Raw genomic sequence first — 60,948 nt, 5'->3', positions numbered from 1 at the left:
CCATTCGAGATCCCTTATGGCGGTCTCTAAAAAGTCATATTTGTAGTTTGTCCAATCTGAAATCTCATCTGGCGATTTCCCTTAGCCAAAGCTAAAATCGGTGTTACGATTGGGTTAACCTGAGATCCCTTCTAGCGACCTCCTTAGCCAAAACCTATATTTATAGCTTACTCACTTTGGAATCCCATTCGGTGATTCAAAACTAAACTCTGTGGGGTTGGGTTAACCTGAGATCCCATCTAGCGATCTCCTTTAACCACAACCAAAACAACAAAATATGTGTGGCCTCATTATGATGGGTGACCTACCCGAGTGGAGAAGGGGAAGAGTGGTCTCATTCTTATGGGTGACCTACCCAAAGGGGAAGAATGGCCTCATTATTATGGGTGACCTACCCAAGTAAAAAAAATGGAGAATGGTCTCATTCTAATGGGTGACCTACCCCAAAAAAAATGATGGTCTCATTATGATGGGTGACCTACCCAAGTGGAAAAGGAAAGAGTGGTCTCATTCTTATGGGTGACCTACCCAGGGGGAAGAATGGCCTCATTATTATGGGTGACCTACCCAAGTAAAAAAAGATGAAGAATGGTCTCATTCTAATGGGTGACCTACCCAGAAACAAAATGATGGTCTCATTATGATGGGTGACCTACCCAAGTGGAAAAGGAAAGAGTGGTCTCATTCTTATGGGTGACCTACCCAGGGGGAAGAATGGCCTCATTATTATGGGTGACCTACCCAAGTAAAAAAAAGATGAAGAATGGTCTCATTCTAATGGGTGACCTACCCAGAAACAAAATGATGGTCTCATTATGATGGGTGACCTACCCAAGTGGAAAAGGAAAGAGTGGTCTCATTCTTATGGGTGACCTACCCAGGGGGAAGAATGTGAAGTGCGGTCTCATTATAATGGGTGACCTACCCAGGTGGAAGATAGAAAAAAAAAATGTGAAGTGGTCGCGTTATAATGGGTGACCTACCCAAATGGAAGATGATGGTCTCATTGTGATGGGTGACCTACCCTCGAGGAAATGAAACAGTGTTGGTTCACAATTCATATTCTTTTCCGTAGCTACGTTGACTCGAGACTCTGTCTCTTGGTGATTCCCAAAAACTTGGGAACTATTTTGGCTTTCATCCCACCTTTCCTGCCAGGTTAGTGTTATGACAATATAGCATGCATGTTTTTGTTACCTATCTTTGGAAACATAGGTCCCCCTTTCATCGTAAACTTCTTCGAGCTCTTGTTTCAACCTTTTCTCATGAACCGAAATATACCATATCCTCTTAGTGAAGAGATCTCTGGTTCCTTATGGGGCCCTTTCTTGCTCCATTGAGTATTGTGCTTTATTATTATTTCAAAAGGAAAACTCAAAAGATTTGGTTTTGTTCATGAAAACTGAAACTTTCAATGCAATTGGCAATTCTCATAAAAGATGTTTTTTTTAGAAGTTTTATGGTATACCCTTTTGGGCTTTGGTTCACTATGGACCCCTATATGCACTTTGTACACTTCTTGCCCCCAGTGTGGTGTGCATAAATATGCCAAGTTTAGATTTGATTTGGTTCTCTCCAATTGACGGAGTCATCTCCTTAGTCATGTGTAAGAAAAGAGTTTGTTTAAGTAAAAGATTTCAAATGCTATGAGATCATGCTTTTTATGAAGAAAGGTTTTTTTACAGAGAAAATTCATAGCCAAACTTTATTTTATTGATTGGGGGATTACGGAATACATCAAGCGTAATATTTCCTTACAGAGTCAGAATTCACTGGCCTAACTAGATCTTCTCCATCCATTCTAGACAACAGCAAAGCTCCTCCCGAGAATGCTTTCTTCACTACGTAAGGGCCCTCATAGTTCGGTGCCCATTTACTCTGATCTTCTCCTGGTAACGGCAATATTTTCTTCAGTACAAGATCTCCTTCGTGGAATCCTCGAGGTCGAACCTTTTTGTCGTATGATTTGGCCATCCTTCTTTGGTAAAGTTGATGATGACAAATTGCGGCTATCCTCTTTTCACTGATCAGATTTAGCTGTTCATATCTAACTTTTGCCCATTCTACCTCTTCCAGCTCAGAGTCTACCAGTACTCTCAATGAGGGGATTTCCACTTCTAAAGGCATAACCGCCTCCATTCCATATACCAACGTGTATGGGGTGGCTCCTGTTGAGGTTCGGACTGCAGTGCGATACGCATGAAGGGCAAATGGCAACATCTCATGCCAATCCTTATAGGTGACTACCATCTTCTGAATAATCTTTTTGACATTTTTGTTAGCAGCTTCTACCGCACCATTCATCTTTGGTCTATACGGCGAAGAGTTGGAATGCTTGATTTTCCATTTAGCACAAAGTTCTATTATCATCTTGCCATTGAAATTCTGGGCATTATCAGTGATAACCTTTTCTGGTGGACCATATCGACAAATCAAATCTCTCTCAATAAATTTCTTCACTACTTTTTGCGTCACATGAGCAAATGACCCGGCTTCTACCCATTTTGTAAAGTAGTCGATAGCCACGAGAATAAACCTATGACCATTGCTGGCTTTTGGGTTTACAGGTCCAATCACATCAATTCCCCACATCGCGAAGGGCCATGGAGATGTCAAGTTAAATAGAGGAGCTGGAGGGGCGTTGATTTTGTCACTGTATACTTGGCACTTATGACATTTTCGGACATAGTCGATGCAATCCTTTTCTAACGTCATCCAGAAGTAACCGACTCTTTGTATCTTCCTAGCCATCATGTGTCCATTAGCATGGGTTGAGCAAATCCCTTCATGGACTTCTCGTAATGCTTTTTTTGCCTCAAACTCATCCAAACATCTCAACAAAGTCCCGTCGGATGATTTCTTATACAAAATCTCCCCATCAAGATAAAAATCCATTGCCAACCTCCTCAAGGTCTTCTTGTCGATTTTGGATGCCCCCATGGGATATGCCTGGTTTTGGATGAAATTCTTGACATCATAGTACCAAGGGTTTCCATCCACTTCTCTTTCGACTGAGCAACAATGAGCTGGGTTATTTCTGATATTGATGTGTACTGGTTGTACCTTGTGCCCGAAGTCTATTTTGGCCATAGATGCTAGTGTAGCCAAAGCATCTGCAAAGTGGTTTCCTTCCCTTCCTAGATGGGTGAACTCTATTTCCTCAAATTCTCCAGTCAGCTTAGACAGGTATTCTTGGTAAGGCCTTAGCTTCTCTTCCTTGGTTTGCCATTCTCCTTTTATTTGGCAAATGATCAGCATTGAGTCTCCATACACATCTATCTTTCTGATGTTTAGCTCCAATGCAGCCTCTAAACCGAGAATGCAAGCTTCATACTCAGCCGTGTTGTTGGTGCACCCAAACTGTAGCTTGACTGAAACCGGATACTGCTTCTTGCCAGGAGAGATTATCACCGCACCAGCTCCGTTACCACATGCATTTACAGCACCATCAAAGTACATAATCCACCAATCTGATTTCTCTTCCTCGATTGCAAGCACATCTTCATCGGGAAAGTCAAAGTCTAATGACTCATAATCTTCCATAGCATGGTCAGCTAGGTGATCGGCAATAACGCTCCCTTTCACAGCTTTCCTTGTCATATATACTATGTCATACTCAGCCAATAGAACTTGCCATCTTGCAATTCGGCTAGATAGATAGGGTTTTTCACAAATGTACCTCAACGGGTCTAATTTGGAAATTAACCACGTAGTGTGATACAACATATACTGACGTAATCTCTTTGCAGCCCATGTCAGTGCGCAACACAGCTTCTCGATCTCAGTATACCTAGACTCACATTCCGTGAACTTCTTGCTTAGGTAATAAATGGCCCTTTCCTTCCTTCCGGTTTCATCGTGTTGCCCAAGCACACATCCCATTGCTGTTTCTGTTACCGTTAGGTATAATATCAATGGCCTTTCTGGCACAGGAGGAACAAGCAGGGGCGGATTCAACAAGTATTGCTTGATTTTCTCAAAAGCCTCTTCGCACTCTTCATTCCAACTTCCAGGGTTCTTCTTCCTTAACAAACGAAAGATCGGGTCACAAGTCGTGGTTAATTGAGATATAAACCGAGCAATGTAATTCAACCTTCCTAAGAAACCTCTCACATCTTTCTCAGTCTTGGGAGGTGGCATAGATTGAATAGCCTTTACTTTGTCGGGATCTACTTCTATCCCTTTATCACTCACCACAAATCCCAACAACTTCCCAGATTTCACCCCGAACGAACACTTTGTCGGGTTAAGCCTCAACTTATATTTCCTTAGTCTTTCAAACAATTTCTTCAATATTTGGACATGATTCTCTCCCTCTCTAGATTTAGCAATCATGTCGTCCACGTATACTTCAATCTCTTTGTGCATCATGTCATGAAACAAAGTCACCATAGCCCTTTGGTAGGTGGCCCCAGCATTCTTTAAACCAAATGGCATGACTTTGTAGCAAAATGTTCCCCACGGTGTTACAAAGGTTGTCTTCTCTTTATCCTCTTGCGCCATTTTTATCTGATTGTAGCCTGAAAATCCATCCATAAAGGAATATATGGAGCTGCGTGCTGCATTATCAACTAACATATCTATGTGTGGTAGAGGGAAATTATCTTTAGGGCTAGCCCGGTTTAAGTCCCTAAAGTCCACACAAACTCTGATTTTACCTTCCTTTTTGGGTACCACCACTATGTTTGACACCCACTGTGGATACTTGACTACTTCCAAAAAACCAGCGTTCCATTGCTTTTCAATTTCTGCTTTTACTTTGATTAAGATCTCCGGATGAGTTCTCCTTAACTTCTGCTTAACCGGCTTGCATCCTTCCACCAGTGGTATCTTATGTACTACGATGTCCGTATCCAAACCAGGCATATCTTCGTAGGACCAGGCAAAGACATCTACGTAATCTCGGAGCAGTGCAATCAACTCTTCCTTCTCTTCCGGAGTGATCAAAGTCCCTATTTTCAGCTCTCTCTTGATTTCTTCATTACCCACATTTATGGTTTCAAGTTCCTCTTTAGCGGGCCTCCAAGCCTGTTCATGCTGTTCTATTAATTTTGTGAATTCCCATATGTTTTTCTCCTCCCATTCCTCATCTTCTACAGCTACTATGTATTCTTTAAAGTTTGGCCATTCATTCTCAATGTAAAGTGCAGGTGTTGTTGTGGAGGATCCGCTTTCAGGGTTCCTGAAAGCGGAAAGTGATGTGTAAATGCACAGTAAGACATCAAGATGAATTTTGAAAATGCATGATCTCATTAAAAGGAAAGGATTGGCTCAAAAACAAAAATAAAATCCAATTAACATCTTGAGCCTCGATTGTCAATGAACAAAACAAAACAGAAAGAAAAGGCAAACAACATAGATAAAATTATAATCCAACAAATCATTGTTGATTACATTTTGAAAACCAATGGAGCTTCTTGGGTCTCCCAATTCTGGAACTTCTCTCCTTCGGCTAGCTTTCGAATGAAAGTCCTGTCGGTGACTTCTTCCAAAATGTGGATGGTTAATTGTGGCAGCTCTTCATCCTTTCTTCCAGATTCAATTTTCTCAGCAATGTTCTTGACTTGGTCTTCCTCCAGAGTGTTTATGTTCATTGAAAAAAACTTCTGAAAGAGGTTTCCGTGTCCCTTATCAGGTTGCATCACATATGCGGCCTTTGGAAAAGAAGTCCTGATTGGAGGGATGACTAGGCTTTCTTCTTCAGGCTTCCTTCCTTCAATCCTAGCCATTCTTTTCTCCCTTCTTGCACCAGCAGCTCGCTTGTAATCCTCTTTCTTGGGCTTATATCCAAGCCCAAACCTCTGTTCTGCAGCTTTCAGCTTGATTATATCAATCCATTCAAGTTTTCCTTTCTTGATGACATATGGGCAAGGAATCTTGTGCTTCAAAAAGCTTTTAGCGGCCATTTTGGTGGCCTCCGAGAGTTCTGGTTTTCTCACCACAGTGTTCTCGGGTACCCACTCGGTATTCACAACTTCAAATGCATGAAGGTTTCCATCCTTACAATCTTCGGCTTCAATGAATGGAACCGCCACATTTCTTACCATTGATATAGTCTCCTCAGCCTTAACAGTAACCAGAACGCCATTGGCAATGTACTTCAAACATTGATGCAGCGAGGAGGTGACAGCTCCCGCAGAATGTATCCATGGCCTTCCTAACAACATACTATAGGAAGGGTGGATATCCATCACTTGAAGGGTTACTAGAAAGACTTGTGGACCCACAGCTAGTTCGACCTCAATTGTCCCTATCACTTGCCTTGGTGAGCCATCGTACGCTCTAGCCGTCATCACACTGGGTTGCATGTGTGAGGGATCCACTGGCATTTCATCCAGCATATGCCTTGGTAACACATTAAGGGCTGAGCCGTTATCGATGAGAACTTTACCAATGAGACAATCTTTGCATCGGACTGTGACATATAAGGGCTTGTTATGTCCAGTTCCTTCAGCGTCAAGTTCATCTTCCGTGAAATATAAGTAATTGGCAGCATGGATCCTCCCTACTAGATGCTCCATAGTCTTTTGTTCAATATCTTGGGGTACGTAGGCCTCATTTAGTACTTTTTGCAAAGCATTACGATGCGGCTCGGAACTGAGTATTAATGACATGATGGAGATCTTGGCAGGGGTCTTCTTCAACTGATCCACTATACAGTACTCACTATGCTTCATCAATTTCAAAAACTCATTTGTTTCTTCCTCAGTCACAGGTTTATTCACCTCAAACTCTTTATCGAGGTCCAACACCTCCTTGCCCTTAGCCTTTCTTTGTTTCTCTAGTTCTTCAGGTGTGAAACAACGACCACTCCGAGTTAGTCCACTTATCTCAGTTCGGAACAGTGGCAAAGGAGTTTCAATAATCGAGGTATAACCATAATCTCTAGGCATCGCTCCATAGTTTGCTTTGTTTGCCATCGGGGGTTTAGTTAATACCAATCTCGATAGCCCATTAGCTGTTGATTGGATTCTACATTTCCCCTGATTCTCTATCATCTTGATCTCTTCGTTATCTCTTGCAGCCTCAATCCTTAGCTCTCCTAAAGTCAGCATTCTCGCAACCTTTTGATGAAACTCAATGCATTCATCAATGTGATGGCCTTTCTTTTTATGGAATGGGCAAAAATCATCTTCCCTTATGCAATGTTCAGATGGTTTCTCCAAATGTCCAGACTGTACCAACATTTCATACAGCCTTGCCATGGTCACTCTTAGCACCTTCTCTTTGCTACCGACCTCCATAGTATTCACTCCACTACCACCTACAGCATGTTTGGGTAGAGGGTTTGAATTCACATTAGGTGAATCCTCGAAAGTGACCCATCCAACTTTGATCAGTTGCAACACCTTCCTTTTAAAAGCAAAGCAAGCCTCAATGCTATGACCTGCGTGACCAGCATGGTATTCACAAGTCACCTCGGGGTTGTACCATGCAGGGAAAGGTGGTTGCATAGGTGGTACGGGTAGGGGAGCTATCTGCCCAATACTCAACAGCTTGGCATACAACTCTTTTAAGGTTATTGGTAAAGGTGGTAATTGTTCTTCCGATGGTCGGTTGTCCCTTCTTTGGTAATTGCTTTGGTTATTTGCTGGGAATTTTGTTTGATTGGGTTGGTTTGGGATGGAGGGTTTGGCAAAATTGATACTGGTGACTTGGGTGGTAGGTGTTTGGTAGTTTTTGCTTCTCCCTTTGTATCCACCTTCTAGGTTATTCACCTCATTTTCTTTCTTTTTCCCAATGAAACCTCTCTTCTCTATAGGTTCTGCAATTCTCCCACTTCGGATTCCTTGTTCAATCCTCTCAGCAATCCGCACCACATCATAGAAATGTTGTGCTGAACTACCCATAAGGTGTTCATAGTATGGAGCCCTAAAAGTATTAGCAAACAGTGTCACCATCTCCGTCTCTATTAGTGGAGGTTGTACATTGATAGCTTGGTCACGCCACCTTTGAGCATAAACCCTTACAGACTCTTGATTTCCTTTCTCCATGGTAATTAGACTGGTCCTATCAGGAGCAATCTCAAGATTAAACTTGTATTGCTTTAAGAAAGCATCTGCCAAGTCTGTCCACTTCTTGATCCTAATATTGTCCAGCCTCATATACCAACTAAGGGCCGATCCTGTCAGGCTATCCTGGAAGAAGTAAATTAACATTTTATCATCGTGGATAACTTCTGCCATTTTGTTATAGTAAGAACGGAGATGGGTCTTTGGGCATTCCATCCCGGTATACTTAACAAACTCTGGCACTCTAAACTTCTTTGGAATAACAATGTTAGGCACCAAACATACTTCAGCAGCCCTAACTTGGTCAAATAAATCATTTCCTTCAACTGCCCTTAGCCTCTCTTCTAGTGCAGTCCACTTATCATACCCTTCATGATTAGAGAGTTTGACGTCATGTGGGTCCTCGTTTGTTAAATCCATTGTAATAGGGATTTGGATGGGCCGAATGGGATTAGGATGCTGCTTATTTGGTGTATTTGCCCCCACGTTTATAGGTGCGACAGGAATTTGAGCTGCTGCTGGTGCTTCATCAGGTTGAGTAGACGTTCCCTCTCCATCTCTGGCTCTCAACATTTGCTCTAACATACTGGTTAGGTGTGCCACATCATTCCGAACTCCTTCAAGTTCTCTTTGGTACTGAGCTTCTGGTTGTGGCCTTTCTTCGTTTTCCATTCTTTTTCTTTGTCGAGTGTTGTGGATTCTAGAAGGGGGACCTATATTTCTTAATCTGCAGATGCGTGCATAGATGTATGAGAAAAATGCATGATTGAGAATGATTTGTATATTGGGTATGGATGCAACTTTCTTGTGAACGAATAATAGCCACCATCTTATAAACATAGGTTCTTGTCACATTGCTAGGAGTACTACCTTTCAAGTCGTTTGCTTGAATCATATTCACCAAGAGACAGATTTTGCATAAGGAGATGGGTCAACGCCCTTTTCATTAATGTTTGATAAGTTTCTTACATTAATAAATAAAAAGGAAATACAAAATTTATTAATCCCTTTCCTCCACAAACTCTCTAGCCAAAGGTAGGAAAGCAAAACCACGGTTCTCAATCTTCCCTAGGAAGGCATCGGTTTCAGCTAGGCTTCGGCGATAGCGAATGATGTCCCCTCCCACATTCCGCGCATTAATTCTAATAATTCGAGCATGTGCAGCAGCTTCATCCATTTGCTCATCTGTCTTGGTCATCTTTTCTATGAGCAACATATTGGTTCTGTTCAAAGCAGTGTTGTTGGCGTCGATTTGATCCTTGTGTTTTTCCATTGCTGCTAGCTTCTCGTCCAAATTCTTCACCTTTTCACGTTCCTTGTCGAGCTTTGTCCTCATGGCTTTTATCTCATTCTTCTTAACCGCTAATTCTGTTTCAACAACCTCAAAACCTTTCTTTTTAGTTTCTTCTTTTGCAATCACCATTAAACAGCTTTCCAACTCCATATATTTCTTGCTCAAATCCTCATACTTCCCAATCCTATCCATCAATTTGAACTGGACTTGTGCAAATTTTTCTTGGAAATATTCTGCACTTTCTTGGCAATCGTTAAAGTCAATCTCCATTGCTTCAAGTTCAGAGCAACTTTGCATCCAATCCAAACTCATCCCTCTTAGCTCATTCTCACTCCTTTCCCTAGCAATCTTCTCCTCACCCAACTTTAACTCAAGCTTTGTTATTCGCGCATCTCTAGATTGTATTTGCTCATCTAGAAATGCTCTCCTTTTATCTTCTTCTAGCATCATTTCTTCCAATATTGCCTTGTCTTTTCTGCTTTTGCTCAACTCTATCCGAAGTTTTTCCACTTGTCTTCTCAACTCCTCTTCATTATTGACCCTTTTCCTTTTAATAGGCTCTTCTATAGTTTGGGGAGATTTGACCCCTACATAAGGCATGGCTGAAGATGCTAAATCTCTCCATCTTGCATATCCTTCACTTGCACTTGGATCCTTCAAACCTTCTATCTCAACCAAAACCAGATGCTTCCAATCTTGTTTGATGATCTCCAAAACTTCTTGTGCAATGGGATCTTTGAACAAACCAAAGAATTGAGCAATTCCCATAGTCCTTGGAACAAACTGCATGCCCCCAAGTTGCCTTACCACCAGGGCAGGAGCATAACTCACATAACCTGTAATCCCTACCAATGGTACCCAACGTCTTTGTCCACAACTCATTAGGACTTTCACCATCGTTATCCAGGGGGCTCTCCACTTAAAATCACTATTAGGCAAACCTTCTAATTTGTCAACCCAACCTTGGTTGTCTAGATCTCCCCATTCTTCTTCTTCTACTAACTTCAGGGGTCTTTGGGTGAACCACCAAAAATTATTGAAGATAGGTTTTTTTGCTTCGATATGGCTAACCATCCAGATATACAACAACTGCGTGCAACATCTCATTGCCCCTTTTCCGGTCCTCCTACAATGATTAAGCGTCAAGATGGTTTCAGCTAAAATAGCAGCCACTGGATTGATTTGTGTATTCTCAAACTCTACATAAGCAGCAGCGGCCTCCAAGCTTACTAAACCCGTCTGGCTTGGGAACAACACAAGGCCAAATATGCCCAGGGCAATCAATCTCTCTTTTTCTAATCCCAACTTCTTTTCCAGTTCAATTTCTAGCATCCTCCATTTCAGACCGGTAGCATTCTTTTCCAAAAACTTTTCCAAGTTGGAGATTCTGAGCAGTTTTGACAGTTCGGGGATGATCTTGTCAGATCTCAAAGGCAAATAAACATGATACAGATTGTTTGGAAATTCAGTCAACATCCCATATTCCTCCATAGTGGGACATAAGTCTATGCTTCCAAAAGAAAAACACCGGTAGTCTGGATCCCAAAAATGAACTATGGCTCGCACAGCTGGGCTTAAAACTTCTACCCTTGCAATTTCCATCAAACGTCCGTATTTATTAAAAAATGCATCCTTATCCACATTCTGAAAATGAGTCGTTAACTTGTTCACCTCATTCATAATGCAATTCAGGTTCTTGATTGGTGACAGTTTCTTAGCATCGCTTCTAAGGCAGTCTCCTTCAGTCAATTGTGACAGTTCAGAGTTTTTCCCATATTCTATGATGGAAAATGTAGCGATGGTGGCCATTTCGTTCACAAGTCCTGCAATTCAAAATGCTGGGGGTTAGACTTGTTTTGATGCAAAAGGTATTATGGATCATACACCCTAAGGATAGGTTCTAGTTCCTTTATGTGAGACATAGGGTAGGTTTACTACTTGGTCTCTAAACAAGGGTCTCTCGCTGTCCCAGTGATCGCCCTCTTAAAGGCAATATGGGGGTTCAGCAGATAGTGGGATGGCACATGTACCAATCACTATCAGTCTAAACACTCAGCAAAGAGTTGGGGTTTACACAAACTTAAACCTTGACTCAAGTCATAAGGCAAGCTGCTAGTCCCCCACCTAACTTAAAGTTTAATGTGTGCTCTTGACAAGATAGTAATAATATAAGTGATGCATGACTATATCATGTATGACAGAATATAAAGATGCATGCTAAAGCTTTTAAACAAAGTATCATTCATGTAAGAAAACAAAAACCAAAAACACACATCATAAACAAACCAATTATCAAGCCTAGTCCTAAGATCCCCAGTGGAGTCGCCATCCTGTCGCACCCTCCCGAGAGCTCGACGTCGCGGCGACCCATCCTTCGTTTGCGGGGGTCGATATTGGGGTCTTTCTGTTTTGAAAAAGGGAGTCGCCACCTAGTATTATGGTCACTAGGAAACCTAACTGGTCTTTCAGAGATTCTAAGGCAAGGGACTGGTTGCGTAAAGGGAAGGTATTAGCACCCCTAGTACGCCCTACCTAAGGTAAGCTGCTTGGTGTTTGATTTGCCTTATAAATGTTATGGTGTTGATGTTCTCTAATCCCATCACTTTCCTAAGATAAGTCGGCTCTGATGAACGAAATCTAGGGTGCTTTAAAACCTATTTTTTTTGTCTTAGTATTTTATACTTTCACAACTGGTAAACCGTGGAGTAAAAAAAAAAATTGAAATGTCCTCGATTATAATCAAGGCTTCTTTCAAGGATATGTGCGGATTTATTATTCCTAGAAAATTATTTTGGATATTTACCACTCCGGGTTTCTTTATCCAAATATTAACAGTGAATAATAACAAATTATCCCCAATAATATTTTGGATATTCGTCCTTTAAGGATTTCTTTATCCAAACATTAGTGGTGAATAATAACAAATTATCCCCAATAATATTTTGGATATTCGTCCTTTAAGGATTTCTTTATCCAAACATTTGTGGTGAATAATAGATGAATTCCCCCAAAATAAGATTTTTATATTTTTTGGAATATTGGCCAATACCCTTTGGAGTTTTACAAACATGTTGTAAAATCCAGAAATGCAAGAAAAATGATTTTTGTTGTGTTTAAGAAATCCATGCGAAAACACATTTTTGAAACTTCAAATATTTGTTTTTTAGATAAAAGACGTAAAAACAATGTTAGGGTATTGGCCGTATGCATGAAAACAAAACATTTTTTTTTTAAATAAACATTTTTTTTTTGTTGACGAAAACCGGGTATTTTCATACCGGATTTGTATCTTTATAGTACAAAAATACAAACTTGCAGAAAATCACAGATTTTTTGAATACATATTTGAAGAAAACTTTTGAATGGGCCATACCCAGCCCAAAAGGAAAATGGGCCGAAATCAGCCCAACAACATGGGCTTACTTTCTACAGGGCTGGACTCAGCCCAGCAGCATGGGCTGGGCTGGGGTTCCAGCCCAAAACAAGTATGGGCTGGTTACTGTACACCAGAATAGTAACCGGGGTTACTGTGCATATGCACAGTAAGTAACTAGTGAAATAGCATTTCACTGTTCAAGTGAATTATATTGCACTTGAACAGTGAAATGCAAGGAAATGGTGCATGCACAGCGACGAGAAGGAGAAACAAACCTGGTGGCAGAAGCGATGTTGAAGACGATGGCGAACACTCCCTGTGATGCTGGTGCCGGTGGAGAGGCAGCCGACGAGGTCTCCCGGTGGTTCTGACGGTGGCAGTGGCTGAGAAGCTCAATGTCAGCAACTGCTTTTCTGCAGTATTTCTTCTCCTTTATGCAGATGCACCCGCCTCTATTTGCCTTCCTCCTTTGCTTCTGTTTGGTTCTTCTTCTCTTGATCACGGGTGTTTCCTTCTGTCAGCTGTTCGCCCTCCTCAATGTACAACGGTTTCACTCAATGGTGGCGCGGCGTGTGGGAGACAGATGATGAGCTTTTCTGGTTTGTCTTTGGCCAAGGAAAAGAGGGAAAGAACGGCGCTGGTTTAGGTGGGGTGAGAGGCTGAGAGTTTCGGTCAGCTGTTGTGGGGAAGAAAAAAAAATCAAAAGCCCAGGGGGAGGGGGTTGGAGCTGGCGGCCGGCGTTGGAAGTAAAGGAAGAAATCTGCAGAAATTGGGCGAAAATGCTGGTTTTTTGGCTGACTTTGGACCCGATTTTCTCCGTCCCCAGGTCTTCAACAGAGATTCTATTTATAGGTGGTGTAAGAGGGTCATATTGTCTATATTGGGGAAAATTTTCAGCCCTTGATTCGACTCGAGGAATCCAAACCGTTGGTTCAAAGTGTGCACCTCGAGCTGCCAAATTTGGCAGCTCAAGGCTGTGAACTGCCCGAGGTGGCCACTTTGAGCCACTCAACGGAGCCGTTTATAAATTTGTCGACCCGACCGGACCATTCTCCGGGATAAAGGGGTTTCAGGTGGACATGTTGGCGCATGTTTTGTCGGATTTGAAGGCCAGACGAGCCGGAAAATGCGCCTGGAAAGCAGCCACTCGGGCAGCTTTTTGAGGAAGAAAGTGAACAGTAACAGGCGACATGTCACCTGGTTTTCCCTGCTCTGTTTTCAAATCAGTCCTCCAGTTTTTAATTTCTTCAATTTGGCCCCGGATCAAATCCAATACAGCCCCTCTGATTTACGCGCCTTTTCCAAATTGGTCCCTGGTTTTAGATTTTCTCAATTAAGTCCCTAATTGGCCCTTAAACTTCAATATTTATGCAATTAAGCCCCTGATTGGACCTAATAAATTCCTAAAAATTATAATTTGGCCCCAGAACTTTAATTTCTTCTAATCAAAGCCCAAATTGACTTAAAAATCAATTTTTCTTGCAATCAAATCCTCTATAAATTCAAAAATAAAAATCCAATTAAGTCCATAAACATCCAAATTTGGGCTTTTCTCCTCAAAATTCAAATTTTCCTTCTCAACAGGGCTCTCATCCTTCAAGAATATACTGTCAAAAATCAAATCTTTGTATTTTTAACCTCCTTGACCAATTTTCCGACCATTTTCTGAGCGCTTCTACCTCCTGTTATTTTTTCTAACCTCCTTTGGCTTTTTATTTTTATTTTTTTGTGGGGACCCAAAAATGGGTTACAACAGAATATATAACCTATTTAATACACTTATCTAAGGGTATATTCCATAACCCTATATGTTTTTATACTAAACTAGTTATTTTCCCAAAAACTCAAAATCTAACGATTTTTTCGAAATCTAATCCATAATAAAAAAAAATAATAAAATTAGTAATAATTCACTAAATAACCCTCAATTATTCATCAAACCAATCTGCAAAAGCTAATATTTCAGCTAGGGTCCAATCTGAATTTTATCATATTTTTAAGAGTGAAAATTGTAATTTTCATCTAATTGGATGACCAAACTAAAAATATAATAAATTCATGACTATAGTGGAATTATATCCATAACCCATCCTCATTTTTGTCTAGAATATCTAATTATGCTCCAGGGATCATTCTGGAATTTTTCCAAATTTTTAGGGTCAAATTATAATTTTTATCATATGGGAGGACCAAATTAAAATTGTCATAAATCCATGACTATAGTGGAATTATGTCCATAACTCATCCTCATTTCTATCCAGAATATCTAATTATACTCCAGGGACCATTCTAGAATTTTTTAAAATTTTTAGGGTCAAATTGTAATTTTTATCAAATTGGAGGACCAAATTGTACCACAAATTCAAAAATCATGATTTAACCACAGTACCACACTTGACCTCTCTCAAACTTGTGTCTTGTGTCTGGCTATTACATGTGATCGCAACATGTTAAGGAAATGATTAAAAATGAAACTGCTTTGCTGATCAATGCAAAATTATAAACTTAATTATCAGTATGTTTTACAGCGTCTATCCATCATCTTTCATCCTTTGAATTGTGTAAACTTGCGCATGCTTGGATTGTGTTAAAAATCACACTTCTATTCAAGCCTTTGAACAATCTTCTTGGCTCTATGAAATTTTCTCTTTTAGATCACAGGTATTAACCATGATATGCCTGAAAAATGCTGCCCCCACCTGTTACAGGTATAAAATTACCATGTTGTAGCTAAATTGGCAACAGATAAAAGCCGATTACGGCGTCTTAAGGTCTTCTGAGAGGTCAAGGCCCTAAGATGCGTGTGTTCTTATGAATTAGCAAAACTTACGGATATGAAAACACTTTAACAACAGGGTAACTCCTTCATTAACATTCAAGAAGAGCAATGGTTTTTTCAATTTAAAAAATACAGTGAAATTTCTAAAATACTCTTAAAAGCAAAAATTTCAATATTGGTATCAATGGACAATTTGGTACTTTTAAAATGGTTTTTTTTGTTATTATCATGTAAGATGAGGGCAATTTTGTATTTGGACAAATATATATATAAAAAATCAAAAGTATAGTGAAACGACCTAAATGCCCTTGGAAGTCAAAAAATAAAAAAATGATCTTAAGGGCTTTTTCCAAAGGTTTTTTCATTATTAACATATAAAATCGTGGGTGATTTGATATTTGAATAAAAAAAAGTTCATGCATATGTACGACAGACACTATGAGGCATGCGGGAGACACCAACACACTATAAGTGTCATGTGCAACGCCTCCACGACACCTTCCATTGTCCAAAAATACCCTTTCATAATGTCATTGGAAGCACTGTCATGTTTTGTTTCCTGTTTGTATGATGCATGTCTTTGGTGGTGATTCAGTTTGTCGTCAATTAGTCTTTATATTCTTTTCTTTTTCCTTCTCTTCTCTCTCCTCCCAAAAAAAATTATAGTTTGTCCTTTTTGTTGTTGGTGTTTCAACTTCAATCATTATTCTTTTGATTTCTAATTTTTGTTCCTGGCTCTTTTATAGAAATTTTATTTGTTTTTAATTGCATTCTTCCATCATAATTCACTAAATATCACATTCTTTAATTTGGTCATTATTCTTTTTATTTATAATTTTTGTGTAGCCTTAACAAATAAGGTGTACCTTGTAAAAATTGGAACTCTGCTACCACCTCTCATGTGTCCATATAAAATCACATTCTTTAATTTGGTCATCATTCTTTTTATTTATAATTTTTGTGTAGCCTTAACAAATAAGGTGTACCTTGTAAAAATTGGAACTCTGCTACCACCTCTCATGTGTCCATATAAAATAAAAAAACCACTGACTTTTAAATCCTAATGAAACATGGGAACCTTGCTAATTAATAACTCTAATTATGTCGCCTCTAATGTCCTTGTAAAATAAGGAAGCCACTTTATAGGAAGTCTATAAGTTAGAAGGAAAGATATATAATTCTAAACCAACTAGAAAAATAATGCAATTCTCACATAGTAGTTTCTAGTTTTTATCTCAAAGTCTTCCCAAACTTCGATTGATATTCAATTTTAACCCTATAAAAATAAGATCTGTGAAATCTTTTGGTAAAATATCAATTCGATCCAACGTTCAGATTAAAACTTATCCTTGTTAGCGTAAAACTGTATATTAGAAGAAAAAAAGGCCCAAAGTTACCTCTCCTTACCTAACCCTTTCATTGACCACATTGATCAAGGCTTAGTCACCCCTTCTTGAAATTTTAAAACTTGACTTGACCAAAATATCTTAAATAAGGCCATCGAATACCTTTTCAATCTTTTTGGTGGAATAATGCAAGGTCTAAATCTTTTGCTTCTCCTTCTTCATTCTCATCAATGATACCTCGCCAAACATTACATTCATCCTCTCAAATTGTTGTCCTATGGCCCCTAACAAAAATAAAATATTCTCCTTCTCCTTTTTAAAGGATGCCTCGTCTTTGGAAGATATTGTCAAATTTAAAATTTTACGTTAGCAATAAAAAACAATTATCATCATTTACTCCCTTGCGTGTTTACACTCAATAATCAACGGGTTGTGGTCATTCATCCATTAGCTTCGATTCTTTGGTTCAAGGTAATTACTATATTAAGTTTTTATCTTTAATCTGATTTGTCTTTTTGGGTTGTATTTTTTCTTGTTTATGAGTTCACATCACAAGAAACTATTTTATAATAAATTCAAACATAGGTTCAAACCACATCATGTCAACACGGACTTGCATATTCAAAACCCCCTTTGCTTATGTCATTTTCCCTATAAAAATTAGGTTCCTATTGGTCTCAATATTAACTCTTCACCTTCTCACTAAATAAGCCACAAGAAAAACTCATTTCTTTCTAATGTGGGATAGAGTTTTTAGAAGGCTTTGGGTTTCACTAAAATATATGAATCAATGGTTATCTGAGAATAATTTTTTATTCATCCACAATTTATTTAAATCATATTAATAGTATATGTTAAGAGCTTATGTTAGATATTAAATTCCAACAAAGTTTTAACCTTAAAAGTGAATGGATCTACTTTTAATTTAGCTTCAAATATTTTCATTAACCATGTTCCTAGACAAAATTTGCAACAAAATGTCTCACTAACAAAGCAGAATGTTTTTGTTACAATACTAATGTCAGTAAAAATGAGTAACGGATGTTGATGTATTTAGATATAGCTAGTTTATTTCCTACACTATCATTGTGGATTGGATGAAATTTTTTTGGAACATAAAAAATAATATATAAACCATATAAATTTTTTTGGCATCCTCATTAAACTAAGTATAATGGTTCAAACTTGACAACTCTTAACATAACTATTTGTTTAGTCCAAATTTTAAATTAAATTATATAAAAGTTGTCGTTATATGACCTTGTTTATTGGACAAGTGCAAAGAAAAACAAGGAGCATGTCAGGTTAAATATAATCAATCTGCCGAAACCGTGTTAGAAGTTATAGGCTCTACTAGATCAAATTATTTTTTATTTTATTTTATTATATAATAAAAAATATAAAATTTAATTTATCATCAACCTAATACTAAAAGATAAAATTAAAAAAAAACCTCATATTAAAAGATAAAAAATAAAAAAAAGACAAAAAATACTAAAATGGTGTGTTAGGATGAAGCTAAACACGTGGGCTTGGGGTCGTTTGAAAGAATATATTGCTGTCAGTTGAAATCAAACCCACAACCTCGACACCTATCTGCTTGCTTACACCTACTTGAACTATCACACGAGGCTATTAAAATATATCAACTTAATTTGAATAATTAAGTCAAATCAAGTCATTTAGTTGTTTCCCTTTTACTATTAGATTTGAAATCAATATTTTTAACAAACCAGCATTTTAGACTTTCCCAGAACAGACGAATGCGCAAAAGCATTGAATTGAATTGAAAACATTGATCGGATCATGCATGGATTTTCATATAAAAAAAAACACATCACGGTGGAAAGGACCTGGTGAGCACTCATCAGTAGAGTTCAGAGCCGCAAGTAATCCTGGGACATCCTTTGCAAGGACTGCAAGTAATGCTTTGAAAAAGAAAGTTCGGCCTACCCAACTTATAACCCATATTGTTCTTACATCTACGAAGAGCACTACGTCCTCAAAAAGAGTAAGAAAATAAAATAAACTCCAAGGCAACTAAATGAAAATGGTGATTACTTAAGGTGACTTGTCCGTTGCTAATCAATTGACCACATGTTCTTTTACTCTATTTTTATACTGTTGTGAACCTACTTGAGTAAATAGCAGGACAAGAGAATGTTTTCAGGATTAGTATGTAGGAAGTGGGTGCCAAATTTAATCATTTAATTTTCAGATTTCCTATGCCACCAAATTATCAAACTTCCATGCAAGGTTCCTAATTAATAAATGCAAAAATTAGAAAACACATGGTCTGCATCCCAATCTATGTTGATCCATGAACAAGAAGACTTTATGTAGCATGTAAGAAACCTGGTAAGATTAGGCTTCTAATCCTTGCTTTCAAGAATGTACTCACCCACCTAACCTAACTGTGAAAAACGACATGGCATCAATTCCCATATTCCCTTTATAAGGTTGAGGTAGCCAGTCACGGATGAAGACAACAAGCTTGAAAGAAAGAAGGAAACCAACAGCAACAGAGAGATTGCCAAAGAAAGGTCTCAAAGTCAGCAAATATGGAGTACTCCAAATGGCTCATCCGTTTTATGCTTCTTGCTGTCTGCCTCCTCCCCGCTTTGGTCGAGTGCAGGATTCGGCATTACAAGTTCAATGTAAGTTAAATGCTGTAGCAAGCTTCCATGTGACGAAAGCCAGAACTGCTTGCGCTTTGGGTCATTAGTCGCATTCATGTGACGAAAATCTTCTTTGAAATGCATTTCGTTATTAGAAGATAGCCATGTTTTGCTCGATGCACATCATGACACTGCCTTGGCTTAAAATCATGCAACTTTACCCATATCTTTTTCCTGACTAGTCCATGATTCAAATGGAAATCATAGAGTTTCCACCTACCTATAGCCACTATTTTAAATACCAGAAAGGTTTATTCTCATGCTTACTTTATGGTTAAATAATTGCAGCAGAAAGCTCTCACTATATATATATATATATATATATATGTTCAAGAAACCATTAAAAAAATATTAAATAGGAAAAGGGTGGTAAGATCTAAAATCACTGTAGTGACGTAATTTGTCACAACAAATTAAACAATATGGACAGTTTAGCAGTCATGACCTTTGAATTATATACATTTGATGTAGAAATGAGCTTAAATATTTCACCTATCATTTCAACAGGTGGTGATGAAAAATACTACCAGACTATGCTCTAGGAAGCCGATTATTACCGTCAATAGCCGCTTCCCAGGACCCACTCTGTATGCCAGAGAAGACGATACAGTTCTTGTAAAAGTTGTTAACCATGTCAAATATAATGTTTCTATTCACTGGTAAGCTAACGAAACAAACCCTGTATAACAGTTATACTTCAATTGATCATGAATGATTCCGATGCGGATTCTTCTTGGTATTCGGCAGGCATGGCATTAGGCAACTAAGAACGGGCTGGGCTGATGGACCAGCATACATTACACAATGCCCCATTCAGCCAGGGCAAAGCTATGTCTACAATTTCACAATCACTGGTCAGAGGGGCACACTTCTTTGGCACGCACATATTCTCTGGCTAAGGGCCACAGTTCATGGTGCCCTGGTTGTCTTGCCTAAACGCGGCATCCCCTACCCATTCCCAGCTCCTCATAAAGAAGTGGTTGTTGTATTAGGTGAGCACGATACATTATAGTTATTTCTTTCACTAATATTTTTGAAATTATGTGCATTCCGACCATAATTCAAATATTTAAGGTTCATGGTTATTAAATATGTAACCTGAGACTAGTGTGGTGACGTGAAATTGCAGCTGAATGGTGGAAATCAGATACTGAAGCTGTGATCAACGAGGCTCTTAAATCTGGATTAGCTCCAAATGTCTCTGATGCTCACACAATTAACGGCCATCCAGGAGCTGTCTCAGCTTGTTCTTCACAGGGTATTCAACTAAGATTAAATACCATAAGATATACTTGAAAGTTCTGGCTGTCAATGCTTGCTTTCTAATAAATGTCTGATACAGAAAGATTTTTGGATTCATGCAGGCGGTTTCACATTGCCAGTCAAAAGTGGCGAGACCTACATGCTACGGTTGATCAATGCAGCACTCAATGAAGAGCTCTTCTTCAAAATTGCAGGGCATAAGCTTACAGTCGTCGAAGTTGATGCCACCTATGTTAAACCATTCAAAACCGATACAGTCCTAATTGCCCCAGGCCAGACCACCAATGTCCTTGTCACAACTAACAAAAATACAGGCAAGTACTTGGTTGCTGCCTCCCCGTTCATGGATTCTCCAATTGCTGTGGACAACATGACAGCGACAGCCACTTTGCAGTATTCAGGAGCACTTGCTAACTCCCCTACAACTCTCACCACCCCACCTCCAAAGAACGCCACTGCAGTTGCCAACCAATTTACCAACTCTCTACGCAGCCTTAACTCAAGAAAATTTCCTGCCCAAGTCCCATTGAACGTTGATCACAACCTTTTCTTTACAGTTGGTCTAGGAGTTAACCCATGTCCAAGTTGCAAAGCTGGTAATGGCAGCAGGGTTGTTGCTAGTATTAACAATGTCACATTTGTGATGCCGACCACTGCCCTGCTCCAAGCACATTTCCTCAACATCAGCGGTGTGTTCACCACTGATTTTCCTGCAAAGCCACCGCATGTTTTCAATTACACTGGCACTCCACCTACAAATTTACAGACCAAAAGTGGAACTAAAGTTTATAGGCTGAGCTACAACTCGACAGTCCAACTTGTTATGCAAGATACTGGGATCATATCCCCTGAGAACCATCCGATCCATTTACATGGATTCAATTTCTTTGCTGTCGGTAGGGGAGTAGGGAATTACAATCCGAAGTCTGATACTAAGAAATTTAACCTCGTTGATCCTGTTGAACGGAACACAATTGGAGTACCTTCTGGTGGATGGGTGGCGATAAGATTTCGCGCCGATAATCCAGGTAATTGCTGTTTAATGTTTTCGTTTGGAAGTACAGAGCTTGGCGTTTTCAAGTTTGTTTAATTTCATGTTCTCTGATTTTCTTCTTTGCATCTCTTGTAGGAGTTTGGTTCATGCATTGCCATCTAGAGGTGCACACTACATGGGGACTTAAGATGGCGTTCTTGGTAGACAATGGCAAAGGCCCTAAGGAATCTCTTCTACCGCCGCCAAGCGACCTTCCAAAATGTTGAAGTCAGATGAAGAACTATACTAACTCGAGGGATAGAAGCCATACTTTATCAGGAAACTTGGTCCCGGTAGAAACATTGTCTGCTCGAAGAGAGCAGAGTGTGTATATATATATTTTGAGGGTTAAAGATCCGATTTGTTTCTTGAGTGAATTGGAAGATTTGCTCAAGCGAGTATGAATAAAATTTTGTGAGCGGTATAGCTGTTTCAATTCAAATGTTATTTTTTCTTGAATAAATATATCTATTGAAGATTTGATCACAAAGCCATTTATGATCAATAAAACTCGTATGTTCTATATATGTTCATGTGTCGGGTCGGATCAGAGCTAGATCAGGCCCGATTAATTTTTCTAAACTATATTGACAGTCTAGCCAGAATCAATACATGGGCTTTCAGGCCCTTCAAAAAATAAAAAAATGAAGGCAAATAATAAATGCTAGAGTTCGATTAGAACTGGTTCGATTAGACTAAGGAAGCAAAATTTTTGCACCGCGAAACAAATATTTATATAACATAGCAATAATCAGAAATTCTAGCAATGATTGCATTTTTTAAACTCAAAAGCTGTATGTTTTAAATATTTTTGATAGGGTAATATTAAAAATTATTATTTTAATATATTTTAAAATAAAAAATAATTTTTATCAGACTCTCAAATAAACATTAGACGAAGATAGAAAGATAGAAAGAGAAGGGAAAATTATTATTTTAATATATTTTAAAATAAAAAATATTTTTAAAAATAGTTTTTATAATACTCTCAAATAAACATTAGATAAAGATAAAAAGATAGAAAGAGAAGGGAAAAATATAAACTGGCATGGAGTGACTAGTAATTTAATTTTGTAGTTTATTAAAATAAATTAATTAATTATGGTTGTAACTATATATTTACTCTCTTTGTTTTTAAAACCATTTATAACTTAATATTTTTCATCCATTTTATGTTGTTTTTCTAATTTATTTATTTTAAAAAAAAAACATAAAAAAAAAAGATAAACTAAGAAGATTGATAAAATAGAAGAATCTTTTTGTTCCAATATGCTATAGTTAAAACTGGTTAGGAAAATAGTGTAGTTGCAGATATATTGGCACTGTTCACCAGAACATTCTAATGAGGTCTTTGTCTTTTCCATCAAAAAACTTATAACTAGTTACTTGGGACATCAAAGTCTTTTGATGAGGCACATTAGTCATTTTCAAATTGACTAGGGGCAATTATGTCCTTTTCAATTTAAAAAATACAGTGAAATTTCTAAAATACTCTTAAAAGCAAAAGTTTCAATATTGGCATCAAAGGATAATTTGGTACTTTTAAAAGGGTGTTTTTTTTGTTATTATCGTATGACGAGGGCAATTTTGTATTTGGACAAATATATATATAAAAATCAAAAGTATAGTGAAATGATCGAAATGCCATTGGAAGTCAAAAAATTAAAAAAAATGATCTTAAGGGGCTTTTTTCAAAAGTTTTTTCATTATTAACATATAAAATCTTGGGTGATTTGATATTTGAATAAAAAAAAATTCAGGCATATGTACGATACTATAAGGCATGCGGGAGGCGCCAACACATTATGGGCGACGCCTCCATGAAACCTCCCATTGTTCAAAAATACTCTTTCATCATGTCATTGAAAGCACTGCCATGTTTTTTTCCTGTTGGTATGATGCATGTTTTTTGTGGTGATTCAGTTTGTCGTCGATGGGCCTTTCTATTCTTTTTTTTTTCCTTCTCTTCTCTCTCCTCCCTCAAAAATTATACTTTGTGTCACGACCCGAATCCCGGATACATGACCGGCACATAGGTAAGGTACCCCTCCAAGATTCCATACCTATGCGAACCCAAACTTACATACAAACTTATCTTTCAAAACTCAATTAGAGTTCAACGCAGCGCTAATAACAAAATAAACTTCATAATATAATTTGATTGTATTAATACAAGACTTCATATAATTTTATAGTTTTAGAGCACTAACTAGACAAAAAGAAAGGTACAAATTACAACCATAAAGCAGATTCGGAAGGTTCAATAAAAATAATCCGCTAACAAGCTATAAGCCTGAAAATGTATATAATGAAAGAGTGAGTTCAACAACTCAGTGAGTAGATAACGTTCTATACACACACACGAGGTAATATAACAATGAGAAATATATATACAATTATGGCTCTATGTTCTTATAGGAAGGTTTCTCAAATAGGCCATAACAAGAATATCATATGGTAAAACTCGTCAGAAAATCAAAATGGAATGAGCATGAGGCTCCGTACTGTGGGATGATCAGTCCACACAGGTTGATGACTCCCCCAACCAACTAAGGTTCAGATACGATATGCACAAAGACTAACATTACCCTGTTAGCATGGGTATTCTGATTAGCATACTATAGGTTCATAATCATAATCATAATCAAACAGACATATTCATATCTCAAGGCTCAACTCATTACATCAATTAAATAAGAAGCTATCAATTTAGAAGTCAATTCAAATATATATTGGTTCATATCAAGAATTTAGATTTAACAATTGATCGTACTTTATCATAACAAGGATAATAATCAACATATATATTATCAAGAAGCATGATCAAATTCATATTAACAAATCAAATATTTATAATATTTCTCATACATATGGAAAATTATCCACTCACCTGACTCGAAAGAAAACAGAACTTAAAGCTGATACCGAAGGAAATCCTACTGACGTCCCGCCGGTAGAATATCAGGATTATTTGAATATAAATGAGACATATTCAAGAATGACTCAAAATAATATATAACCTATTTAATACACTTATCTAAGAGTATATTCCATAATCCTATATGTTTTTATACTAAACTAGTTATTTTTCTAAAAACCCAAAATCTAACGGTTTTTTCAAAATCTAATCCATAATAAAACAAATAATAAAATTAGTAATAATTCACTAAATAACCCTCAATTATTCATCAAACCAATATGTAAAAGCTAATATTATAATTAGGGCCCAATCTGAATTTTATCATATTTTTAAGGGTGAAAATTGTAATTTTCATCTAATTGGATGATCAAACTAAAAATATAATAAATTCATGACTATAGTGGAATTATGTCCATAACTCATCCTCATTTCTGTCCAGAATATCTAATTATGCTCTAGGGACCATTCTGGATTTTTTAAAAAAATTTAGGGTCAAATTATAATTTTTGTCAAATTGAAGGACCAAATTGTACCACAAATTCAAAAAACATGATTTAACCACAGTACCACACTTGACCTCTCTCAAACTTGTGTCTTGTGTCTGGCTATTATATGTGATCTCAACATGTGAAAGAAATGATTAAAAATGAAACTGCTTTGCTGATCAATGCAAAATTATAAACTTAATTATCAGTATGTTTTACAGTGTCTATCCATCATCTTTCATCCTCTGAATTGTATAAACTTGCACATGCTTGGATTGTGCTGAAAATCACACTTCTATTCAAGCCTTTGAACAATCTTCTTGGCTCTATGAAGTTTTCTCTTTTAGATTACAGGTATTAATCACGATATGCCTGAAAAATGCTGCCCCCACCTGTTACAGGTATAAAATTACCATGTTGTAGCTAAATTGGCAACAGATAGAAGCCGATTACGGTATCTTAAGGTCTTCTGAGAGGTCAAGGCCCTAAGATGCGCGTGTTCTTATGAATTAGCAAAACTTACGGATATGAAAACACTTTAACAACAGGGTAACTCCTTCATTAACATTCAAGAAGAGCAATGGTTTTTTCAATTTAAAAAATATAGTGAAATTTCTAAAATACTCTTAAAAGAAAAAATTTCAATATTGGCATCAAGGGATAATTTGGTACTTTTAAAATGGTTTTTTTTTGTTATTATCATGTAAGATGAGGGCAATTTTGTATTTGGACAAATATATATATAAAAAATCAAAAGTATAGTGAAACGACCGAAATGCCCTTAGAAGTCAAAAAAATAAAAAAATGATCTTAAGGGGCTTTTTCCAAAGGTTTTTTTCATTATTAACATATAAAATTGTGGGTGATTTGATATTTGAATAAAAAAAAGTTCAGGCATATGTACGACACTATGAGGCATGCAGGAGACACCAACACACTATGGGTGTCATGTGCAACGCCTCCACGACACCTTTCATTATCCAAAAATACCCTTTCATCATGTCATTGGAAGCACTGTCATGTTTTGTTTCCTGTTTGTATGATGCATGTCTTTGGTGGTGATTTAGTTTGTCGTCAATTGGTCTTTCTATTCTTTTCTTTTTCCTTCTCTTCTCTCTCCTCCCAAAAAAAATTATAGCTTGTCCTTTTTGTTGTTGGTGTTTCAACTTCAATCATTATTCTTTTGATTTCTAATTTTTGTTCCTGGCTCTTTTATAGAAATTTTATTTGTTTTTAATTACATTCTTCCATCACAATTCACTAAATATCACATTCTTTAATTTGGTCATCATTCTTTTGATTTATAATTTTTGTGTAGCCTTAACAAACAAGGTGTACATTGTAAAAATTGGAACTCTGCTACCACCTCTCATGTGTCCATATAAAATAAAGAAACCACTGACTTTTAAATCCTAATGAAACATGAGAACCTTGCTAATTAATAGCTCTAATTATGTCGCCTCTAATGTCCTTGTAGAATAAGGAAGCCACTTTATAGGAAGTCTATAAGTTAGAAAGAAAGATATATAATTCTAAATCAACTAGGAAAATAATGCAATTTTCACATAGTAGTTTCTAGTTTTAATCTTAAGGTCTTCCCAAACTCCGATTGATATTCAATTTTAACCCTATAAAAATAAGATCTGTGAAATCTTTTGATAAAATATCAATTCGATCCAACATTCAGATTGAAACTTATACTTGTTAGCGTAAAACTGTATATTAGAAGAAAAAAAAGGCCTAAAATTACCTCTCCTTACCCAACCCTTTATTGGACCACATTAATCAAGGCTTAGTCACCCCTTCTTGAAAGTTTGAAATTGACTTGACCAAAATATCTTAAAAAAGCCCATCAAATACCTTTTCAATCTTCTTAGTTGAATAACACAAGGTCAAAAACTTTGACTTCTCCTTCCTCATTCTCATCAACGATCCTATACCTTGCCAAACATTACATTCATCCTCTCAAATTGTTGTCCCATGGCCCCTAACTAAAATAAAATATTCTCCTTCTCCTTTTTAGAGGATGCCCCGTCTTAGAAAGACACTGTTAAATTTAAAATTTTACATTAGCAATAAAAAACAATTATTATCATTTACTCCCTTACGTGTTTACACTCAATAATCAACGGGTTGTGGTCGTTAATCCAATAGCTTCAATTCTTTGGTTCAAGATAATCACTATATTGAGTTTTTATCTTCAATTCGATTTTGTCTTTTTGGGTTGTATTTTTTCTTGTTTATGAGTTCACATCACAAGAAACTATTTTATAATAAACTCAAACTTAGGCCCAAGCCACATCATGTTGACGCGTACTTATGTATGGGTTTAAATTCAAAATCCATTTTACTTGTGTCATTTTCCCTCTAAACAATTAGGTTCCTTTTGGTCTCAATATTAACTCTTCATATTCTCACTAAATAAACCACAAGAAAAACTTATTTCTTTCTAATATGGGATAGAGTTTATAGAGGGCTTTGAGTTTCATTAAAATATGTAAACCAATGGTTCTTTGAGAATAATTTTTTATTCATCTACAATTTATTTAAATCATATTAGTGGTTTATGTTAAAAAGCTTATGTTGGAGGTTAAATTTCAACAAAGTTTTAACCCCAAAAGTGAATGGATCCACTTTTAATTTGGCCTCAAATATTTTCATTAACCATGTTCCTAGATAAAATTTGCAACAAAATATCCCACTAACAAAGCAGAATGTTTTTGTTACAATACTAATGTCAGTAAAAATGAGTAACGGATGTTGATGTATTTAGATATAACTAGTTTATTTCCTACAGTAGTATCGTTGTGGGTTGGATGAAAATTTTTTGGAATATAAGAAAATAATATATAAACCATATAATTTTTTTTGGCATTGTCATTAAATTAAGTACAATGGTTCAAACTTGACAACTCTTAACATGACTATTTGTTTAGCTCAAGTTTTAAATTAAATCATATGAAAGTTGCCGTTATGTGACCTTGTTTACTGTGTAAGTGTAAAGACAAAAATGAAACATGTTAAATTAAATCTAATTAACCCGTCAAACCCGTAACAGAAATTATAGGCTCTACTAGGTCAAATTATTTTATATTTTATTTTATTATATAATAAAAAAATATAAAATTTAATTTACAATCAACCCAATACTAAAAAACTAAAATAAAAAAAAAAACCTCACATTAGAAGATAAAAAAAAAATAGAACAAAAAATACTCAAATGGTGTGTTACGATAAAGCCAAACATGTGGGTTTGGGGAGGCCCGCAGGCGTGGGCCGTGCATCTCATTTTTATTTAAAAAGAAAAAAATAAACAACCATTCATCTATTGTTTGAAAGAATATATTGCTATTTGTAGCTAGGAATCAAACCCATAAACTGGACACCGACCGGCTTACTTACCAATTGAACTATGATATGAAGTGGTTAACCAAGCTATTAAAATATATTAACTTGATTCATTGTTGAATAATTAAGCCGAATCAAGCCATTTAGTTGATTCCTTTTTACTATTAGATTTGAAATCAATGGTTTTTACAAACCAGCATTTTAGACTTTCCCAAAACAGACGGATGCGCAAAAGCATTGAATTGAATTGAAAATATTGATCGGATCATGCATGGATTTTCATATAAAAAAAACACATCACGGTGGAAAGGACCTGATGAGCACTCATCAGTAGAGTTCAGAGCCGCAAGTAATCCTGGGACATCCTTTGCAAGGACTGCAAGTAACGCTTTGAAAAAGAGAGTTTGGCCTACCCAACTTATAACCCATATTGTTCTTACATCTACGAAGAGCACGCCGTCGTAAAAAAGAGTAACAAAATAAAATAAACTCCAAGGCAACTAAATGAAAATGGTGATTACTTAAGGTGACTTGTCTGTTGCTGATCAATTGACCTCATGTTCTTTTACTCTATTTTTATGTTGTTGTGAACCTACTTGAGTAAATAGTACGACAAGAGAATGTTTTCAGGATTAATATGTGGGAAGTGGGTGCCAAATTTAATCATTTAATTTTCAGATTTCCTATGCCCCCAAATTATCAAACTTCCATGCAAGGTTCCTAATAAATAAATGCAAAAATTAGAAAACACATGGTCTGCTTCCCAATCTATGTTGATCCATGAACAAGAAGACTTTATGTAGCATGTAAGAAACCTAGTAAGATTAGGCTTCTAATCCTTGTTTTCGAAGAATGTACTCACCCACCTAACCTAACTGTGAAAAACGACATGGCAGCAATTCCCATATTCCCTTTATAAGGTTGAGGTAGCCAGTCACGGATGAAGACAACAAGCTTGAAAGCAAGAAGGAAACCAACAGCAACAGAGAGATTGCCAAAGAAAGGTCTCGAAGTCAGCAAATATGGAGTACTCCGGTTGCCTCATCCGTTTTATGCTTCTTGCTGTCTGCCTCCTCCCCGCTTTGGTCGAGTGCAGGATTCGGCATTACAAGTTCAATGTAAGTTAAATGCTGTAGCAAGCTTCCATGTGACGAAAGCCTGAACTGCTTGCGCTTTGGGTCATTAGTCGCATTCATGTGACGAAAATCTTCTTTGAAATGCATTTCGTTATTAGAAGATAGCCATGTTTTGCACGATGCATTGCACATCATGACACTGCCTTGGCTTAAAATCATGCAACTTTACCCATATCTTTTTCCTGACTAGTCCATGATTCAAATGGAAATCATAGAGTTTCCACCTACCTATAGCCACTATTTTAAATACCAGAAAAGTTTATTCTCATGCTTACTTTATGGTTAAATAATAGCAGCAGAAAGCTCTCACTATATATATATATATATATGTTCAAGAAACCATTAAAAAAAATATTAAATAGGAAAAGGGTGGTAAGATCTAAAATCACTGTAGTGATGTAATTTGTCACAACAAATTAAACAATATGGACAGTTTAGCAGTCATGACCTTTGAATTATATACATTTGATGTAGAAATGAGCTTAAATATTTCACCTATCATTTCAACAGGTGGTGATGAAAAATACTACCAGACTATGCTCTAGGAAGCCGATTGTTACCGTCAATGGCCGCTTCCCAGGACCCACTCTGTATGCCAGAGAAGGCGATACAGTTCTTGTAAAAGTTGTTAACCATGTCAAATATAATGTTTCTATTCACTGGTAAGCTAACGAAACAAACCCTGTATAACAGTTATACTTCAATTGATCATGAATGATTCCGATGCGGATTCTTCTTGGTATTCGGCAGGCATGGCATTAGGCAACTAAGAACGGGCTGGGCTGATGGACCAGCATACATTACACAATGCCCCATTCAGCCAGGGCAAAGCTATGTCTACAATTTCACAATCACTGGTCAGAGGGGCACACTTCTTTGGCACGCACATATTCTCTGGCTAAGGGCCACAGTTCATGGTGCCCTGGTTGTCTTGCCTAAACGCGGCATCCCCTACCCATTCCCAGCTCCTCATAAAGAAGTGGTTGTTGTATTAGGTGAGCACGATACATTATAGTTATTTCTTTCACTAATATTTTTGAAATTATGTGCATTCCGACCATAATTCAAATATTTAAGGTTCATGGTTATTAAATATGTAACCTGAGACTAGTGTGGTGACGTGAAATTGCAGCTGAATGGTGGAAATCAGATACTGAAGCTGTGATCAACGAGGCTCTTAAATCTGGATTAGCTCCAAATGTCTCTGATGCTCACACAATTAACGGCCATCCAGGAGCTGTCTCAGCTTGTTCTTCACAGGGTATTCAACTAAGATTAAATACCATAAGATATACTTGAAAGTTCTGGCTGTCAATGCTTGCTTTCTAATAAATGTCTGATACAGAAAGATTTTTGGATTCATGCAGGCGGTTTCACATTGCCAGTCAAAAGTGGCGAGACCTACATGCTACGGTTGATCAATGCAGCACTCAATGAAGAGCTCTTCTTCAAAATTGCAGGGCATAAGCTTACAGTCGTCGAAGTTGATGCCACCTATGTTAAACCATTCAAAACCGATACAGTCCTAATTGCCCCAGGCCAGACCACCAATGTCCTTGTCACAACTAACAAAAATACAGGCAAGTACTTGGTTGCTGCCTCCCCGTTCATGGATTCTCCAATTGCTGTGGACAACATGACAGCGACAGCCACTTTGCAGTATTCAGGAGCACTTGCTAACTCCCCTACAACTCTCACCACCCCACCTCCAAAGAATGCCACTGCAGTTGCCAACCAATTTACCAACTCTCTACGCAGCCTTAACTCAAGAAAATTTCCTGCCCAAGTCCCATTGAACGTTGATCACAACCTTTTCTTTACAGTTGGTCTAGGAGTTAACCCATGTCCAAGTTGCAAAGCTGGTAATGGCAGCAGGGTTGTTGCTAGTATTAACAATGTCACATTTGTGATGCCGACCACTGCCCTGCTCCAAGCACATTTCTTCAACATCAGCGGTGTGTTCACCAATGATTTTCCTGCAAAGCCACCGCATGTTTTCAATTACACTGGCACTCCACCTACAAATTTACAGACCAAAAGTGGAACTAAAGTTTATAGGCTGAGCTACAACTCGACAGTCCAACTTGTTATGCAAGATACTGGGATCATATCCCCTGAGAACCATCCGATCCATTTACATGGATTCAATTTCTTTGCTGTCGGTAGGGGAGTAGGGAATTACAATCCGAAGTCTGATACTAAGAAATTTAACCTCGTTGATCCTGTTGAACGGAACACAATTGGAGTACCTTCTGGTGGATGGGTGGCGATAAGATTTCGCGCCGATAATCCAGGTAATTGCTGTTTAATGTTTTCGTTTGGAAGTACAGAGCTTGGCATTTTCAAGTTTGTTTAATTTCATGTTCTCTGATTTTCTTCTTTGCATCTCTTGTAGGAGTTTGGTTCATGCATTGCCATCTAGAGGTGCACACTACATGGGGACTTAAGATGGCGTTCTTGGTAGACAATGGCATAGGCCCTAAGGAGTCTCTTCTACCGCCGCCAAGCGACCTTCCAAAATGTTGAAACCATGTGAAGAAATTCAATAGCTGAAAGATAGAAGCAGTAGTGGATCAGAAAACTTGGTCAGGGGAGAAAGATTCAATACTCAAAAAGAGAAGAGTATGTAAAAAACAAAAAACATAAAAATAAAACAATTAGAGTTAAAGATCCTATTTTTTTCTTGAGTAAATTGAAAGATTTTCTCAAGCGAGTTTGAATAAAAAAAGATTCTCGAATATATATTGAAAATTCGGTGGCTAATTAAGCCTGTTCAATTGTTTGTATATCGTTTGAACTGTTTGTTAGAATTTGAAAGAACCTTCACATTTTATTGAAGTTCACTGTCCAATTGCTGATATGAACCCCTCCAATCCTTATAATATTGATGCAGCAACTGTCTTTCCCTCCCTGGCACTGCACCCTGTATTTCCCATTCTTGATCCCTCTTTGCAGGAAAGAAACAAATAACATAATAGTCCAGATATAACATTTACTCCTACTACATACCATCCTCTTTTCTTTTCTTTTTTTTATTTGCAGCATCAAGTCCTGAAAGAGGGTATGCTTAAGTTTGGATCCCATGATAGCTAGAGAGATTAGTAGTTCTAAACTGGCTGGATACTACATATGATAGAACGTAAATGTTAAAATAAGTAATTGTATCCTCCACTAAACTTGGTGCACAAAATGAGTGGGTGGAATTATGTATCATTTTATGGGTGAAACTTGGCAGTTAGCTTGCTCCTCGTCCAACGCACAAGCTGTCCTAAAGGTTGGAAGTTTGAGGTGATCCTGTTGCTTCCTATTTTTAGGCCAATAACTAATCAAACTAGCTTTTACCTTCGTAATCTTTCCCTCCTTGCACGCCATTTTGACCGTTTCATATAAAAGAAACCTCTCTCTTTCTCTCTGTCGCCCTCTCAATCTTTAGCAGATCCTTTATGTTTTCTCACCCTCTTCCAACATCCTCCATTTTTTTTCTCCTTTTTTTCTTAGTTTGATCAAGTGAAGAGAGAACTATCATAGTGTTCATGGGTAACAGAACAGAATCAAAAAAGTGGATGCTCGAAAACATTGAAATTGATAGGATGGTGGAAGTTCCTATCAATGATGAACCAAAAAAACATTTTCCACCCAGAGGACCTGTTGGCGCATCTATCAAGTGGAGTGCAAGTAATCTTGGGGCATCCCTCAGAAGGACTACAAGCAGTGCCTTGAGGAAGAATGGTGTTCTCTCTTCGAAACCTCCTCGCCCCAAGATGGAAAGGACAGCATCATCTGCTGCTAGAGGGCTTAAAAGCCTAAGGTTTCTTGATAGAACAGTGACAGGAAAGGAAATGGATGCATGGAGATCAATCGAAAGGCGCTTTGATCAATTTGCAGTTGATGAAAGGCTCCCAAAGGACAAATTTGGAATCTGCATTGGTATGCTGTTGAAATCTTTCGTTGTTGAGCGTGTGCGCATTATCCTGTTTTTCAAAAATAACAAACACAAATCGATACTTGATTCCTTTTTGCAGGACTAGGAGATTCAAAAGAGTTTGCTGGAGAAATATTTGACGCAATTGCTAGGCGTAAGAATATATTCACCGCAAATGGGATCACAAAAGATGAGTTGAAATTGTTTTGGGAAGACATGACTAAACAAGATCTTGATTCTCGACTTGGAATATTTTTTGATATGTAAGAAATCCCCCCCTTGAAGTCTAGACAGCTAAAATATGGTGCAACATTAAGCTGACATAATGATGTCCTAGGTGCGACAAGAATGGCGATGGGAGGCTATCGGAGGAGGAAGTGAAGGAGGTGTGTATGGTTATATTGTCCTCGTGCACAATTATTCTTTTTATTATTATTATTATTCTTCCTCCTGATCATGATATTTCGATTTCCTGGTTTACGTTATGCTAAAGATTATAGTGTTAAGTGCCTCCGCAAACAAGCTCACAAATCTTAAACAGTACGCGGCAGTCTATGCAGCTCTAATCATGGAAGAGCTTGATCCTGATCATCTTGGATATATAGGGGTTAGTATTAATGCAAAAACTCTGGTTTCAAATTCTGAGACAATGTGGCAATTAGAAACTCTATTTGTTCTAGTTTTGCAGCTATGGCAGCTAGAAACTCTACTAAGAGAGATGGTGAATAATGAAGATCAAATTACCACAAAGCTCAATAGAAGCACACATACTCTCACAAGAGCCATGATCCCAAGAAGATATCGGACTCCTGTTACCAAATCATTGTCGCTGTCAGTAGAATATATTCATGAGAATTGGAGGAGCATATGGGTTATGACGTTATGGTTAGCTGTAAACTTGGCACTTTTTATTTGGAAGTTTAAGGAATTCGAGAAATCACCCCTATTCAAAATCTCAAGTTATTGTGTCTGTCTTGCCAAGGCTTCCGCGGAGACTCTCAAGTTGAATATGGCTCTCATTCTTCTTCCTGTTTGCAGAAGAACACTCACTAAGCTTAGATCGTCATTTCTCGGCACCTTTATCCCTTTTGATGACAACATAAACTTTCACAAAAACATTGCTTTGGCCATAGTAATTGCGACTGTAGCTCATACTCTAGCACATATGCTTTGTAATATTCCGTTGTTGAGTTCATGCCCAAAAGACAAATTCATGGCATATGCTGGACCATTGTTCAATTACCAACAGCCAACTTATTGGTTCTTCATACGAAGTAGTGTAGGCGTCACCGGAATTCTGATTATCCTTGTAATGGGGTTCTCATTTACATTGGCAACACACTATTTCCGAAAGAATGTCGTTAAGTTACCAGGGGCGTTTCACAAATTGGCAGGGTTTAATGCTTTCTGGTATGCGCATCAGTTGCTGGCCTTGGCATACCTGCTATGTTTTTTGCATGGCTACTTCTTAATCTTTGAAAAACCTTGGTATGCCAAAACGGTATGTGCAATCCTCAGCTAGCTACTTGTTCATTAAGCATAACTTTCTCTGCCATTTGTGCTCCAACAGTTCTGAATGCAATATTTTCGTGACAACAAAATTTCTCTTCTGAACATGGGTTAATGAGGTTGCTGAAACTAATTGTGTAATCTAACTTTTCACAGACATGGATGTATCTCATTGGCCCAGTAGTATTCTATGCCACAGAGAGAATCTCGACAAAATATCAGGAACACCATCACCAGGTTGATGTCATTAAGGTCTGTATTAGTGAGATTTATTCTCCTCAAATCACTTGCTTTCCTGATCCCTGATATTAATTCATTAAACTCATCATGTACTTTGGGAATTACAGGCAATTATATATACAGGGAATGTTCTTGCTCTTTACATGAACAAGCCTCCAGGATTTAAGTACGAAAGTGGAATGTACCTCTTCATCAAGAGCCCGGATTTGTCAAGTTTTGAATGGTAATAAACTGATCTCCAGTACTTCATTAGAATGCTTTCCATGCCATTTAATAAAAAAATCCCAGTTCTTATTGCTTACAGGCATCCCTTCTCCATCACTTCTGCACCAGGAGATAACAATTTGAGTGTCCACATAAGAACCGTGGGTGATTGGACTACAGAACTCAAAAACTTATTTGCAAAGGTTATGGCTTAATTGGTGTTTCACAATATCCATGCAAATGAAGCTGTTTTATTGAGATGAGAAATACAAATTATATACTTAAAGAATGTTATATTTCGCAGGTCTGTGAGGCCCCACCTGCTGCGAAACAAAAACAAGGCAGGCTAAATAGATTGGAAACAATAGCAATGTCAAACTCGAATTATGATCAGATACAAGCAACGTGAGTAAATTAAGTCTTAACTGATCTCTTCGACAGTTTTTTAAAACTAGAAATATAATAGCCCCTTTTTTTCTTATGGCAGATTCCCAAAGATCCTGATCAAAGGACCTTTCGGAGCCCCAGCTCAGAATTACAAGAAGTTCGACATCCTATTGCTCATAGGTCTAGGAATCGGAGCAACTCCCTTTATCAGCATTTTGAAGGATCTCCTTAATGGCATCAAACCAAGTGCAGCCGATTCGATGAAGGTAGGTTATGCAGAACCAAACAAATATCTGTTCCATAAGATTGCTTAGACTAATAAGTTGAAAATCATTTCGGCTAACACATGATTGCACTCAGGACCGACGATGTACAGAAAGAGCATACTTTTACTGGGTCACAAGAGAACAAAGCTCTTTTGATTGGTTTAAGGGTGTCATGGACGATGTTGCAGACTATGATGATAATGTATAGTTTTTGATAGCTGAAAAAGTCATCCTTTTACATACTTTTCACCCTCGCTGATGCTCTAATCTAACCAGTAATTTTATTGACACTTTTGAATATATCAGCATATAATAGAAATGCACAACTACTTGACTAGTGTGTATGAAGAAGGAGATGCAAGGTCTGCACTTATTGCCATGGTACAAAAACTGCAGCATGCAAAGAATGGACTTGATGTTGTCTCCCAAAGCCGGGTACAAATCAGTTTGACAGGCCACTGCATCATCGACTATATATATACTAATATACTATATATGTTTACTTTTGAATCTTTTTTCCTAACATGCAATAGAATGTGACAGATAAGAACGCATTTTGCAAGGCCCAACTGGAGAAAGGTGTTCGCTCAAATGGCAGAAACGCACAAGTCTTCTCGGATAGGTGAGGATAAAGCTATAATGAATTTTCATGTTCTTAAGTTATGAGATTGTTTTTTTATTCGACAATAATAGATGGCTTCGAGTGATCAGCTTCCACATCAACCAAAATTGTAATTAAGCTCCGTTTTATACTTAGATATCCTTTATATATTTCTTTATGTTTCGGTTTGCAGGTGTCTTCTACTGTGGAAGCGCTCTGCTTGTCAAAACACTGAGAGAGCTTTGCCAAGAATTTACTCTAGATTCATCAACCCGTTTCCAATTTCATAAGGAGAACTTCTGAATTAGCAATTCTATCCTTCTTGCAACATGGTTTTGCGTCGAGCACTACTGCCCTGTATTCACAGAAGGAAAATTAGCTCTTGAGAATGTTTGAACTGCACAGAACGGGATGCAGGTATGGAATAAAATAATAATAATAATAATAAAATCTATTTTCTTATAACGTTTTGAGTCCTCTTTATGCTTCATAATGAGTTTTTTTATGTTTGCATTACACCAAACAAATAACGACAGGTGAAATAAAAATATATATATTACTTGAAAAGGATATATAAAGTATATAATAACAAATAATACTGGACATTAATTTACTTATATCATATATTTTGGCATGTCGTGCATTGTTCAAGTAGTTGAAAAAATAATCTATGAATTAAAAAATAAAAATTCTATATTTTTTTTATAGTTAGATTCCACACAATATAAAACATTATCATAATCTACCCCGGCAACAACGTGGTTAACAGTGCTGGTATGCTCTATGGTAAGTGCAGTTGAATTATAGAATGTCGGGTCAGCACTACCCGACAACACTGCACATGCTTGTTGGATTAATTATTACTAGTAATTATTTAATTGCTACTTCTAAATACGGCAAACAAGAACATTTCTATTTATGGAAACCACCTTCGTGATGAAGTCCCAATCATTCCAGCCACACTCCGCTGAATAAAAACCAGGCTGATTGGAATTAAATATTCACGTATTTAAAATTTATAAAATTCAGTTTTTTATTTCCTATATTAATTTTATTATATTCATCTTATTAATTTCTTTATATATTTTTAAAAAATAAAAGCTACATAGGAGTTTTTGAAAAATTAGTTTAATATTAAATTTCTTTCCTTTGGAATTGTAAATTAAATGAGTTGATCTTTGATTTATTTTTGTAATAGTTTTAGATATTGAATTTGTTTTGAAATTCAATTCTTAACACTTAAAATGATTTTAAATATGAATTTTATTAAAAGATATAATTAAATTTAAATTCAAATCTAAAGGTTTAAACATGCTGTAAGAAATAAAAAATAGTTTAGGCTTTAGCTGGAAGAGTATATCGAGGAATTATTCATGGGTCGGAAAGGCCTAGAAAACGAGATATATACCCTCAGGGCATCAGTTGACAGAAAGGAGCTCAAGCCTTGCAGACGAGAAGGCCAAACTTGGAGAGGAATCAGATCATTATCATCATTGATTTCCAATCATATAACTGTCTTGTAGCCGTCTTTAATTTCCAATCATTAGTCGCCAATTTAATCAAAATCGACACTAGTTTTTCCAATGACGTACTTTAATTCCTCTACATTTTTCATCGGAGTACTTCATGGATTTTTTCTCGGATTATTATTTTGATTTAGTGAATTCAAACCTTGAACAATTTATTTTTATGAATACACTATATCGATATAAAAGAAATGCTCTCAAAATTATCCAAAGAAAATTATTTTTATTGATGTGCAAGCTAACCTAAGATTATCAATAACTATAATTAAACTAAAAATAAATATACTATTTCTCATAATCATGTAAAGAATATTTTTTTTTTTTTTTTGATAGATAATTTGATAGATTATCAATAGTTTAACCTGTTAGGTAAGATCTTAATATATAATTTATATTATTTTTTAATACACCCCCTCAAGTGAAAGCCCTTTAAACTTGAAACTTGCACAGACTCATATTACCTTGTGCTTAATTTTTATCAAATAAATAGGGATGGTGAGATTCGAACTTGTGACCGCTTGGTCATTAAGACTCTAATACAATGTCAAAGAATCATCTCTAACAATTCCTTGCATCAATTTGGTAAATTTAAAAAAAAAATTAATAATTTGTCATGGTATTGAGTTCCATGATTTGAAATCTTGAATCCATAAAGTTGAGAGAAGAAATTAACGATTCACTTTAACCACTAAACAAGTGCCTTGTAAGGAATATTACTAGTAATTAATCCATAGTTATTACAAGCAAGCATGCCTTAATTCACACGATGTGACTTAATTTGTGACAGATTACATGTATATAAGTTAATCATTATTTGATTTTAAGTTTACTACTACAATTAAGGATATCTTTGATAATAAAGAAATATGAAATGATTGCTTTATACATTTAGGGATTTATAAATAAATTTGAATTTTGTTAGGGAGTTTTTTTTTTTTTTAAGAAACAGCGAATTTGAATACAATATCGATCGTCAAATTCATTTTAAGTGGGATTTAAGGTTTGGTTTGACGGTAATAAAGAAGAAAAGAAGCAACATTAATGCATCCAGGAGTACTCATCAACCTAATTACTGAGAAAAGGGAAATTGTTAACATGTCCGAAAGATACGAGGTTACATATAGCTAGTGCGTTGAGGTAGATTCCATACAATACATTAATTGATTTCTTAAGGTTTCATCATGTATAATTAATTTTGATATAATATTTTATTTGTTTTATGTTTTCGTGAAAATGGGAATCATCCCATATATATTAAAATAATCAAAGAGTACAATTGAGGTTCACAAAAAAAAATCAACTTACGTTTCAATAAATAACGACGCCACAATTTTTTTATAAAAATCTAAACACTTCAAATAAGCAGAAAAAATATATATCTTCAATCTAAATTTTATTTTCATATTAATGTATCTATTTATTATTTTAAGAAAAGTTATTTTTCAGTTTGAAGCATTGTTTTTTAAATAAAAAATTATCATGATCTCAAAAGCAAGTTCTAGTAAAATAATACTTAAATATTTTGTACTTGATTGAAGGTTCAACAGGCATTCCCATCAAAATATATAATATTATTTGAGACTATATCAAAATTGAATAATAATTTAAATGCTATATTAACTATTTGATTTATAATGCATTTTAAACAAGATCTAAAAAAATAGAGGAATAAAAAGAAGGAAAAGAAAGAGGCTACGAGCCTAAGCCTAAAAAATTGGGATTGAGTGCCCGACCTAAATGTAAAAAAGCCTAATATATGTGGACCAAAAAGGCCATGCACCAAGCATATATATATATATATATATATATATATATATATATATATATATATATATATATATATATATATATATACACTCTTTTATTATTATAATTTTAAAAAATAAAATAGACAATACTTCATTTATAATGATAGATGAAGTGTTGTTCGTCTAGCTCAAAATCCAATCATTGAAGAGAGATGGCTAGAAAAATAGATCCTGATTATTTTGTAACTAAAAACTCATTTTCAAGCTATTTTCATCTTAAAAACACGTAATAAACACTTTATGAATCATAATAAACAAATTTCTAATCTCAAAATACCTTTAAATCAGTTAAAACACACAAAATTAAAATTAAATAAGAAATATCTAAATAACATTTCTTTTGCTTAAGGGAATTCTCGTTGACACTCGAATTAATTTTTTTTATATACTAGAATGTGGCAAATGAATAATTTTTTCTTTTCTCTCTCATTTTTCAATGACTTTCTCTCTCTTATCCAAATTCTAGAGAATGAAACATAAAATAAAAGAATTTTCGGAGTGAAATGTGAAAGTCCTAAAACATAGGAACTAAAAATGAAAAGGTTCAAAATTCATAGCACCAAAGTGTACTTTTACACACCTTATGAACAATAAAAAATAAAAATAGGCCAGCTATAAATTGTTATTTAATCTTATTGAGCAAATCCAATTGCAACATCATATTAGTTTCCATGATTTGTTCACAATATTTTGGTATTGAGTTACTTTTGAGTTATTCGTAAAATTTTTTTTTTTTAATTTAAGAAAAACCTAAAAATATGATGAAATACTTGAAATTCTTTTAAGTAGCAGATGAGAAGATTGAAATCAAAAGGAAAATCCTAAAAATAAGATGAAATGCTTGAAATAGATATTAAGATTTTATGAATAAATTACATTAGAATATATTTGTTTGGGAGAATTAAATTTCATTAAAATATATTTTCAATTTAAAATTAATTCAAGTAAATCATCCAAAAAGTTATTTCAAGTCAAAAAATAATGTAAAAAATTAACCTTCATTTTTAATATTTTTCTTAAATTTCTTAATATAAGATAATAAAAAGAACTCCAAAATTAATATAAAAAATTGAAGAGTAAATTAAAACTTAAAAGTCCTAAATATTTTTATTAAACTTTTTGCTCTACATATCCTACCAGTAAGTGTGGCTATAATTAAAATAATATTTTGCTTTACATATCGTACCGGTAAATAGAATAACTTTTTTACAATATCATTAAACTCATTCAAGCTCGATGTGCTAAAATAGAACTTATTGAAAAAATAAAATAGAAAGAGCTAGTGTTTGAGCCAAAGATATAGACTTGACGTGTCTAGCCCAACAAAAAAAGGTCGGCATGTGTGGGCCAATAAGGTTAGGCTAGCATGACTGGCTTTGAATTGTTTTTTTTTTTTTTTTTTGCTAAAAGGGATATGATATGTTATCCACTCTTTTTTGTTTTCTTTTAAGCAAATAATGCATTCTTTGTTGTGGTAAATAATATGTCATTTACTTACCCATAGTTTAGCCATTAAAAAAATGGTCAAAAAATCTATTTGGAGTTTTTCAGACAAAAAGATCATTCTTTAAACTATTTTCATATCAAAACATCTAATAAACACTTTAAGAACCATAATAAACTAATTTATTAACTCAAAACACATGAATCTATTTAAAAACACAAATTAAACTGAAGAGAGAAACTCTATCTTAACCTTAATCTATTTTTTTCTAGCAAAACAAAAGCTAAAAAACATATCAACGGTACTCCTCTCATCAACATTTCCTTGAAAATAAAAAAACAACTATTTTTTTGAAAAAAAAATAGAAATGGCTAGTGTCTGGGCCAAAGATATGGGCTTGGCGTGCTAAGCCTAACAAAAAAAAGGTCGGCAAGCGTGGACGGACCAACAAGGTTAGGCCTACATAACTAGCTTTAAATTGTTTTTTGCTAAAGGGGATATGATATGTTGTCTACTCTTTTTTGTTTTTTTAAGCAAACAATGCATCGTTTGTTGTGGTAAATAACATGTCATTTGCTTACTCGTATTTTAGCCATTAAAAAGATGGTCAAAAAATCTATCTGAGGTTTTTTGGACAAAAAATTCATTCTTCAAACTATTTTCATATTAAAAAACATCTAATAAACACTTTAAGAACCACAGTAAACTAATTTATCAATTCAAAACACATAAATCTATTTAAAAACACAAATTAAATTGAAGAAAAAAACTCTATCTGAACCTTAATTCATTTTTTCTAGCAAAACAAAAGCTATAAAACACATTAATGGTAAACCTCTCATCAAATGAACACACTAACACTAATTTATCTTTTTATCATTAACAAAACCTCACCAATAAATTTTCTTTTCTTTTCTTCGTTGTTTTCTAATGACTCTCTCTCCTCTTACAACTTAGGGACTAAAATATAAAGAATATGATAGATTAAAACATAATTATTTCAAAGTAAAAGGACAAAAAGGTAAGGTGAAAAATATTTCCCAAGTAAAAAATTCTTATAAAGAGCTAAATAATCAGTATAAAAAATCCCATATATTTTCCACTCTATCAATCTTGGTCCTTTTATTTTCAATTCTTTACAAGCAACAAAATCATGATTTTCTCTTAGAATCAAGCATCAACCTAATGTTAAGGTATTTTATTGAGGCTATAATAACTCAATATAAAAGCAAAACGAAACAAATCATCAATTCTAATTCCTAAGAAACACAATATTGAATGACAAAATTGAAAAGAATAAAAGTTTGATGCCTAGATTATAATAAGGATGAAAAAATAAGAGAAATATTATTATAATCCATGGCGATTTTACTCATGTTATAGTACACTTCACCTAAAAATATCTTCTTTTTTAGATATTATTTTTAATTATATCGACATGTGGTTCAGCTCATGATTTAACATGATAATGCCCATTAAGGAGCTGTGTTGGGCTAACTTGTATATTGATATCTTTCCAACCAGGCCTATTTCACTTGGCATGCCAAGAATGATGCTTGGTAAGTATGAAAATGGATACTTATAGGTCGGATTTCTATTATATTTATATCTTATTTATTATCTAACGGGTAAAAAATTTAAATATTGATATTTTATTTATTGATTTTTGAGTACCCGTTATTTGAGTATTATTTATTACTAGATAAAAATAATATGTATGTATATATATATGTATGTATATATATATATATATATGTATGTATGTATATGTGTGTGTGTGTGTGTGTTAGTTGGGTTTGATAATATCTTTGCTCTATCCATTACTCATCAGGTAAGGTAAATACATAAAGAAAGCCACTTATTCAGATTGATTTAGATTGGTATCATATTTAGATAAAATTATCATCCTTAAACCTAGATACGATCATATTATAGGGATAGTTTATACACATGCATGCACGTACATTTATCCTTGATATAGAATAGTAATGTCACTCATACATTCCTACAATTACTCAATTTAGGTCAAGTAAAAGACTTCGGATGTGTATGTTTTTGCGATTCAACCTATAGTATAAATTACTTTTTCAATCGTTTTTTGTCTAGAAAAGACTTAAATTAATAATTTTTCATATGTTTTTTGATAATTTTGATGTTTGATGTTAAAAATAAAAAAATATTTTCATTTTAAAAAGTACTTTTACAAAACACATCCTGCATTATATTACAAAACATGTTTTTAATTGGATTGCAACTCGACACCATTTAATTTAAGGTTCATTCTATAATTCTTTTTGTTCATTAAAATTTCCATATTTTCTGTGCTATTGTTATTCTATTAGGTTGCATATGCATCAATTGCATTCTTAAAACTATTTTTAAAAATTTTAAAATTGATATATATGAAAAAAAAAATGTTTGTGTCTTCATCTCCATTCTCTTTGTCCTTTTTTACAGGGACATGAAAATTAGTTAAAAATTATCTTTAAGATATACAAAATTAAATATTTTAAATTATTTTATCTCTATAATTAAACGGTTTTTTTAATCATCAATTTTGTTATTTATTTTTTCAAAAAAGTAACTAAGCGCGCTGAAAAGGGACTCATTTATTCACATGATAAACCATAAATTAATGAATGAACTAAACTAGTTATGGTTTTTACGAATAAAACAGAAGCACTTCCCACAAACATTTAATTAAACATGCGTCAGCATTGTCAAAATTGGATACTGCTTTCTTCTTCCACCACCTAAGCCAATCACAGCTTGTCACTGTCAATTCTCAACTTTGATTTGGCCACTCTCATTTCATTTCTCTTCTCTCCATCTTCTAACATATTATTAAGGGAAGAAACTTTTCTTTAGCGGCAAAGCCCACAAACAAACAAGCTATCCACCAATCGCAACTCAACACCTATGACCTCACTCTCTTTCTTCTCTTGCTCATTTCTCTTTCCCGTAGATCACTCTCTTGCAAGAAGCAGTAGTGAGAAAGAGCTGGCATATATTTGTTCTCCAAGGCACTACTACTTTGTTGTTGTTTTCTTTCCCTTTTAGTTCACAGTGAAAAGATGTAAAAAAAAAAGCTAGCAAAGCACCAGTTTTTTTTTTTAACTCAGTTGGGTCTTTTTGCTTTTGCCGCTGTCTTTTGGTATCTTTTTAGGCGAAGTCTTAATCCCATATTTTTTGGGGTTGAAGTTTGAACTTCAAAGTTCCAAAATTCACGGTAGAGTATTGTTTTCTATTTTGAAATTTAAAAAGTTTTTTTTTTTAAAAAAAATTGTTATGATTTAGTACTTGGGTTATTATTGGAATAAAAATTAAGATCTGCTTATTTGTTGTTATTGTTTCAAGAATTTTCCTTGAGTTTTGGAAAGTTGCAAACTTTTCAAGATTCCTCAATTTGTTAAAACAAAAAAGTTTTCTCAAGATTCTAATCGAATGGCTATTTGGTCATAAAATTCTCCACTTCTCTGCATTTCCCATTTGGTGATTCTCTCTCTTTGAATTCAAAGGGAGAGAAAAAAATAAAAGTGAGTATCTTGTGTGTTTATAAATCATCTTTGGCATGCAAGTTATTTGCTTTGATTGTATATTGTGATTACCTACAACTATGAATCGGGGTATTGGAATTCTGTGTCCGGCCTCGTATTTGCAGAATTCAAACTGGTTGTTTCAAGAAGGCGAGGGAACAAAATGGACCCCAGAGGAGAACAAACAGTTTGAGAATGCTTTGGCTTTGTATGACAAGGATACGCCTGATCGATGGCTGAAGGTGGCAGCCTTGATTCCAGGCAAGACTGTGGATGATGTCATCAAACAGTATAGGGAATTGGAGGAAGATGTTTGTGATATAGAAGCAGGACTGATCCCGATTCCTGGATATAACAGTGATTCTTTCACTTTAGAGTGGGTAAGTAATCAAGGGTATGATGGATTGAAACAATTTTATAGTCCTGGAGGCAAGAGGGGCACGGCGACTCGGCCTTCCGAGCAGGAAAGGAAGAAAGGAGTGCCATGGACTGAGGAGGAGCACAGGTAAGTTACATTTCTTTGGCTGTAAAGCTAATGTGTCTTGATTATAATTTCGCAATAGTGATAGTTAACGAAAACTGGTTGTGTGTTAAAGGTTTTGGAGGCGAGTTAATTTTCACTTCCCTTGTTCTGTTTTCTATGTTGTTTTTGCTTGAATTGAGTTGTAGTAGAATTTTCTGTCTTGCTGAGGTAATTGAGATGAGATCAATGACCAACTTGGCATTTAGCTTATGATAGACCTAAGTTTATTGTTCCTTATAAATCTTTTATAATGGAATTCAACAATTTGAATTTGTCAATGCGCAGTCGAATTAGTTTAAAACTTGCTTTTCAAAGAATGTCTCTTTCATTCAACTATGTGTGTAGTTTTCATATTTTGGTGTCTTATGTTGGAGATACTTGACATAAACTGCAGGCAGTTTCTTTTGGGTCTTCAAAAGTATGGTAAAGGGGATTGGAGAAATATCTCCCGCAATTATGTGACTACTAGGACGCCGACTCAGGTGGCTAGCCATGCTCAAAAGTATTTTATTAGGCAAAGTACTGGAGGGAAGGATAAGAGAAGATCTAGTATCCATGATATCACTACTGTCAATCTTCCAGATGCCAAATCTCCATCACCAGAAAACAAAAGGCTATCATCTCCAGATCACTCAACCACAACCATGCAATCTCAGGCACAACCAAAAACGGCTGGCACGGTTAAAGGTTTATTTGACTGGAAACAACAAAATGAAGGAATAGCCACAGTTTATAATCCAGCAAATGACAATTTGTTGACGACACCTTTTTGTGGGATATCCTCATATGGATCCAAGCTGCAGGAGCAAAATCTGCTTGGAGGAACACTTCCAGGATATCAGTTTGGTCCTTACAATTTCATTTTTCAAATGCAATCAATGCAGCATCAATAAGGTCATAGATGAAGTGGAGCATTTAGGGTTCTGAAGGTATTGATATTCTATATGCTATTCAGTATGTTGGATAACTTTGTCAATTCTCTATCATGTATTATTGTGAATATGTCATTGGAGGCTCAAGTTAGTCCATATTTATTAGACTCTTGCAGAACGATCACGTAGCATATGCTGTGATTTTGCATTCAAATCTGAATCATTGAACCAAAAGGAAGCTTATTTATGTGATGCTTGACTTTTGATTACATGTGAATGTCCTAGCTGTGTTTGGAATTCAATTATAGTTGCAATGTTTAGAATTTCAGTTATGGTCGCAAGGCATTTTCTGTTTGGACTTGTTTGTGTTTTGAATATGGTACAAGAATCTATCCAAGTTGTCCTAGACCATGAAAGGTTCATGACTAGATGGGGTACTCTCCAATTATTGAGTTGCTGGCCTGAAAAGTACTTGATGCAGCTTCCTAGTTCACATGGTGAGTGAAATACAATCAGAACGATGAAAGAATGGGATTGAAAAACTCCTTCTGCTCAAGAAAAGAATTCCTGATGTGTTTGAGGTATTCAGATTATGACCTGTAAGATTGTTTAGTGCTGCTGTCGTATTCCTTTGATCAGAGAAAGCAGCAGTTCTTGTAAAAATGTACCCTGTCAAATTCTCAGTCCAAATTTGCTTTGGTCACAATTCAGAAATAATTTTTTTTCCTTGAAATGACGTTCTTTGATCTCCTTTTTTCTTGATTCCTTTATGCATATGGTTTATCTATCCCATTGGATGAACGAATTTGACAAAGGAATCTTGACTGAGGCTTGAGAGTAAGAGCCACTAGTTCAAGCATCTAATGCTGCCTTCTCTTTGTTCTGTTCATGAGGATGACATTGTTCTTTTTTTCACTTTGTTTTCTGATTTAAGATGGCAAAGTTAAGTGGGGGAAGATCCTATAAGATGTTTCAGTGACTAAATCAATCCATTACTTAATGCAACTTTGCCATTGAATTTCGCTTTGTTTCTTGTTGAGATTTCTTTCAGAAGCTAATGACAAAGTGGCAAAGACCAGCGCATTTCTGCAGATCCTTTAAGTTAGTCATCAGTAGAATCATTAATCATGGGGTGGTTCTCTGATTCTTAAATGTGAACTTTAACGAGACCGTGCTCATTAAAAGAGAGAATCTAACCAAGCACTAGGTCGGCTTTTCAACCATTAATTTAATCAAGTTAAGACTAAATTTTTTCCATGCTCATAAAAAGCTCCTCAAGATTCTCCTCTTTGGGTCGGCGGTAATACTTGGCTACCATTTATTTATGTGGATGTAGCCGTTAGCAAGAAGGGCTGATATAATTAGTAACCAAAAGAACTGACTGTAGCTCCTTGAGTGTATGAATTACACGGAGGAAAAGGCAATAATTTATCGATTCCTAAAGTATATCTTCATGAATATCAAACTTGTCACACCCGTACATAATATTCCAATCCAGATAGCTTTAAGAGAAGCATACCTCCCCCCCCCCCCCCCCCCCCCAATCCGATTTTGCTAGCCATTCAATTGGCTTTCCACCATCTCCATCCACTGAATTTGACATATTTTCGTTTTCGTATTGCTTTATTAAAGAAAAAAAAAACTAAGAAAAATCTTAAAAATGTCAGTCTACAAGCCAGTAACCACCACAAAGTGACAGCATGGGGAAAGGCTTTGTCAGTGACAGATGAACTTGCTACCCCTTCCTGTTCTGTTTGTCTCCTTTCTGTTGTTGCTGCTGCTGATAATCGATGGCACTAAATTTGATGTTGTTTATGCGAACCTTCATGAAAAGCAAGCCTACTAGTGCCACATCATATATTGCTTTGCAACTATTATTCATGGTCCGCCACCAGGCCAACAATTCAAGGCAACATGAGCAATTTAAAAAGTATCTGACACTTTTTCCTAGCTTCATGACAAAACTGCCCTACTTTTTTCAAAAGGAGAAGCTTTTATGCAAGTTGCATGATGCATAGAGGAGCACTTTCGATGTTTTCTTTTCCCATTTTCTAATCAAACCCATGGTTTAATTTCGAACAACTCACCCTACTCTCTCACACTATAATATTCAACTAGATATTTGACCCTGATTGTATCCTAACATCGTGATGAAAAAAAAAAGAAGATATCTAGAATCTTATTTTTAGAGGGATAAAAATCTGATTTAAGAGCTTGTCATCTAATACCATCTAATACCATGGTTACTAAAAACTCTAACTGATCAATAAAGATTTTATGGTACGAGACTAATTACGTAGAAAACAAGATACTATCACTCCTTAAACGTTCTACTTAAGGTAGATTGTATTGCTGTTTTTGCTTTAAATTGCTAATAATTTATTATATTATACTATTGATGGTCTGTTTATAATATTCTTAACTCTGATGCCAGTGAATATTTAACTCTAACGTTGGTAAATATTATGTAAAAGAGTATGGTATTTCTGATTTTAACGTCACGATGATTTTTAATTCTAGTGTTCCGATTCTTAATTCTGACATTAGTGAATATCGAGGGTATTTCTAATTCTGACATTAGTAAATACGAATATTCCTGACTTTGACTCTAGTTAATAAACAAGTAAAATTTTAAATTGAAAGCAAAATATATTTTTGTATTTTTGCAATGATGAAGCCTTCCTTTTTCTTAGAGAAAAGAAAAAGAAATAGAAAAGACAGATACATATTTATATTGGATTCACATTTCACGATATAAGTCTACAATTCAATACCAAGTAAAGTCATGAAAAAAGTGTGAGGGATCCACAAATAAATTCACAAGGGTACTGAATTTTTTCAGAATTTTTTAATATTTTAAAAGGCCTGTTTTACTAGATATTAAAAATAATAATAAAAAAAAAGAAATAATATAAAGATATGTTTGCTAACATATCCTTAGCTCAAGAAAATAAACTGGTTAGGGCTGAGGCTCAAGCCCAGCCCGGTCTTAACAGTATTTTTACTTAATTTGGTTACTGACCCAGCCAGTGACCAAGCTGACAACCATTTGCATGCGTGAATTATTCACCCACGCTTGCTACAGGGGAGAGTAATTAAAATTCAAACACGGGGAGAAGAGCAGCTTAGCTGGTGTAGCTGCTGCTGGAGACGAAGATGTGAGGAGATGATGCGTTGGTTGGACAATGCTCCTTTCTTCCACTCTTTTTATTTTTTCGTTTGTTTCTCTCTAGTCGTTCTTCCCTCTGGCTCCCTTCCTCTCCTCTCTTTCTTCCTCTGTTTTATCGTTTTTTTTTTGTTTCCTCTGTTTTTTTCATGGTTTGTGTCGTGTTGGTTGGATCAATAGTCTGTTGTGAGGGAGAGCAAAAAATCCTTTGCTAGAGTTCTGAAGGAAAAGCCAAAAGTCCCTCTGGTTTTTGTGTTATTTCTCCCTAATTCTCTCTGTGTTTTCTCTCCTCTCCCTTGCTTTCTGGATCCTCTTCTTTTTAAAGGGACAAACCTTGAGAGAAACTCGATCTTTATCCTCCTGAGATCGTCATCTTTCTGCAGATAATTACTGTTTTATCTTTTCTCCGAGTTTGGTGGGATAAGAACACCAACAGTCATGCCATTGTTGGATTGCTGGTGATGGGTTTCCTTAGCGTTAATGGCGCATCGTGGGGGCGATGGAAGCTGGGAAAAAAATGGGATTTGTGGTAGACAATCTAGTCTACAATGTGGCTTGGATTTGATTGTGTTTGATGGGTCTAACAGAGACCATTTTTTTTTTGGTTCAGACAGCTTCCTCTGTTCCAGAGGAGGAAGAGGATGAACAGTCCTCCTTGGAATGACGCCGTTTCTTCGGCTTAAATGTCCATTTTCAATTTGCCCACTAAAGATCTGATGTTTTGCAATCAAGTTCTTGCTTTTTGAAAATCTTTTTTTTTAATTTCATCCCGGAAACAATGCAATTGGACCCCTGAATTTCTGTTTCATTTACAAAATAGTCATTGGTTTTAAATTTAATCAATTCAGTTCTTAATTGACTCTTAAACGTTTAATTTTTTCAAAATTACCCCTAAAAAAATCAATTAACCTCCCTATAGTATCAATGCCTATTCATTTCGGTCCCTGAAATTTAATTTCTTGCATTTTTTTACCTTAATTGACCCTGAACTTTGATCTTTCTTCAATTAAACCCTGATTGCATTAATTAAACTAATTCAAAGTTTAATTAAGTCCCTAAACTTATCAATTCTTTTATTTTTTGCCAAATTGACTTCCAAATTTATAATTCCATCCTTATTAGTTCTCAAGCTTTCAATTTGTGTTGTCTTGATCAAATTCTCAAATTATTTTTCATTTATTTTTTTATTAATATATATTTTTTTTTTATTATTTTTTTGGGAATTTAAAACGGGGTCATGACACCGATAATTATTTTTTTCAATAAAAAATACATGTTTTTGCATATAAAATTTTTTTCAATCATAAATCAAAATGTCTATACATGCATCTAATTAAATAAACCGATATTTAATCAAGAGATAAAAAAGATTAAGATATTTGATCTTATAAGACAAACCATGTACTCATGTGTTTAATAAATTCATTTCTTAGAATAAAATTTATATTTAATGAAACAATTATTTGTGCCAAAAAAAAGGTAAAAAGTAAAATTATTAACAAAAACAAATTGAATAAAACTATAAAGCTCAATTATCAAATAACTCAATGTTTAATGAGAAAATTAAAAAAAAAAATATGAAAAAATGATATGGATTAGCCGGCTAACCCTAGAAGTATTAGTATAAGATTGGGATAGCTGCAAAGAAAAGAAAGTAAAAAAACAAACACAAAAATCAATTATTAAATAATTAAATATTAAAAAATAAAATTGATCGGCTACCAGATGCGGCTGATTTAAAGGCCAGAGGAATTTTTGATGTGGTGGCTGAGAAGGTTCCTGCGGCTGCAGGAGCTCTAACTCTAAGGCCTCATGTGCCAACAATGAGCCTGGAGTAAGCATTTAATAAGATGTGGACCTGCCCCAGAGAAGAAAAGCAGGGAGGAATAGCGAAGGTGAATTGAAGTTTCTCTTCAAAATAAACTTAAATAAACACAAACCCACATCAAAATGTTTCCTCTCCCTCACTGCTTCAATTTCGGGGTTGGGACAAAAAGAAAGTCCTTCCTCCGATTCTACTGAAAATTTTCATCAAATTCAGAATTATTAACTTAAAAATGATAGATGACGACAAGTATTGGTTGGTTGAGTTTTTAGTTAAATTTGATTTATTATGGACCAATAAATATTAGGAAATCGGTAAGAACACTGGAATAGTGATGAACTTTGTCCCAGAATCCAAACATGGAGGACCGAATCAGTAGAGTTAAATGTGATTGAATAATTAAATTACAGGTATCCGTAAGCCCAAAAAAAGAATGTCAATTTTCAATTCAACAACCGGTTGATAATTCCAAAAAAGATTTGATCAAAGTTGTCGAAAACTTAACATGACATGAAATATATAATATAAATTTAAATTATAAAATTATAAAATCATAAGTAAAATATTTTAATTAATTATATATTAACAATTTCAGTCAAGTCTTGAGTAAATAATAATCTAATGTGTGGTTTAATTATTGTTTAATAATATGATAAATCTTGTTTTTTATAGTGTTTTTGACTTTGAAATAAATTAAAATAATATATATTTTTATTTTTTAAAATTTATTTTTCATATCACTATGTTAAAACAATTCAAAAAAATAAATTAAAACTTAAAAAATAATTAAATTTTTTTTAAAAATACAAGTATCTATACTGATCAGCTGGTGACTTGGATCTTTGTAGTTAGTGGCTGCCCATGAACTTAGATTTCAATGAAAAGAAATGGCAATTTGGTTAATAGAACCTTATATGCTCATCGACACACACAAGTCACAACACAGTACCATCCCTATATAGAGAGAAATTAAGCCCACAGAAACCATTAATTCAAGAAAACCCAGCTAGAAAGAGAGTTTGTTTGTGTATATTCCTTTTCAAAAAATGACAAAATGGAGTTCTTGTTTCTTGATTTCAGCTACAATCTTGATCTTGATGGTGATGAGCTTATCATCAACCATTCAAGGAAGTGGGGATCACCATCTGGAGTGGATTCCTACCACTACTACCACTAGATCATGAATCTGCAACAAGGGATCTATAACAGAGTGCATGGCTGAAGATGGAGAAGAGTTTGAGATGGACATAGAGATCAGTGTCATAACCTATATTTTTTAAGTTATTTCTCAATTCATATTTTTTTTCTCTTAAAAACAAAATCAAAAAATATTATCACAAAATATAACGGTGAAAAGAGGATCCCAGAATGCTCATAAAATGGTCAAAAATTGGTTGAGGAAGTTCAAAATTACAAAGATTGAAATTTGACGGTATTTTGTTGACTGATAAGAGCCCTGTTGATAAAGAAAATTCAATTTGAATAAGAAAAGTCCAAAATAAGATGTTTATGGGCTTAATTAAATTTTATTGAAGGTTTAATTGAATTTATGGAGAGTTTGATTGCATGAAAAATTGATTTTGGAGTTAATTTGGGCTTTAATTGGAAGAAATTAAAGTTCTGGGGTCAAATTATAATTTTTGAGAGTTAATTTGGTCAAATCAAGAGCTTAATTGCATAAATATTGAAGTTTGATGGTCAATTAGAAACTTAATTGAAGAAATCTGAAACCAAGGACCAAAATGAAAAACACACATAAATAGAAGGGCTGCAATTAAACCAAATCAGGGGCTAAAATAAAAAAATTAGAAGTTTATTGTTCAATTGAGGGTCAAATTGCACTAATTCAAAACCAAGGACCAAAGTGAAAAAAGTGGCCAACTTCAGGGCCGCTGTTTGATTTTTGACAGGGATGCAATTGCATTGATTTTTAAATTAAAATTGCAATTTTAGGACTTGATTGAGCAAATTACAAACTGAAAACTGATTTGGACTTCCAAAAATTTTTAAATCAAAAATTGATTTTTTTTAATGAACAAGTATTTTAGCAGCTAACAAATCCAGAGAGTTGAAGAGTTTGTCAAAGTTGTAAACTCGATACGAGTTTACCGAGTTTAACCGAGTTTGATCGAGTGCTCGAGTTTGCTGGTTTTCAAGTTTCTAACCCGGTTGTACATAGTATATGTACGATTTTATGACTTAACTCGCGAGTTTGATAACCTTGGACTTGACTATGAAGCAGTTCGAGTGTGCAGTTTTAAATTAGTTTTTTTTTTTATAAAATTACTTTGAAAAAGTCAAATTTTTCAATAAAATATGATTTTTTAAATTAGTTTTTTATATAGTTTTTTGAATTGGTTTGGTCCAAATTATCTCTTATTTGTATGTGTAATGGGGTAGATTCAATAAAAATGATTTTTGAATTTTTTTTTAAGGAATCCTAGACTCAAATTACTAAGATCTAAATACAAAATAATAAAAAACCAAATAAAAGACAACTAAAGCTAAATAAGCCGAAACTAATAAGAACAAAATAAAAGATATAACATGATTTTGAAGTCTAGCCTTAATACCAACTAATACAAATCTTTTGATCACATGGCTAAGTAACCTCCAATAAAGTTAATAACCTAATTCCAAAATTTGTATTTTAAAAAAACATAATATACTCTTCTCTAACTAATCTTAATGGACTTTTCTTCGATTGCAAGCTAATAAGTTTAAACTAGTAATTAATTAACATAAGTCCAATAATAAAACAAATTCATAAAAAATGTCTAATGGGCTAGAACAAATCTAAATTAAAATAATTATTCAAAAATAAATAAATAAATAAAATAGAAGAATAAAAATAAAGTTTTTATGCTAAAGTTCTTCCATATAGCCAAAATCTCTATTTTTTGCTTATTCTTGGCAGATTTCATCCTTAACTTCAAACATGTTGTTCTCTCTCTCTTGAATGAATTATTAGGCCTACCATATATGGTTGGAAAGCAAGCGATGTCTAGTTTCTGTCCCAACTTAAATCGCAATAAAATTATACTTGTAGCTCTAGATATGTCTCATACAGTACACAAAGATCTAGTTTGATAAATTTGACAAGATTCATCTTGTAACTTCGACCCATTGAAATAATATGTTTCTAAACTCTATTTGATATGAACATTTACCACAATATATTTCTATGTGTCTAGTATCTTCCTGTACTATTTCAATCAATCCGATGTACGGTTTAAGAGATATTCCTGATCTTACAAAACTGGTCAACAAATATTTTAAGGCCAAATTTAGACTTGACTTGATTCATATCACAAATTAAAAGCTTTTTCTTGTTGAATTTCCCATTTAAAACCTATTATCTTCTTTACAATTTTAGTTAATGGAGAAGCTATTGTACTAAAGTCTTTTAAAATCTTCTATAGAAACTAGCCAATCTATGAAAACTTCTTCCCCCAGTTACCATTTTAGGTGTATGCCACTCTTTTATAGCCTTAAGTTTAGCTTCATTCATCTCAATACTTTTTACACTAATAATATATCCAAGAAAAATAATATTTTTCATACAAAAGTCCCAATTCTTTAGATTATCATACAAACTTTCCTTTCCAAGCACATTAAGTACCCGTCTTAAATGATCTATACGCTTATTTAATTCTTTATTGTAAATCAATATATCATTATAATAAATAACTGCAAACCTACCAATAAATGCACGTAAAATATGGTTCATTAATCTCATAAAGTTATTAGGCATATTAGTAAGTTCAAAAGACATGACTAACTATTTATACAAACCACATTTAGTTTTAAAAGAAGTTTTTCATTCATCATCTTCTTTCATTCTAATACGATGATACCCACTTTTAAGATAAATTTTGGAAAACAAACAAGATCAATGTAATTCATTAAGCATATCATCTAATCTATGTATAAGATGTTTATATTTTACTGTTATGTTATTAATTGCTCTACAATCAATACACATTTTTCAAGTACCATATTTCTCAGGTACTAAAAGTACACAAACAACACATGGATTCATGCTTTTTTGAATTTACTCCTTTAACATTAATTCATCCACTTCCTTTTAAAGCTTTTTTATTTCCTCGTGATTACTTCTATAGGCTACTATATTAGAAATAACCAAACTTGGTACTAGGTCAATCTGATGTTCTATTTCTCTTATAGGTGGCAATCCATTTTGAATTTCATCAAGAAATACAACTTTAATTTTTTGTAATAAAGTAACATAAATACTAAGAACATAGAAATCAAGTTCATTAGTGTTAAAGTATGCTTTTTTATATAAGAGTAAAATCATAGGCATATCAAAAAAATAGCATGTGTAAAATCATTTTATTTTGCATAAAAATTAAGGTGTTTCTCAACTTTAAGTGAGTTGGTAGGAACAATATACCCAGACTTGACCACACATGTGTTTGATCATAAATGATAAAAAGTAACATTATTAGCTTATTACCTGTTGTTAAACTATATTATTGGGTTAAATTTATTTGGATTTTTTAATTTTTTTATTAGGTTTGAAGTTATTTTATTTTGGATTTTAGTTCATTTTTAATGGGTATTTGGCCTGTTATTTACTATTTATAATTAATTTTTGACAATTTAGTAAGTTCATGATGAATTGAATTAAAGTTGTAGAGTTACAAATTTTACTTCCCTTTCTCTTCATGTCTTCAGCTATTTTCTATTTTATTTTGGCTTTTTCTTAGATTTTTTTCTTTCTTCTCTTTAAATCTTTTGGCTTGCATCAAAACTGATGCTGAGAATTTGTCAAAATATAAGGTTCACATTCTTTTAGGAAGGAATAAGAAAAAAATGTTTACAGTAAAAGATACCTTAAAATATAAAAATCTTACATAACAGTAATTTATTAAAAATATTTATTTTCTAAAGTAGATTGATAAAAAAATAATTTTTATTAATTAATACAAAACTCAAATTCAAAGAATTAATTCGTTTTTCAAGTCATATGAGGCTTTAACATTTAACTTTTTTCTATAGTATTCATAATATTGTGTTCTTTAATTTCTTATAATTTTTGATAATACAATTAGTTTATTTTTTTTTTGAGAAAATAGTTTAGTTAGCTTAATACAATAGTTTTTAAATGCTATTTAGACTAGTTTTAATAACTTGAACAACACACATGTGAAAATAAACACTAGTATAATTAAAATATGCCAGGACACAAAGAACAAAGCAAGAACATGGTCCGATCCTCGTCATCAATTTCAATACCAATAGACTACAAAACTAACTATAATAATAGAATTAAACTCATCATGATATGGGATTTCATTGATGTACTTTTTTTCATGCATAACATATACAGACGATGTTTTCAGTACGTAGATCTTTTTCTCCAACAACGTACGTAGCAATGTAAAAGAATTCCAACTTTGCTAAGAAACCACATGTGATCCCGGCCATCTTTTATCAGTCATTATAGCCAATTTCTTTTCTTTACGGTGGAGAGCTTCTTTAAACCATTCTGGGAAATGATCACCACTATTTTCTTATAAACCTACCGCAAGCTAAAACCACCAAGCCCATCAAACTTTTGAATATCAGGTATATATTGATGAAGATATAGTGACTTGTGTAGATCAACCACAGACAACAAACCTAGAGCTCCTCTACTAGTTTGTTAAAGATAACAACATATAGTGATTTTACGTAAAAAAATAAGCGTAAACATATATATAAAAAAGGAATGTGTAGTTCTAATGAGTAAAGGATTAGTAAAAATCCTAATCCTACAAGGATTCCATTGCTGGGTCAAACCAATCCTGATTCCAAACGGTGTATATTATCAAATCTTTATACAATTAGCATTGGAATTCATATCACATCACAGTATAGGCACATGCATATCAACCAATTAATTAAAACACTCAAACATCTTCAATATATTTAACAGATATTCTATTTCTTGTTGTTCCTAGCTGCTTACAATACAGTATTTCAAGTAAAAATAATGGAAGGTCGCTAATATTTCAAACACTTATCTTTTTATTAATTGCCGCTGCTGGTGATGTCAAAATACAGTATTATATATCTTCCTCACAAGTGAAAACTACGCAGGCAGTGACGTTAGTGGTTTCATGATCAATTTGCAGTGAACTGTTATTGACCTTGAGACTGGGCATAATGAATTGAAATTAGGATTAGACGTAAATGAAGATAGATTTCCTTACACTCTACATTTTGGTATGCATTCAAAGCTTGATGACCAAAAGTAATTATTTGTCATCCCCATCATCCCTGTAAGCAATTAATTTGAAGTTTCTATGAAAAGCGGAATTTTTTTTCTTCTAGATCTCTATATATATGCCTTCTTGTATGGAACTCGTCAAGAGGATAACAGAAGGACAAGACACGCAGCAGCATAAGGGACAAGACACGCAGCAGCATAAGGCTCCAGGAACAATATGCTGATTGAAAAAAGCAAAACGATCGAATTAAAATCTTTGTAGTGTAGAATGTATTTCGAGCAGTTGCCGTGGGCAAACCGTGGGATGCATGTAGCAAAATAATTGAAAAAATAGGCGAAGGTAAAACTTGCTTTCTTGGCACCGTCAAGCTTTTTAGTAAAGATGAGATGTAAATAGGCACCGTGCCTATCCTGCCATGCAAAACACGAACCATGATCAGCGGCCAAGCTTTCTTGGTTCATCGTCACTTGCTTCTCACTAGCTCACATAGATTGACCACAATTCCCTATCAAGAAAAACATGGTAGAACTTGACTAAAAGAAGATGCTTGTAGCCAAATAATTGAAAAAAAAAAAAAAAACAAAGTGGAAAATGAATTGGCATAAGATCTTATCCAAATAATGTGCCACAGTGGATAACATGCATGACGATGAAGTTTATGCATGCCAAATCTGAAGACAAAAAGTGACCTGGATGTTGAGTTTTCCTGTATGCCCATCTGGATGTGTCGGATTTATTGACGTTTTAACAGTTTTTTCTAGGAGGATGTACCTTTCTTTGGTCATGGAGTCCAAGGACGCAAGTGTTAGGATCGACTTGTTTAGTATAATATTGGCCAAAACTTGGCCCATTTGCCAGGCTTGCTTTCAAGGGATGGGCCATTATGATTTTGCCAAGATTCAGTGCTGAAAATGTTTGCGGAAGACGTGGCCTAATTTCAAGCCAAAAAATTCAGGAGAAGGTGACTTATCTATATTGATGTAAGTTTAACAGGATTTATCCTGAAATAATAATCAAATTCTCTCCTCACAATATTAAGCTAAGCGTCGAGCAGCGACAAAGGTGACGTCGTGAGGTGAGGGAAGTCATACCATTGTCGTCTCACACTTAATATTGCTTGTCACTTTTTACCTATCTTCTATCTTTTATGGATGATCGATCTTCGGAAAAATCTATTTGTCTTAGCTTTCCACTCCTAATAACGATGAAAAATCTTGTTGACGTGCGATATCTATATGTATTTATAACCTGTTAGACATTATAAAGTATGAGAAGAAGTCTAAATATATCACAATGCTAGTGTGATAAAAACAATTATAACTTCAATATATATAATAGTTGGATGGTATTTAAATTTTTTAAATAGATTTTGTAGATTCAATTCTATAGAGACTTGGCTTTTTATAATTCTTTGAGATTAAGAATACTCTCAAATTATACCTAGAAGATATTGTTTTTGAATTTATAACTATTTTCAATGTCATTTTTTAATTTTAATTATTTTCTAGTTAGTTTTAGTTATTTTTTTCTACATAGATGAGGTCACTACTAAAAAAGAGGTCTTTTAGCAACTACCTATTCCGATGCAGATAAAACTAAAATTTATTGTTGATTAAAATCAACAATATTAGCAACAGATAATGTCAGATGCAAATAATAGATGTTAATTTCTCATCAACAAATTATTAATTACTGATATTTTTAGCAACAACTTATTCGTTGCTGAAATTCAGTTACTAATTATATAAGTCAACAACGTATATTCAATCGCTAATCACCATTAATTGCTTATCAATAACGGATATTGCGTTGCTGAATCATTGTTAATTATCAATGGAAAATTTGTTGCTAATTTTTCCAATAACTATTTTTTAAAACATGACTTTTTTAAATTATTTTTTCCAATTTATTGGATTTCTTATAATTATTTGTGGATATTTAAAAAATTATAGAAAAATATATAAATAACATAAATAATTAATACTAGAAATGATTTTATCAACAATAATAAGTCAAATAAAAATAAATTTCAAAATCCTGTTAAATTTACATCAATATAGAGAAGTCACAAATTAATAAATATATTATATCATAGAGGTTGTGGTTGAAGTGGTGGTGGAAACAAACCAAGACAATGTTGACCATTATAAGATGGGATCGGTATATGGTTGTCGAAGCCTTGGTCGATATACTGGATTAGACAGGGGATACATAGGTGTCTTCATCTATGGAGCCACATGTGACGGCATAGATGAAGCCATAGGCACCGAAATACGTTGGTTCATATTTGATACCTAAGTTTGGTATCCCATATTATTAATAAATTTTTTGATAGAAGTCATCTCTTGTTGTAGTGATAAAATATGACAATCTGTTTCTTTTATTTGCTTTTTCAATACCTGAATTGATGAACTAGGAGATGTTGACTCCATTGTATATGATTGTGATGAAGCACTTGTACTAACTATGGATTTTGGCATACCAGGTGCACCATATATCCCACTCTTTGTAACTCCTTCTATAACAACACACCAAGTTGCTCCATCATATGAAGGTTGATTTTCTCGATTAATTTTATATCTTGAAATCATCTTTTTTTTTTGTAATTCTCCTACAATAAAATTAAATATAATAATAATTCATTTTAATTTTGAATAATAATTAAATTACATAAAAAAATACTTACAATAACTTTTTTAGACTTGTTATCTATGAAGGTTTCAGGCTGTTTGGCACTCTGATGCAACACCGAAAACACATCATCCCATAAAGGATTTTTTCCACCTGCTTTTTCTTGCTATCAACAAAAAAAAATTAGAAAATATAAATATAAAATTTCAAGTCCATTATAACAAATAAAAAAAATCCTTACCAAGCTAGCTCGATATGATGCAAATGAAATTGTACCTCCAGAATGAGTGCTTAATTTGCCATCTGTTTCAGTTAGTCGAATATTCCTTGCACATTTTGATCTCCTTTAAAATTCAAGGAGGGACCAAATATCTTTAATCATTTGATTCCAATTGTTATTATTTATCCAAATTGGACCTTTATTAATGCAATCCATAATATTTATGGTATTTATATTTGACATAACTCTTTTACGAGCTTATGTTAACTACTAGTTCAAAGCAATTCTAGTTTTATCTTTCCAAATCTCACAAACAATTGGTTCATTATCCTAAAAAAATATATATTTGTTCTACCAAA

The 60,948-nt window shown here is 34.6% G+C and overlaps 5 protein-coding genes across 5 annotated transcripts; 4 read left to right on the top strand and 1 right to left on the bottom strand.

Moving 5' to 3' along the window:
* Nucleotides 1-5,370: 5,370 nt before the first annotated feature.
* LOC133689441 (uncharacterized) lies at nucleotides 5,371-8,684 on the bottom strand. The gene has a single exon (XM_062109297.1). The coding sequence runs from the start codon at nucleotides 8,682-8,684 to the stop codon at nucleotides 5,391-5,393; it is 3,294 nt and encodes a 1,097-aa protein (XP_061965281.1). The 3' UTR covers nucleotides 5,371-5,390.
* Nucleotides 8,685-19,302: 10,618 nt separating this feature from the next.
* LOC133688704 (laccase-4-like) lies at nucleotides 19,303-22,306 on the top strand. The gene is made up of 6 exons (XM_062108277.1): nucleotides 19,303-19,464; nucleotides 19,993-20,144; nucleotides 20,233-20,477; nucleotides 20,615-20,743; nucleotides 20,850-21,776; nucleotides 21,878-22,306. The coding sequence occupies exons 1-6, from the start codon at nucleotides 19,369-19,371 to the stop codon at nucleotides 22,006-22,008; spliced, it is 1,680 nt and encodes a 559-aa protein (XP_061964261.1). The 5' UTR covers nucleotides 19,303-19,368; the 3' UTR covers nucleotides 22,009-22,306.
* A 7,184-nt stretch (nucleotides 22,307-29,490) lies between these two features.
* On the top strand, nucleotides 29,491-32,508 carry LOC133688658 (laccase-4-like). The gene is made up of 6 exons (XM_062108228.1): nucleotides 29,491-29,652; nucleotides 30,181-30,332; nucleotides 30,421-30,665; nucleotides 30,803-30,931; nucleotides 31,038-31,964; nucleotides 32,066-32,508. Exons 1-6 carry the CDS (start codon nucleotides 29,557-29,559, stop codon nucleotides 32,194-32,196), a joined length of 1,680 nt encoding a protein of 559 aa, XP_061964212.1. The 5' UTR covers nucleotides 29,491-29,556; the 3' UTR covers nucleotides 32,197-32,508.
* Nucleotides 32,509-33,203: 695 nt separating this feature from the next.
* On the top strand, nucleotides 33,204-37,183 carry LOC133688490 (putative respiratory burst oxidase homolog protein H). The gene is made up of 14 exons (XM_062107982.1): nucleotides 33,204-33,597; nucleotides 33,693-33,855; nucleotides 33,930-33,978; nucleotides 34,086-34,199; nucleotides 34,281-35,093; nucleotides 35,258-35,353; nucleotides 35,449-35,564; nucleotides 35,646-35,748; nucleotides 35,850-35,950; nucleotides 36,033-36,198; nucleotides 36,293-36,400; nucleotides 36,505-36,633; nucleotides 36,742-36,820; nucleotides 36,993-37,183. The coding sequence occupies exons 1-14, from the start codon at nucleotides 33,204-33,206 to the stop codon at nucleotides 37,100-37,102; spliced, it is 2,541 nt and encodes an 846-aa protein (XP_061963966.1). The 3' UTR covers nucleotides 37,103-37,183.
* A 7,130-nt stretch (nucleotides 37,184-44,313) lies between these two features.
* LOC133688264 (transcription factor DIVARICATA-like) lies at nucleotides 44,314-46,777 on the top strand. The gene is made up of 2 exons (XM_062107692.1): nucleotides 44,314-45,618; nucleotides 46,031-46,777. The coding sequence occupies exons 1-2, from the start codon at nucleotides 45,194-45,196 to the stop codon at nucleotides 46,527-46,529; spliced, it is 924 nt and encodes a 307-aa protein (XP_061963676.1). The 5' UTR covers nucleotides 44,314-45,193; the 3' UTR covers nucleotides 46,530-46,777.
* Nucleotides 46,778-60,948: the final 14,171 nt, after the last annotated feature.

Source organism: Populus nigra, chromosome 3, assembly GCF_951802175.1.
Source record: "Populus nigra chromosome 3, ddPopNigr1.1, whole genome shotgun sequence".
NCBI classification, from domain to species: domain Eukaryota; kingdom Viridiplantae; phylum Streptophyta; class Magnoliopsida; order Malpighiales; family Salicaceae; genus Populus; species Populus nigra.
Note: the sequence above shows the minus strand (reverse complement) of the source record. Positions and strands in the feature narration are given on the sequence as shown.

Bases quoted from the DNA above. Each gene is read 5' to 3' on its own strand.
- LOC133689441 (XM_062109297.1), bottom strand. From the start codon at position 8,684: ATGGAAAACGAAGAAAGGCCACAACCAGAAGCTCAGTACCAAAGAGAA.
- LOC133688704 (XM_062108277.1), top strand. From the start codon at position 19,369: ATGGAGTACTCCAAATGGCTCATCCGTTTTATGCTTCTTGCTGTCTGC. The intron at 19,465-19,992 runs GTAAGTTAAATG...TCATTTCAACAG, and splicing joins TTCGGCATTACAAGTTCAAT to GTGGTGATGAAAAATACTAC. The intron at 20,145-20,232 runs GTAAGCTAACGA...GGTATTCGGCAG, and splicing joins TATAATGTTTCTATTCACTG to GCATGGCATTAGGCAACTAA.
- LOC133688658 (XM_062108228.1), top strand. From the start codon at position 29,557: ATGGAGTACTCCGGTTGCCTCATCCGTTTTATGCTTCTTGCTGTCTGC. The intron at 30,333-30,420 runs GTAAGCTAACGA...GGTATTCGGCAG, and splicing joins TATAATGTTTCTATTCACTG to GCATGGCATTAGGCAACTAA. The intron at 30,932-31,037 runs GTATTCAACTAA...GGATTCATGCAG, and splicing joins CTCAGCTTGTTCTTCACAGG to GCGGTTTCACATTGCCAGTC.
- LOC133688490 (XM_062107982.1), top strand. From the start codon at position 33,204: ATGGGTAACAGAACAGAATCAAAAAAGTGGATGCTCGAAAACATTGAA. The intron at 35,354-35,448 runs GTCTGTATTAGT...TGGGAATTACAG, and splicing joins ACCAGGTTGATGTCATTAAG to GCAATTATATATACAGGGAA. The intron at 36,199-36,292 runs GTAGGTTATGCA...GATTGCACTCAG, and splicing joins GTGCAGCCGATTCGATGAAG to GACCGACGATGTACAGAAAG.
- LOC133688264 (XM_062107692.1), top strand. From the start codon at position 45,194: ATGAATCGGGGTATTGGAATTCTGTGTCCGGCCTCGTATTTGCAGAAT. The intron at 45,619-46,030 runs GTAAGTTACATT...CATAAACTGCAG, and splicing joins TGGACTGAGGAGGAGCACAG to GCAGTTTCTTTTGGGTCTTC.